Source organism: Setaria italica, chromosome IX, assembly GCF_000263155.2.
Source record: "Setaria italica strain Yugu1 chromosome IX, Setaria_italica_v2.0, whole genome shotgun sequence".
NCBI classification, from domain to species: domain Eukaryota; kingdom Viridiplantae; phylum Streptophyta; class Magnoliopsida; order Poales; family Poaceae; genus Setaria; species Setaria italica.
In genome coordinates, this window is record NC_028458.1 from 16,836,334 (window position 1) to 16,907,472 (window position 71,139).

The following is a 71,139-nucleotide window of genomic DNA, read 5'->3' on the forward strand; positions in this document are numbered from 1 at the left end:
AATATCAGGGGATGCTCCTGCTAAACTTTAGCACATTTTACATCGGATGTTTAGATACTAATTAGAAGCATTAAACAGATGGAGTCTAATTCGCGAGACGAATCTATTAAGTCTAATTAGTCCATGATTTGACAATGTGGTGCTACAGTAACCATTTGCTAATGATGGATTAATTACTCTTAATAGATTCATCTCACGAATTAGACTCCATCTGTGCAATTAGTTTTGTAATTAGTTCATATTTAGTCCTCCTAATTAGCATCCGAACATCCGATGTGATCCTTGCACCTCGTATCCAAACATCCGCCCTGCTCTTTGTTCTTTGGACTTTGCCACTTTGGTGAGATGATTATATATTTGTGTCTCTTGGCCGGGCCATGTTACCTCGTTGAAGAACACCAAATGTCCAAATGCACTCTCAAAGTCAAATGCCAACCCCAAACGGCCAGAAAATGCCAGGGGGAGACATTGCAAAATGTTTACAGTACTATGCGTATGACCTTTTATTATCAACCTTACATAAGAACTCCATTAAAGAATAATTCCACTTTAATCCATCACCATTCGTAGTAAATAATAAAGAACAACACGGCACCGACTGACGACCAAGCAGAAACTGGTAGAAGAAGAGAGAAGAAAGAAGAAAAAGAAACCATATCCCCTGCTACGTAAAGTCTTCCCACCACCACCACCACCACCCCCCACAAAAGAATCATAAGCTACTTATACCTATGAATCCTCTTCAGCTTAATCTTCGTTCCCCTTCTTGTGTTCAAGTAATTAACACGGTAGTAACACTGAATTGAATATAATGGTGATCCATCCATCCATCGACCCTCTCTGCTTCTGAAGCAAGTTTGCTCCATCCTTGCCTGAACCTGTCGAAGAATTACTCGGATGTATCCTATATACGCATGTGAATTAAGTGGAGCAGTGCGTGGTCGATCGTGTCGACATCACTGACTCCTGGCCGGCCGATCACAAGTTCATCATGTCCTTGACGAACCCGTACTTCTCCATGAAGGGGTTGGAGACGTCCTTGAGCGGGTACTGGTCGATGCGGTCCTTCCAGACGCCGGCGTCGGTTGCCGGCTTCTCCACTGTCCACACGCAGCTGTTGCACTTGAACCCGGCGCCGAAGGTGAGCATGAGCACCCGGTCGCCCTTCCGGAGCCTGCCCTTGGCCTCCATGTAGCCCAGCACGTACCAGACGCTGCTGGCGGAGGTGTTGCCGAAGCGGTGCAGCGTCATCCGGGACGGCTCCAGGTCGTGCTCCGTCAGGGTGAGCCCCTTGCCGACGCCGTCGATCACGGCGGCGCCGCCGGTGTGGACGCAGAAGTGGTCGACGCCGGCCTTCATGCGGATGGTGAGGTGGTTGGACCCGCGCTGCTTCTTGCGGGCGAGGCGGGCCGAGAGGGTGGCGCAGGCGAGGCGGAGGAGCTCCGGCAGGGGGAGCACCCGGGGCGCCAGGACGCGGAGGTTGTGGACGAAGGCGTGCACGGCGGCGCGGGGGAGCTCCTTGCCGAGGTGGAAGCCGGGGCGGCCGGCGTCGTCCTCCATCTGGAGCGCGCAGTTGTAGGCCTCCTCGGAGGAGCCCGTGTGGGTGCGCACGACGTGGCGGAGGCGGAGCTTGGCGTGCGGGCGGAGGCGGGGGTCGTTGGTGAGGAAGTAGGCGCACCCGCCGGAGCGGAAGAGGCAGTTGCCCAGCATGAAGGAGCGCTTGTTGCCGGCGTACCAGTTGGGCGCGATCGATTCCGACGTCATCACCAGCGCCACCTGCCCCGCGTGCGTCCTGCAAACAAAACGGCGCGCCACCGTGCATCATTTTTCTTTTCATCATTAAGGAAAACCAACATGCACGTGTACGTACTCCAGTGGTTGTTAGTGCTATTGCAAAGCTTTTTGAGAACATCGCACGAGAGCTGCGCATCGAAGAAAAGAGTTGAGGAATTACAACGCGGGCCCCGTGAGTTTCCGCACACAAACTATTTTTACAGACGAAAATGACTATATGGCTAACTAAGGAGGTGTTTAATTTCACGGACTAAAGTTTAATCCTGTCACATCGAATGTTTAGATACTAATTAGGAGAACTAAACATGAATTAATTATAAAATCAATTGCACAGATGGAGGCTAATTCGCAAGACGAATCTATTAAGTCTAATTAGTCCATAATTTGACAATGTAATGCTACGGTAAATATGTGCTAATCATGAATTAATTAGGCTTAATAATAGCCTCCATCTATGCAATTGGTTTTATAATTAGTCTATATTTAATACTCCTAATTAGTATCTAAATATTCGATACAACAGGAATTAAATTTTAGTCTGTGGAAACAAACACCCCTACTGGGTATACAGATGGTGGCTAAGGAGGATTTCCTCTCACCGCTCCAACCGTTGCCGCCATAAAAAGTGCTATTGCAAAGCTACGATCACTACTAAAACAGACTGTATAAAAAGGTACTACTGGGGTAATTGCAATTTTGCTACTGAACCAGTGGTTTGCACCCTACCCCTTTCTTTCATGCTTTCCTGAGACTTGAGAGGACCACGGGCCACGGCCACCCCCTACCCCTTTCAGAGAACACCCCGGAGTTCTATCCTGCGAGCCTTGAAACGGCAGGAGCCAACCTAGCAGGAACTGCACATCCTGCAGGCCCCCATTACTCCATTCAGCCCACCATAGAACTATAGGAGCACAAACCGCACACAAGCCTCCACTCGCGCAGGCAGTCGCAGCAGCAGCCGCAGGCAGAGCCGGTCAGGTCCAGGTCCAGCCCTCCAGCCAAAGCCAAGCCATGTCCGAGCCTGAGCCATTCATGCCCATCTAAAAGCAAACCAAACTTGGTGCGCAGGCATTAAAAGCCAAGCCCGGGGGCAGACGCGTGTAGTGTAGCGTCGCAGCAGCGGTAGACCTGGCCGTAGCTGGCTCACATGCGCTAGCGCGGCTGTCGGTAGGCTCGGCAGCAGTCGGCAGCGCGGCGCAGCGCATTCATGCGGCTGCTGCCCTCCCCCACATTTACTCCCGTGTCCGCCGTCCATGGTGGCCATCCCCGGCGGCACCTCTAGATGGATCCTTGCCCAGGGCGAGCCGAGGAAGAAGAGGGTTACAGCTAGTAGAAACGCAGAGGAGCAGCAGCCCATGCTTTGCTCCTTTGGGATCGGAGCGTGCCGACTGTCGAATGCCTGTGGGCTGTGGCAAATGAAGTGCTAATGTGCCCTCTGTTTTACTAATTTTTTCAAACCTGTTTGGAACACATGCGCATCTTTTTTTAAGCTAGAAATTTCTCGGATCCATTCCTGCGGGACATCAAGTGTTGTTCATCGTAGCGGGATTTCCGAGAGACTCGTTAATCTCAGGAACATTTATTTGTTTTTCTAGTACTGACAATTTTCTCTGACAAAAAAAAAAATATTAGTGTTGTCTGGCAAAACGGATTCTGGCCAAGGTAAGTAGGCCCATGCTAAAATAAGCATTCATTTGCGAAGATTAAATGCATTAACTCTTCTGGTCTGATCTGAATCACAGAAGTATAGCTTGAACTTGAATGGCATCGAACCAAACTACCCCTAGATGCCCTATTTCCGTGTCCACCATCCGTGCCTATCGGATGTAGGCCGTGGTACTCCCTCCCTTCGTCCCTCTCCATTCGTCCCTCAATGTCCTTTTAATTATATCGTAGTCAAATCATCTTATAAGTTTATATAAAAATATATCAATATTTTAATGTCTAAGCAAGTTTCATGAAATTCGTTATGAAATATATTTTCATAACATACCTATTTAGTATTATAAATATTGATATTTTTTTTAAATTTGATCAAATTTAAATCAGTTTGATTTATGATAAACCTAAAGGGACACTCTTTGCGCGATCGCGGGAGGGAGGGAGTAATTAGCAGCTGCAAGGGCCCACTGGCATAAGTTTTTCCCCAGCTTTGTTTGGGCATAATTTTTTTTTTCTCACAGCAAGAAGGAGAGTAACACCAAACACGTAGTCGTGTCTTCGGCGGGTGTACGTAGTACTGTGTGCCAAAGTTTTTACTATTTTGTTCCACAAAAATTGAATTACTGTTTTGATTTTGGCCAACCGTTACATCCTTGATATTACGGCACTTGGGCTTGGGATAAAAAATTTATATAGTTGTTGGGTATTTTTTTTGAAAAATATGTTAGTAACATTTAAATAGACAAATAGTAGACGTACGTGGCCGGTCAATCTACTGCCAGTTCTAGTAATAACTGCATCTGATCCTGGTGCAGAAGTACTGTAGATATCACAGTTTGCACGAGGACTTGAATAAAGGTCTTATCTTCGCCGCTTAATAACTTGGAAACAGGTCGAGAAAAATAATGTGGGAGTGGGAAAGAAAACATATTAAGTATTAATAATATAGACCAGTAAAAGTAAAGTGAAATGAGAACGCACCTGAAGAAGTTGTTGACGAGGTCGAGGGCGATGAGCGTGGCGCTGCATCCCATGCCGGTGAGGTTGTACACCTTGACGTCCTCGCGGAGGCCGTAGCGGCGCACCACGCGCGCCGCCAGAGACGGCGCCGGCGAGAACATGGACACGTTCACGACGAGGATGTCGACGTCGGCGGGGCGGATGCCGACTCCCCCCGGCGCGGCGGACCGGGCGAAGAGCTCGTCGAGGACGGCGTGGAAGGTCTCGTCCATCTCCTCCATCCCCTCCTTCAGGCGGTCCGGTCGGGCCTCGCCGCCCTCGATGATGTTGCGCGGGCCGTACGTCTCCTCGCCGATGCCGGAGTTGACGATGACCTTGAGCAGGAACTTGTACTCCTCCAGCCCCAGCAGCTTGTTCCGCTGGATGATCTCGCCGCACAGGTCCGTCGGCAGCTTCCGGTCGTCCGTCGCCTTGTAGCACACGTAGTCCAGCAGGTAGCAGCGCCGCCGCCGCGCCCGTGCCACCAGCAGCCGCGCCAGCATCGCCGCCGAGCACGCCAGAAGCGTCAGCGTCAGCATCGCCACCAGCTCCATCGCCGGCAAGCTATCCACTAGGCACGCCCTCCTCCGGCTCTTGTTCTTGTCAGGAGTCAGGAGATGGAGATCTGGCGGGCTGGCTGGCTAGACGTGCAGCAACGAGGAAGAAGGTGCTGGCAATGCGGGACGCGTGTGGCTGCTGCTCATGGAGATGGTGGTGATGGAGAGAGGAACCGGAGGAGATGTGTGTGAGTTCTTGGTCGGCTAAACAGCTCAAGCCGCCAGCTCTAGTGACTAGTAGTAACGAGCTTGGTGTGTGTGGGGGTGGGTTTGGTGGGAGGGAAGAGGGGGAGATTTATTAGAGGGGTTTAGAGGTTGGGGATGGGGAGGGTGGTTTTATAGCACGGAGAAGGGGCTAGCTCATGCTCATCACTCATGAGAACCTTCGTCTCATCTGCTTTGTTTTTTTTTTTGCTTTTTCTATTTTCTACCGACTACTTGCATTTACTCTGTTTCCTTTTTGTAAAGAGTTTCAAGGCCATGCGGCCGGCCCACTGGGCTAATTATTGGTTTTGTTAAATTTATCGAGCAAATGTTTTCCCTATCGCTTTCTAACAGGATAAAAAGCGGCCATCCAAGGTTGGCATATCATTTCTTCTACTCTCCATGGCATAACGGAGTAAATAATGCATAACCTTTACAAACGATTCTTAAACTTATTCAAAGAGTATCAACTAAGACTCTGAACTATTGACTTATAGTTTAACTTGATTGTGCTTAGATGAAGACATTTTTCTTGCATCTGGTGCCAGGATACTTTGCCTATTTGGCTTTTTGATGTTAATAAATTTCTCTATAACTTTTATTAAAAAATATAAAAATTTAATATATGATATACTAAAATATCTTACATTTTAAAATGGAGGGAGTAAATATGAATGTAGGAGAAGGAAGAAAGGGAGGAAGCACAAGACGTGTAGTAGCATTGGCTCGTCCCGGCACCACTAGCACACCAGAAGAGTGACGTGAAAACAAAGGAGCATGGGACGCTAAGAGGTAGGGGTTTGCAAGATGCGCGCAGGATGAGGGTAGAGAAAAGGTTTATTTTTTAAGGAGCTATTCTTTTTAATGTTTAAGGAGATAAGTATAATTTTATTGATATTTGTTGTGAAATAATTTAATTAGTGAGTATTAGAGATAATTGTACATGACCTTTCATGAAAGGGTGTGGACCTTTCATGAAAGGGCCAACCCCCAGGGACATGATGCTCTTTGACCATGTCCTTTCCCCTTATATAAATATGTAACTAGACCATTCGTTCAATCAATGGAGAGAATCCTCAGATCAATTCTTTCAATATCTCTTTCAACTCTCAACAATATTGATTCATATAGACTTCTCGTGAAGTCACAAACATGGAAATAAAAATAAAGAAAGCATTTATGTGTGAGTTAATCGTACTTCAATTTGTTAGAAAATGAGCCCTCACGGCGACGAGCCGCCTACTCATCTCCACCAACGAAAGCGTCAATCGGATCTAATAAGACAAGCATGCAAGATCATAGATGATACTGGAGACACGATCTTTATTGACGACATTCAATCAAAGCCTACATCCCTGTGGCATGGCTACTGGCGCTCCTCCCCAAACTGCAACACCGTCCGCTTTAGAGTCCCGGCATCATGCTGCCTCCTCCCGCAAGCCTGTCGCTATGTCATCATAGTTACAGCAGCAGCCCTCTTCTCATATTTATGAGGAGGTCCAGGTTACAGGGCGTGACATGGACTCTACTCTACCCTATACTCGTCGTAATCGGACTCGTACAAATATTCAACACAATATCTAACACAATTTGTTAACTTTCTGTCTTCTAATATAATAGGATATACTTTTCTGGTTCGAATTTCTGAATTAACATAATTCTCGTATTTCGATTGATTAATATTCTAGTGGTTGGAGACGTGGGACATCTACGATGACTCGTCAATCTCACGTTCTATCATGGGTATTCATATGCAGCTAGGGTAGCTTGACTAACCAAATGCATTTTCATTAGCTTCATTGCATATGGCTCGAATCTGGATCGGAGGAGGCACAATTAAGGTTGTGTATTACGACTCCCTTCATCCTCAAATACAATGCATCCAAGTATTCAAAATTTATGCTCAAATGTAAAACATTCTAGGCACATTTAAGCATTTCTCCAATTAATTCTCCTCAAATTTGTCGGGATTAGTTTGTCTGATGGCTAGATTAGTTTTTTAAGGCATTGCTGGACTAGTTGAATAGCATCCTTATTATCCGCAAGAACTTTTAAAATAACCAGATAACACAATTCTTCACGTAATAACTTATGGGTGCATGCATCTTTAGCCACTCCCCTAATATGTAATGAATATTTAGAATGTCTTGTATTTTAGGATGGGGAGAGTGTACACTAGAGTGTCTAGTTCCTATATTGATGTGTCTCGGGAAAATTTAAAACAAAACGCTGGGAATGTAGGAATCATCTTAGTTTCTTCAAAAAAATCTGTTCACGTACCAGAACACCAGCAAAGCAAAAATGCACACTTCATTTGTTTCTTCATGTAAGGAGTTGATGTTTTTGTTCCTTTGTTCTTTATTTGAGTAGCATGTAGGCATTTACGTGAACATATCAATGTACTGCACATGTTGTATATGAACCAATAGGGCAATAACGCATAGGAAAAGTTCCTAAAAAGCAAAGCAAAATAAATGCTGAGATGACGAAAGTCAAAGTGGAAAAAATTTGGAGTCTCTACTAATAATTCCTTAATTAAGATGTGGTATAAGCAGAGGAAAGGATGGCGCGGAGAAATAAAGGTGTGAGACGACACAGTCGACAACAAGAGCAGCGTGGGTTGGTCTTTTTTTTTTTCCTTTCTCGTTGAAAAGGTGCATGGTCTTTTCAACGTCGTGCACGTACAGTGCATTGTGGTTCCAGTAACCGCGCAATTCATTTACAAGCCTAACAGTGTTCATGGCCGACCTCTCCCTGGCAAAGTACGGGAGTAAGTACGACGCCCCCTGGTGTGTAGCAGCTGGGTGGACGGATGGATGGCCGCGTTGGCGAGTACGAACTACGTGCGTGCGTGATCACCACGTGCATGGCTTGATGCAGCGGCGTCCATGCTGACAGAATTTGATGCAAACGCGTCCTGGTATCCCCGCATTCCTCACCTCTCTCTCAACTCATGTGCACACATTCAAATTGGTATCAGATCGCATACAGTGATCGATACACAGTTCGTTTCCTTGCTCTTTTACCTGTACCAAGAATTTGCTCTCGATCGCTCTGTACGATCCAGATATCGTTTCACATTCGCGCAACGCGCGCCACAACAGTTGGATGCATGGACCTACGTGCGATCAAGCCATGTGCACGCGCATTCGTGAATGCGAATCAATGAGTCCGCGTACGTACATCACGTCCAGCGCCACGCGATCGATTATAATTTATTTATATATCACCACACCATGGAATTAATTGTGCTTGTCAGCTTGTGTGCAGCAGTAAGTGTCCACTGACCGATCGATCTGCTTCAGGGCATGTTGGTTTAATTTGCTTATTATAAGCAACTTAAAGTTGCTTATTTGAAGTTGCTTATTTTCAGTTCAGCTGTTTGGATACCCTTGCTTATAAATATTGAATGAGTGGATATTATCATGTTTGCCCCTAATCATTGAGAGAGAGAGGAAGGGCAACCAGGCATTCAATGAGGACAAGAGGTGTAAAGTGCATCTTTTAATCCCCATAAGCAACTCTTGTGTTGCTTATGTGCTAAAAATAAGCAGCCCCATAAGCTACCCAATAAGCAAGGGTGATTGGTTTCATAAGCAAATAAGTTGCTTATTTTAAGTTGCTTATGCATAAGCAACTCAAACCAAACAGTCCCTCACTGTGCACACACACCGATCATGCATTGGCACGCCGCACGCATGGCGGTTGCGACGACGACGACGACCACACCTGCCCCGTCGGCTCGCTCTAAATGCCAACACGGGCCGATCACCCCTGCTGGCTCTCTGCGGCATTCATCTCGCATGGGTGCAGGGAGACCCTAGCTATAGCTTCCTTCGGCGGCTGCGGCTCCACCTCCGATCCACCAGTGTTAACGTACGTGCGCATGGCGGGTTCACCTCCGTCGGTCGTCATGGGCTCAAGGCTGTATACGGCAAAATAAGCCAACCGAAAAAATGCTGACGAGTCGATCAGCCCAAGTAACAGTTGATAAATGATAATGCTGCTCTGCCGGTGTACAGATCCTGCACGTGTCAACAGGCAATCTATCCGATCCCATGTGCATGCTTGAGAATCAGAGAGTGGCACGTACTACACAAATACGTTCCATTTCTTAAGCACTGTGGCACTTAACAACTGACGGTTTCATTTTTAAGCATACTCGAGGAGAGACTAGTTACCTTAGTTAGTACTACTACTAGTAGCTACCAAGCGTGGTTAGGTGATCGCTAGAGGGGAGCTGCTCCCTCCGTTCTAAATTACTATTTATTTTGACTTTTCTTATTTTGACTTTTCTAGATACATAGTTTTTGCTACGTATCTAGACATAATATATATCTAGATATATAATTAAAGCTATGTATTTAGAAAAGTCAACACTACGTCAAAAACGATTTGTGCTGGCACGTCGAAATTAGCGTGCAGTCGGGCGAAATTGGCACCTGCCAGCATAAAGGTGACAGGGGCCGCCGAGCGAGCGCCCACCAGCACAGATGGGATGCATCTGTGAAGGCGGGTGCGTTAGGTGGCCTTAGCATAGATGCCGCCCAGATAAGACCGCGGACAGCTTCTTCCCTAGCTAAATTTCCATTTGAAGCTTGCTCGAGAGGAGCTCGGGAAAAGCTCCAAAAGGAAAGGTTTCGCTCTTGTTTTCTTTGGAGGAGGTGGCTGTAAGAGGTGAGTTTGTGCCATTCCAACCTTCCTTTTTAACTTCTATCCATCATTTCTAACTTCATTAAGTTGTCATCTAGATCTAGACCTAGAAGAGAGAGGAGGGAAGAGAGAGAAAATAAATAGAGATGGATTATTTTTTAAATAAATTCTATGATCATATTATAACCATTACTGTTTTGTAATATAGAATTGAGTTTGATTATATTTTTCCTACTTATTAATTATTAGTTCAATAATTTTAATTAATGAGGTTAATTGAATTTAATATATAATTGAGTTTGATTTTTTTTCTTTCTACTTGTTAATTATTACGTCCATGGTTTAATTGAGTTTCATTTAGGGCAATATAGAATTGATTTTGATTATATTTCTTCCTACTTGCTACATCCATAACTTAATTAAGTTTATAGAATTGAGTTTAATTGAGTTATTAATTATTTCACCCATAGCTCATTAAATTACTTAATATAACATAGAATTGTTGTCATAGGTTGTTAAAGATGGATCATAGAGCATGGATGTATGGCATACAAAGACATTTGCATACATTCATGTCAGAGGTATCAAAGTTTATCGAGGCTGCGGAGAAGCACGCTTGCATTTGCTAGACAAAGCAAATACGTTGTACGTGTTTTGACTGTAGCAACAATATTGTATGGGAGGATACTGATGTCATCAAGAGGCATTTGATAAAGCGAGGTTTTGTGGATGGATACACAATTTGGTCCCACCATGATGAGGCAGGAGGTACTTTCAACAACACAGACATCGATATTGGCTCTGATGAAGTGGGTGGTGATGATGCAAATAAAAATAATCATGTTATGATGGATTATGATTATGACCGTGGAGATTAAAATGGTGATCAAACATATGCGCATGTGGAACCACAGGTGGACGAGGAACGTGATGTTGATATGGAGGACATGTTGTGCCACATTGAACCGGAAGTGTTGCTAGGGAGTGCTAAAGGGTTAGAGAATTTTGAGACACTCAAGAAGGCAGCAAAGGACCGTATATATGAGGGATATGGGAAGGAGTGGACAGTGTTGCATTTCGTCCTTCATATTCTGATCCTGAAGGCTAAATTCGGCTAGTCAGACAATAGTTTCAATGATCTCCTCACTCTACTGGGCAAGTTGCTCCCGAAGCCTAACTTTGTGCCAAAAAACACATACAAAGTAAAGAAGATTATCATCAATCCAATGAAGATGCATGTACAAAGGATAGACGCGTGCAGGAACCACTGCATATTGTACCGCGGTGAGTATGCAACATTGGAAAAATGTCCATATTACGATGCTAGCCATTACAAAAGTAATGCTGATTTCTGTGAGGACCGTGCTGGTTCCTCTATCAGGAATAAGAGGAAGAAGTGTGCAAAGAAAAGTGCTGGTGCTCAAGTGGAGGACGAGTCCTGTATAGGTACTGACATGACGACTCAGAGCAGAGTCCCTGCCTTGGTGATGTGGTACTTGCCGGTGGTCGACCGTCTGAAGCGTTTGTTCTCAAACCCAAGGACCGCTGAACCGATGACTTGACATGTTGATCGTCCAGTAAAGGCTGATGGAAAGTTTCGACATCCTTTCAATGCTTGTCAGTGGAGGACCTTCGATGCCAATCATCTAGAGTTTTTAGATGAAAAAAGGAATGTACGGTTCGCGTTGAGTACAGACGGCATGAATCTGTTTGGTGAAAGAAGCATCACACACAACACATGTCCAGTGCTGATGACCATATACAACCTTCCTCCATGGCTATGTCACAAGAGAAAATTCCTTTTACTAACCATTCTCATACAAGGCTCGAAGCAACTTGGCATCGACATAGATATTTTTCTTGAGCCATTGATGGAAGATATGCAGAAGCTTTAGGAAGATGGGGTTCGGATGTGGGATGAGTACAGATAGGAGCACTTAACACTAAGAGCCATTATCTTTGTTACCATCAATGATTAGTTTGCTTGGTTCGACAGCCCTATTTGCTCTAATAGGTCAGGTAAAAGGTAAGACAACATGCTTAGTTTGCTTGGATGGAACATCATATGTGTACCTTAAGGGATCTATGAAGATAGTGTTCAGCAGCACATGTCAGTGTTTAGACCCAGAAACCTACCGAGGGGGGGTGCCCGAGGTAGTGTTTTAGTTAGTGGGGCTCGTCGAGGTCAGGAACTCGAAAGTAAATGCATACACATGATTTAGACAGGTTCAGACTGCTAGATTGCATAATACCCTACATCCCGTGTGTTGGTTGGATTGAATTGTTTTGGAGGGGGTCCCTGCCTCGCCTTATATTGCTGGGGGCAGGGTTACAGGTTGGTTGTTTACAAGAATACTAGTCGGATACAACTAGAGGAGTTCTACTCTTATTACAACGAGTACTTTCCTAATCCTCGACTAGTTTCTGCCTTTTCATGTAGACTACGCCATCCTACGCCATGGTCTCCATGTCAGATGCGTCTCAGTGTTCAGCCCCATATTTAGGATTGTCCAAACCTTTTGGTAGGCCCATAGATGTATGTACGACAAGCCCCTGAGTACTTTTTAGTCAAATGCAGCAGTTCCGAGTACTTTTGTAGACTTCACCGACTAGTTTTGGTGCTCTTCAAGTACTTCATTTGGTTGAATCTTCAAAGGTACCAAAAAACTGCCATGCAGCTAGAATGTGCTCAAGCCTCATTTAACTCAGTCTCATATCCTTCAATTTTGAATTTTATATGGAAGTGCGATAAAGTGACACTCCATATGGAGTAGCCCCCGAGCCTTAGGTTGAATCGAAGAATCAAGCTGAGGGTCAATCTGTAATTTGCATCACTTTTCCCTTGAAACCCGTAGAAAAAACTTTTTTGTCGATGGACACATGGCACACAGCCCCCAAGCTTTTAGCCGACTAGTTTTGTGGGTATAAGGGTCAACCTTTGGTCGACGTGACCATCTCTGGAAAGAGATCTTATCCCCTCCCAAAATAAAGGAAACTGCCAACCAGGTGTCCTGAATTCTAGGGATCTTTAAATCAAATTCCCTTCATTTGCGCAGTTTTTATTGTCTACTATTATAAATAACGGAGAAAGTTATCCCTTCTGTTTTACCCTTGCCATTAGCCTTTCCAACTTCCACACTTTAGCCCTAGCGCCGCCGCTATTGTTCGATCTTCGAACACTTGTGCCACCATCCCCCCACCAAACAGCCCCCGAGCGTATGCGACTGAAAACGCTTGTGACATCAAAGATGGGAAGGAAGGCTGATGCGTCCAAAGCGGGTGAGGGTGAGAAGAAGAAAAAGTCTGATAAGAAGAAGGAGCCGCAGTTGCGGGCACCCAAACATGGGAAAACCAGTCAGACCACGTCGCTAAATCCTGTCTGTGCCTGGAAGTGGTCAATTCTGAAAGCGGAGGAGATCAAAGCGCTCGTAGCCGCCAAATTACTCCAAGATTAGAACTTTATCAATTGGAGATCTGCTTATGGCAATGCCTGCCCGTTGGAGACCTATCCCAATGAGACGGTAATATTTGCTCACTTGATTGAGCGGGGTCTCGCATTGCCAACTTCTGAATTTTTCCAGGGCTTGCTGGATTTTTATAAGTTGGAGTTGGTTCATCTGAACCCCAATGGGATCTTTCACATTACTATTTTCATTCACTTTTGTGAAACCTTCCTTGGGATCAGGCCACATTTTCAATTATTTCGAAAAATTTTCCGTGTGAAGCCACAACCCTCGAGGGAACACACACTTTTTGTTAGGGGCACCGGAATTCAGATGTAGGAGACAACCGGCAGCTAGTATTTGGATTACTAGTTGTGAAAATAGCATCTAGGCCCCTAGTGAGTTTTGGTGAGTTGAATGACAACGTGATTAAAGGTCAGATGAACTTGTTAAGTCTATGAGCAGGCATAATTCTTGATGAATAATCTTTGTGGGAAAGATTGTATTAAGTGGCTCATACAATGAAAAAGAACAAGTATAATATATGGCATTGTTCACTCAAGCAAGCTATGGTGTAAAAGAAAGTTGAGGCTTGTTGATGGTCTTATATTGTAAGATTGCTTGAAGTTAAAGATGAATGTCATAGTATTGTGTGAATCCCATGATAGTTATATGTGATAAATGACAAGTAAATTGAAGTAAAGAAAGAGACATGATGGCATTGGGATATTAGTTGGTCTCTAAATAAAATGAGAAGCTTGATATAAATAAATGGGGTGTAGAAGTTAAAAGAAGATATGATCTCAAGAGGATTTTATTTCATGATGTCAAAATATAGCTAGACTCAAATGCTGCAGTGATTGGATGAAGAAATCAAGAAAAGTGATTAGCTACGAGATACTAGGCAAGGTTTTGGTCAAGTAGTGACTTGAGGCATGAGCTTTGCTAGGGTGAAGTGGCTAGTGCTTAGAGGATTTTGAGATATCAAGTCAAGCCTTACCGAGTATAGCAATGGGATGCATCAAATGCTTATTGAGTCATATGAAGAAGTAACTTGTGATCTAAAATTGGGTTTGTTTCATATATGATTGAATATTGATCCAAGTCACTAGCTCAAAGTTGAAGTGCTCAAACCAAAGAGACAAAGATGGATGCAGCTCTCAAGAAGATATGCTTATCAAGTATGGCATGGTTCATGATAATGAAGCTCAAGAAGATGAACATGGTATTCATATTTTGATCTTGAGTATAGGTATTCCATGCTATCAAGAGGGATGCATCACGTGATCATTTGACATAGTCTCAGTACTCAAGTATCCTATGTGAGGGATGAGAGATATAAAAGTCACATGTACACACTAACTGTCAAAAAGTTCTGGAAGTTTCAGAAGATTTTGAAAGTTCCAAAAAAAATTCCAGAAATCAACTCCTAATGGCTAGTTGGTTTAAAAAAGCCAGAGGTTCTGATTTTGGAAAACTGGAAGTTCCAATTTTGGTGTGACAACTCTAACGGCTAGTTTTTGGGGAGTGGAGTATTTATACCCCACGACCCCCTTAGTGGCTGGTTGTTGTTTTTGCGGTTGCTACTGTGCTTCTTGCCTGTTCTAAGCTGAGCCAAAGCCAAATAGCTCTCCCCAACCCCTTTTTGTGAGGTAGTGTGATCTTTGCTAAGATCTTGTGAGTTGGGTAGTAGAGAGGAGTTATTTGAGAGCACTAGAAGACCACTCCTACACTTGAGCACTATTTTTCCTTGTCAAGTTTCAAGTGAAACATTTGTTACTCTTGGAGGTGTTCCTCCTAGACGGCTAGGCGTCGCCCAAGAGCTCCCAAGGTGTGGTGAGCCACGGGACAGTTTGTGCAGGTCAAGTTTCACCTCCGAAAGGGAAGAAGCTAACTAGTGAAGTGGGGAAAGAGTTGAGTGCAACCCGGCTTCCTCGGAAGCACCCAACGGAGATGTAGGATTCGCACGGAGGTGAATCTGAATTTCAGTGAAACAAATCATTGTGTCTCCTTGCTGGTTTGCTTACATTTTCTTTGCACTTCTACTTCATTGTTAATCTTATAATATTGGTTGATCTACTCGGATGTTAGTGTTTGTGAAGGGTAGGAACTTTTTGTTTATACTAAGATACACCATCTGAGCATGTTCTCTAAACCTGGTTTGATCTTTACCTCACTTGCATTGCATAAGATTTAAGGGGTTCTCTCTGCCCGAGCCAAAATCGGAGGTTTTGGTTTTGAAACTGGAGGTTCCAGTTTTCAGGCACACATATTTTATTACACTGCTTAAGGCGTGTGTTTTCTATCTTCACAGATTTTTTCAAAAATTCTGTAATTTGCGGAATCTCCGGAAGTATTTCTGGAATAATTCAAAAGTTGCTAATAAACTTGTTTTAAGTGGCGATGAATTTCAGGTTACGCCTATTCACCCCCCTCTAGGCGACATCAAGATCCTTTCAAGTTGATAGACTCCAATGCCGAGTGGAAGAAAAAATGGTGCTATATTGGCAACCATAATCCAAAACTCCCCAAGCTGACAGGACACCGTTCTTCTTGGAACAATAGGTGTCTTGATGAGCCAAAGCATGGCAATTGCCTGCAATTTCCTGATTTGATGGGTAGAATTGCCCAACTGAAACAAGAAGGCCTTGCAACTAGGAGTATACCAGCCTCAATGATCCATCCTTTAGCTTCATGAAGCGCTGCATCCAACCGTTGCAGCAGTGGTGCCATTACGGCTACGAGTATATCGGCCTCAATGATCCATCCAGATTCTCTTCTGATGAAATCAGCACGGATGAAGTCATGGCGAGGCTCAAGTGAATGTTCAAGAATGTGGGTGGGATTCCCACTATTGTGCGGGAATTCAGTGCCCTACACCTACCAAAGCTTGTAAGTACTCATGACCGTAGCCCTGAGTACTAATTTTGAAATGTACTAGTCAACTGACTTGTCTCATTCTGCAGGAAGATGTTGCTTTGTACTTCTCTGCTCCTCCTCCTCCCGGATCTAAAGAAGTCTATGAAGCTTCTCCTTGCTTATTTACATGGGAAGTCATGATAGGTGATGACCAGGAGGAGGAGGTAGTCGAGTCCTCCAGCGGCAGTAGTTCTGATGCCGAGGATGAAGTCAAGGCTCATCCGTCTGCTAAGGCTGGATCTTCCTCTCTAGCGAAGAAACGCTCTGCAACAGATGACGTTGAAGCCGCAATCCCTCCGCCACTAAAGAAAAAGAGGACCGTCATTGTGAAATGGGGCGTGAAGAAGTTTGTATCAGTAGATGATGTGCCTCCCAAGGTAATTACCTATGAGGAAGGACAAGATCCTGATTATCATGTACTCTCAAAGTATATTTCCAATGTCACCACCATGTCTACTTAAGATGACACTGCTGGATTGCAGGTACTCGAGCCGGCGACGGATGTTAAAAAGGCGGCTGCTTTGGCTATTCAAGATGAGTCGCCAGTGATCGAAGAAGTGATTGAAATTGACAACGATCAGTCATCTTGTGATGCTGCTGATGACCATGCATCTGGTCAAATGGTGGACCCTGCCGGCGCAAGAACAACTCAAAGGCTGGAGGGAGTACCACAAGCTGGTCAAGTTTGCATTGTGGAGGTGTAGACTGCGCCCAAGGTTCCCTCCCTGGGCATCAAGCCCTTGCGCTTAATAGAAGAGCCCAAATTGAGGTTAAAAATATCGTCCAGGTAATTTTGGTCCTTCTGCGACTACTTATTGTATCGTGTTTTCTTTTCTACTCAACTTTGTGAGTTCTTGGTTTTTGTAGGAAATCCTTGGACATAGAATTATCAGGGCCTGGTGAAAAATCGAGTACTTATGGCCTTGGCCCCTCAGCAGAAGATCCTGCCCTAGCGTCACCAACCCCAATGCCTCAAGGGTGACCTAAAGAGACTATGACTAAATCGAGTGCCTTATCCAGTGTGGCTACATTAATGCACAAAGTAGTCGAGTCAATGCCGGGTGTAGAAGTGCTAGCCCCCTGTACGTCGGTTTTTGACACGTGTCAAGGTCGAAGTCAAAAGGAGAAGAAAGTGGTTGATGCGATTAAACAAGAAGCTATGGCTAGAGAAATCGGCCGGTAAAGCTACAGTGGTTCGGCCGATTAGCCGATGAGATCGATGGGAAGCCAGAACAGCTCGGCCGACGCGTTGATATGGGCCTGAATAGGCCAAGGAGGTAACAAGATGAAGACAAGGTTGGCCCATAGAGGATTGGATGGTGTCCGACTCTGATGCGAGTTGTGTCCATATGTAAATATTTGTTGCTTTGAATAAGAAATATAATATTGAGTCGTAGTCAGTTAGGAAACAAGTTGTAACAGGGTATAAATAGGTACCCCGTGAGGCTGACGAAAACATCAATACAAATCTACTTTTTTCATGCAACTTACTTTCAAGTCAACGACTTCGCCAAACCCTTTTGTTTTCACGAGTTCGTGCGAGTTGGTAGGGCTGCATCAACGTGACCTCCGGCCAATTTGTAAGTTCCGCGTTTCGAGTAACATCTAAGATTTAACTTCGGGTGCATCACTGTTGTTTCGTTTAGATTTATTCACTAGTTATCGTTATTTGCTAGAATTATAGGTTTTGCCTATTATTTTAGTTTTTATCACCAATTATCCAGCTTGAGGCACGAACTATCGGCTATATCAATACATTACTTGTCATCATACAGCCGACCAGATCTGTTTTAGGCGTTGTCTTTGTAGCATTGTTTAGGTTACTCTAGCAGTCCCTTTTTCACTTGCTACGTGATTATCGGTTGTTTCATAGCTGGTCATCGTTACATTACATCGGCCAACCTGCTGATACGTTTTTTGGAGTAGATCGGAACTTCAGCCGATCGAATCTCTGAAATTTGACATCTTTTCTTCCTTGTCAATCAACAGGTCAGATTGACTGGCACGCCACGTGAATCGCATCAGGGCGATAACCCGAATAGGACCTAAGCAGATTCTCCTGGGTTGTGTGCTCGACGCAAGAGTCGGGTCCACTGTCTGATTTTTTGTGCCAACACACTTTTGGCACACCCAGTGGGACAAAAGAAAGATCCAACATGTCAAAATAGAAGGCTGCTGAAATCTTGGAAGACAACGTCATTGAAGTCAACGAGGTGGATCTCAAGGACGATCAGAAGGATGAGATGGCAAAGACTGTTGAAGAGTTCTAGAAGGCATGCCTGCAATCCTACAGTCGCACCAGGAGCGGGGAACCTGTCAAGAAGACTGCCCTCCCGACTCCTCGCCAGATCACCATCACTGAAGATTCAAGGAAGATGTCCGAGATGATCCAGCAGTGTGTTTATCAGACTATGATTGATCATTCCAAGGTAATGACTCACACAGTGTACAATGCGGTCATCAGCTCTATGGCCAATGGTGTGGCGCAGGGATATCAGGGGCCAACCTATGCCCCTCCTATCAGCGCACCGGTCGGAAGCTTCTCGGCGGCACCTAGCATGTTCCAATCGGGTCCTCAGCCGATGCAGATACAGAACGGGGGGGGGGGGGGGGGGTACAACGCCACATTTCCCCTGGGCTATAGCGGTGCACCACCTTCTCCAACACGAGTACCGCTCCAGCCTACATCTGTTCCTCCTGTGCAACCGCCGTTGACGACATCGGCGCCGTGGGGAATAAAAGGAATACCTACCGGTCTGGATCCATACACTAGTTATGGAGTACCTCCAGGATCTTACATTCCAAGATCTTCGGTGCAGACATCATTTCCATCGGCTCCCCGGCCGACAGTTCCTCATTATCAACAGACTTCACCGGAAATCGGCAGGGGGGCAGGCGCTCCAGATCCTTTCAGAGATGCAGTGCCAATAGTATTATATGATGAGGCAGCGGATGCGCTACGACACATTGACCCTGTTCATCAGCAACCGTCGGCTCCTCAGCCGACTATCCAGCCGCAAGCTCTGTAGCACGCACCAATCTTCCACTCGATCACTGTGCTGCAAGTTCAATAGCATATGCCGATGGCTCAGCCGATCGTCCATCAGCAGCAGCAGCACCAGGAGGTGGATTGGACCGCAAGAATAGCCGATATAATACAAGACCAGTTCGGGCTGAAGCCAAAGGTGCAAACCTACACATATAGGATGCCGTACCCACCCGCTTATGACCTGTTGCCGTTCCCTCATCGGTACAAGGTACCTGACTTCACAAAATTTTCGAATCAAGATGACACATCTACGGTGGAGCACGTCAACAGATTCATCATATAGTGCAGAGAAGCTGCTGCACAAGATGCTCTGAGGGTGCGGTTGTTCTCATCGTCCCTGTCCGGATCGGCCTTTCAATGGTTTACGACGCTGCCACCCAAATCCATCATCACTTGGGCTAATCTAGAGAAACAATTCCATAAGTACTTCTTTGCGGGGGTCCACAAAATGAAGCTGTCGGATCTAACTAGTCTCAAGCAAAGAAGCGACGAATTGGTGGCCAGCTATATACAGAGGTTCGGAGAGATTAGGAACAAGTGCTACAGTCTGGTCCTGATTGACGGCCAGTTGGCCGATACTGCTTTTCAAGGGCTCCTACCGCACATCAAAGAAAAATATGCTTCTCAGGAGTTCGAGAGTCTGAGCCAAATAGTACACTAGGTTCAAGTCAGGAAGTGCACCCCTTTGACCAATGAAGAAATTTCTAGAAAAAAGTGGCGTACGCGGGGGGATCTGACTCAGAAGAGGAGGCGGAAATTGGCTTGGCAGAGTGGGTCAAGGGAAAAAAGTCAATCTCATGCCCATTTGGAAAGAAAGAGTTGGAAACGTTCGGCTTCGATACGTCTAAGGCTGATAACATCTTTGACTTGCTGCTACCGGAAGGACAGATCAAGCTCTCACCCTACCACACAATCCCGTCGGCTGAACAGCTTAAGAACATGAAGTACTGCTGCGGGACACAATGTTATCAGCTTCATGGACGGTAACGCCGAATGTAATCAGGTATTAATTGCTGAAGAAGATATCTCCAAAACGGCCTTTAGGTGTCCTAGTCATCTCGGTTTGTTCGAATGGGTAGTCATGACTTTCGGTTTGAAAAATGCTGGAGCTACATATCAGAGGGCCATGAATTATATATTTCACAAGCTTATCGGTATCCTGGTGGAGATTTACATCAATGATTTTGTTGTCAAGTCAAATGGATATTGACAGCATTTGGCCGATTTATGCAAGGTGCTAGAGTGCACAAGGAAACATGGGTTGAAGATGAATCTGAACAAGTGTGCTTTTGGTGTTTCGACTGGTCAGTTTCTGGGTTAAATGCTCCACGAGCGCGGTATCGATATCAACCAAAAGATTATTACCGCCATCAACAAAGTTGTAGCCCCAAAAGACAAGACTGAGTTGGAATCCTTAATCGGCAAGATCAACTTCATCCGGAGATTCATATCAAACCTGTCCGGATGAATTCAAGCTTTCAGCCCATTGTTAAAGTTGAATCCTGACCAAGAATTTGTTTGGGGTGAGGAACAACAGAAAGCGTTAGAGGACATCAAACAATATCTAGTGTTTCCTCCTGTATTGGTTCCTCCTCAGGCTGATAAACCTTTCAAATTGTATCTATCGGCCGATGAACGAGCTATCGGCTCGGCGCTGGTCCAAGAGTTTGAAGGAAAACAAAGAGTGATTTATTACATCAGCAGAAGACTCTTGGATGCCGAAACCAGGTATTCTCCGATGGAAAGGTTGTGCCTTTGCCTATATTTCTCTTGCACTAAACTCAGGCACTACTTATTATCGGCGGAATGTGTGGTCGTGTGTAAAGATGTTTTCGTGAAGTTCATGTTGTCACTGCAGATCTTGAAAGGAAGGATTGGAAAATGGATTCTAGCCCTCTCGAATTCGATCTGAGGTACGAATCGGCCAAGGCTGTCAAGGGTCAGGTAGTGGCCGACTTCGTCGCCCAACATTGTGGGTTAGAAATTACTGTCGTTGAGCCGGCTCCGTGGACTCTGTACTTTGATGGGTCTGTGTGGGGTTGGATCAGGAATCGGTATAATCCTCATATTGCCTCGGGGGGCAAGTTATGAGTTCTCCCTGACGATTGAGGCTTCCGCTACTAATAATCAAGCAGAGTATCAAGCTGTCTTAAAGGGCATCTAATTGTTGAGGGAGATCAAGGCTCTCGCAGTGGAAATATTTGGGGATTCCATGCTTATCGTAGATCAGTTGACTAGAAGGTGTGAGTGCAAGGATGATATTCTGAGGATTTATTATGAGGAATGCCACCAGTTGCTCAAAGAATTCAAAACCATAACTATTGAACATATCCCTAGAGATTACAATGAGGAGGCCAATAGACTTGTCCAGCATGCTTTTGGTTACCGGCCGATTCATGGTGCCTTGGCTCTGGAGCTGGCGGGCGACAACTGGAGGAAGGAGATCGCCAACTATTTAAAAGATCCATCCAAGAAGGTTGATCGTTGGATACGCTTCCAAGCCACAAAACATGTGTTGCTTGAAGAAGAATTGTTTTATCGGACGATTGATGGAGTGTTGCTCAAATGCCTTGGCGTTGAAGAGGCGAAGACTTTGATGGGCGAAATTCATGAAGGAGTATGTAGGGCCCATCAATCGGCTTTCAAAATGAAGTGGATGATTAGAAAAAATGGGTATTACTGGCCGACGATACTTGAAGATTGCTTTAAATATTATAAAGATTGTTAGGATTGTCAAAAATTTGGCAACGTGCAACGAGCCCCGACCTCGGCTATGAACCCGATAATAAAGCCATGGCCATTTAGAGGCTGGGGAATTGATCTTATTGGCCAGATCTATCCGTCGTCGGGAAAAGGGCATAAATTCATATTGGTGGCAACTGACTACTTCACCAAGTGGGTTGAGGCGGTTCCTTTGAAAGTTGTGACATCGGCCAATATGATCGAATTTGTGAAGGAGCACATTATTTATCGATTTGGTATTCCTCAGACCATCACGACCGATCAAGGGTCAATGTTTACCTTAGGGGAGTTCGAGGAATTCGCTACCAGTATGGGGGTTAAGCTATTGAATTCTTCTCTGTATTACGCTCAGGCCAATGGTTAGGCCGAGTCATCGAACAAGGGGGTTATTAAGTTGATTAAAAGGAAGATCGAAGAACAACTGAGACGGCGGCATACGACATTGAATGAATCCTTGTGGGCTTATCGGATGGCTTGCCACGGTGTCACCAAGGTCTCCCCTTATCAGTTGGTATATGGGTATGAAGCAATATTACCTTAGGAGTTGAAGACTGGGTCTAGACGTATGTCGGTTCAGGATCAGTTATTGACTAATGACTATTCCGCCCTCATGAGGGGAGAATTGGAAGATTTGGCGAATCAGTGGCTAAGGGCTTTGATCAGCATTGAGGAAAATAAGAAAAGAGTCACCAGATGGTATGACAAGAAGGTCAAGGTCAAAGAGTTCTCCCTAGTTTGGAAATTTGTTCTGCCAATAGGATCCAAAGATCCCAAGTACGGTAAATGGTCGCCCACTTGGGAAGGGCCATATCGGATTAGCCGGTGCGCTCCAGGCAATGCATACATAGTGGAGACTTTTGAGGGAAAAGAATTTACGAAGGCTCTGAATGGAAGATATCTGAAAAGATACTACCCCAGTATATGGGTGGACGCTTAGCCGATAATGTGGCATATCGGGCTTTCACGGCCGATGTGTGCTGATTCGTGTTCACATAGCCGATGCGAGGGGCATCGCCTTAAGATTAAAAGAGGCAAACAAAGTATATATATAAAAGTAAACTAATCATTATTCAGTACATCGACTGAATATATGGCCGACATGATACAAGTCGCCCTTAGATAAAAAGTACCAACAAAATTATAGGTTACAACGATTTAATGGCGTTTCAGTTGAGCTTTATTCATATCAATTTCCTTCTGAAGTCGATCCAATTCGATTTGGAGTCGAGCGTTCTTCTCCTCCACTTCTGCCAAATCATCTTTGAGAGTAACTTGATGGGGCAGCTGATGGCTCCTTTTGATTGGTTGCCGAGTTTGCCATCTAGAAGCTTTGGCCTCAATGTCATCAACAATCTTCTTGATGTTCGCAGGAAGGTGGTCTCTGAGTTCCTTGCGATGGGTTTGGAACAAGTCTTTGTCAGCCTGAGTCAGCGGTTCATCGGAGTGGAGGATCTCGATGGCTCGTTCAAGGTCACGGCTTAGTCGATTTGGCTGCGAGAAGAATGGATGATCAATTGACAGAGAGGCTGGTCGAGAAGTAGGAGATTAACCTCGTATCTAATTGACAGAGGAGGAGGAGGCCATCTCGGTCACTCGATTGAAGACTTGGAAGGGTGTGCAAGGAACAGGTGAATGGGTGTTTTGAGAATACCTTCAGAAGGGATGCGAGGGGTTCGTATTTATAGAATAGAATAGTGATGGACAAAGGTCGGTAAAAGGAGGGTATTTAAAAAAAGTGACCGTTGAGTCAGAAAAGCTGCGTGAGAACCGTTCAGACTCGCATTCAAAGCAAAAACGCCAAAAGTATCAACGTCACACAAGATATTCAAAGGCCGATAAAGTTTACTACAACTATCCAAGGAGATTTTTTATGGCCTCAATTGCTCGCAGGCGAACTTGGTCGGCCACATCCAACACCCGCCGATTGTCATCGGCCGATCCTGGGACTTCTAGCATGTTGCAATGAAGACAGATGGCTTCATGAGCAAGGGACTATCTTTCTTGTTTCAGATTGGCAATGACAGTTAGGAGATCTTCAAGTTTCTTTTCTTCGACGGCGATAGCTTTTACGACTAGTTCCATCTCCTTGGTGAGCTCTGCTCTACGCCGTTTGAGCCGGTCTATTTCACTGACGATGCTTGGATGAGAGGTCTCGAGGAGGCTGATCTGCCGGTGTACCTCTTGTGCACGGTGCTTGTAGGAATCTTCTTCTTGACGCACCATCTCCAACTTGGCATGATCGGCCATGTGTCGCAAGGCTCTAAACACCGGTACCCACATGGTTTCGATATATGCTGCAAGTGTGAGAACCTCTTCTGCGTATTCTGGGACTTGGCCTTTGATCTCGTTGAATATCCGTCGTATCAGTTTAGCATCTTCCACCAATCGGCTGATGTTTTCCTGAAGAAGGGTATGCAAGCTTTGAAGCTTGGCACGGACATCTTCCGGTATTGAGCTCTGAGTTATTTGGCGCGATGCGATTTCTTCATCATCAGAGACCGCAACTCCAAAGGAGAAGAGGCTGTTGTTTGGCGTGTCTTGTTCCTGCAGGGATGTGGGAAAGTGTTTTAGCTCATAAAAGTAAAAAAAAATCGGCCTAGGTTGGCAAAGTCACTACTCCTATCTTAGAATCCTACGGAGGTAGCTCATCAGAGGGGAAAGACTCGATGATGATCGGCTCTCTAGGAATATCCGGTAATGTGCTTGGACCAGCCTCCTGAAAAAAGAAAAGGGAAGCATTTGTGAGTATAAAAGAATACTAGATCTAAGTGTGACTCTCGGTTTTCCTACCTCTGGGATGCGCGCAGCCGACGGTGGCACAAGGAGAACGGTTGAGGAATCTGGAGCATCCTGTGCCAAGAATTGGCTGATTTTAGTTATAAGAATTACGAAGGCTAAGGGAAGAGCGTGTTTTCCTCAATCTGAAGATTTATTGGTGTCACAATTTCAGCTTGAGGATCGACCGATTGAGGAGCAGTCTGCTCTGGGATAGGTTGTGCAGCCTATTCAGAAGAAACAAATTTAGCATTGGTGATACATATGAGAAAGTCAGAGCAGAAAGATTACTTGTATGGCTTCTACCAAGAGTGATGCAATCACTGATCCGGCTTCTAATGCTGCCAAGGGATCAATGTCCTGAGTTGCTGATGGGACATCTGCTTGGATTAATGCTGCTGAGGGCTCGACCGATGTTGCTACTGATTGATAAGCTGTCCGAGTTGATGCTGACTCAGTACGAGCTCGTACCCTACGACTCGTTTTCTTTGTGGTAGATATTTTGAGCTTATGCTTCAATCGGCCAGTGGCTACATCTTCCAATGATGGGGCGTGATAGCCGATGAGAGGGTACGACGTATACGGATGATGGACCTCTATCCGTCTGCTGCTTCGACTTTGCGTTGGAGGTACTTGGCTATCAACCTGCGTAGATATGAAGGACAACAATGAGAAAGTTCTGCGGCATGTGGAATGATAAATAAGGAATCGGCAGGATAGTATTGTTACCTCTGCATTTGGATCAGCATGAGCGGGGTCTAGTTGATTGCAATACACTGCAGGGGCTGCACAGAAAAGGTACTATTTCCACTCGGCCCACCACAGTTTGAACTGTTGAGTGGAGAAAGGGACCACCAGCCAAGCGCTCAGATCAATAGTGTCAGAATCCGGTATCAGATTACATAATCTGTTGTATTCCAATCCTTTTGAAACCGGTTCTCGAAATTTCACTCGGTCGACGAAGTATACTCCGATTGGCATCTGTCCCAAGCCAAATTACCGAGCTGCTACCGACGGGTTATAGAATTCGTATGTTGGAGAGTCCTTCCCAGAGAAGAAGTTTGCCGGTAGAATCCCAATCTTGATCAGGGTGTCCATGATTCTCTCATCAAAGGTGTTGGAACTCGAGTCGAAGCAGTCAGGATTCTCAAAGGTTGAGTTCTCTCTCTAATGCGGGTACCAGTTCATCACTTCTTCTCTAAAGCCGTTATAAAAGCATCTGAAGTGCTCGGCTATTCTTGAGGGGGCGAGTTTGCCACTTGGGAAAGAGGATACAACTTCACCAAAGGAAGTGCATCAGCGTCTTGCCAATGGGTCGGTCTCTAATTCGACATTGGGGAAAGTCTTGGTCTCAATCTGCTCCTTGAAGATTTCACTCATATATAAGTTGAGCCAGAGATTGACAAACCACCAAGGGCCACCAGGATTCCTGATAGGTTCTCCAAATGATAGCTTCACGGCGACGTGATGCAACATGTAATACACTGACCCTAGCAGGTGCTTTCCCAAAGGGACTGCAGCGCCTCTGACTAATGCTTCGGCCAAAGCCTGTGTGTTGGAAGTAGGACTGGCTGATTTGCCACAGAAGACATATTTTTCCAGCCACATCATCAAGAAGGCCATGTGCTCCTTTTCTGTAATGGGTCCGGTCCTCATGTTCTTCTCGATATAGCCTTTCCATCTGCCGATGGCTTTCGTCTCCAGCCGATGGGTAGGTTTGATCAAGAAATTGAAAGGCGAGTCGGCGGAGGAAACATCAAGGCCAGTTAGCATCAGGACATCAGTCAGGGTTGGAGTCATTGGCCCATGGCTGAAAAGAAAGGCATTGAGAGCGTCGAACCAAAATTAAGATGCCGCAATGAGCAGAGATTCATTCTTTTCCATATGAGATAAAGATAGGTTTATGCAATGGCCAATTTTTCGCTCATCCCAGAAGACTGTTGGAATCTGACATCCTAAAAAACCAATCTCTCCATTTGGAGGTTTAATTCGGCCAATACTTGAAAGTATTCACCCAATTGTCTAATACCATGGTTGATTGCTTAAAAGGGATCCTGTGAGTTTCTAGGCTAATCAAATCGGTCGGGTCAGGATCTCCCATAGGGCCAAGGCCGATGAATCCAAGGGTGTCGGCCAATGGGATGGTGATTCTTTGCCTGAGTTCCTGAGCAAATGCGAAGAAAGACTAAGAGTGGATCCAAAATTGTGAAAGGATGAGGAGGGCCAAGAAAACTTACCTCAGGGACGAAGGCCATGGTAGCTGTGGGTGCCGCCATTGGAACCTTGGAGCCAGTGCAGTCGATGGAGGATGCGAGCAAGTCACCGGAGCGCACCAGGATGTGCCTAGAAGTGGCACGAGCGAGGTCGCCGGGATGCACCGGGGGATGATTCGCCGGAAAGTAAGCCCTTTTTGCTCGGAGGAAGAAGAAGCGGTGGAAGAGATGAATATCTGTGGGATGGCCCAGGAGAAGTGTAAATATGGAATTTTAACCATGCCGTCTGCGCTAATTTCGAAAAGAGCGGTTCCATGCGGGCGCTCTGTTCGAAGAATGCAATCATCAAGGAGAAGATTTCGGGAGCAAAGAGGATTTTGCTGCATTTATTGTTGCGTCTCTTCCGGAGGAAGGAATCGGAGTTGAGAAAATTTTGGAGCAAAAGATATGTTTCACTCCGAAACTGGGGGGCATGTATTGACACCGGTTTTTGACAAGTGTCAGGGTCGGCGTCAAAAGGAGAAGAAAGTGTCTAATGCGATTAAACAAGAAGCTATAGCTAGAGAAATCGGCCGGTAAAGCTACAGTGGTTCGGCTGATTAGCCGATGAGATCCATAGGGTCTGGCCGATGGGAAGCCAGAACAGCTCGGCCGACGCATTGATATGGGCCTGAATGGGCCAAGGAGGTAACAAGATGAAGACAAGGTTGGCCCATAGAGGATTGGATGGTGTCCGACTCTGATGCGAGTTGTGTCCGTATGTAAATATTTGTTGCTTTGAATAAGAAATAGAATATTGAGTCGTAGTCAGTTAGGAAACAAGTTGTAACAGGGTATAAATAGGTACCCCGTGAGGCTGACGAAAACATCAACAAAACATCAATACAAATCTACTTTTTTCATGCAACTTTACTTTCAAGTCAGCGACTTCGCCAAACCCTTTTCTTTTCACGAGTTTGTGCGAGTTGGTAGGGCTGCATCAACGTGACCTCCGGCCAATTTGTAAGTTCCACGTTTCGAGTAACATCTAAGATTTAACTTCGGGCGCATCACTGTTGTTTCGTTTAGATTTATTCACTAGTTATCGATATTTGCTAGAATTATAGGTTTTGCCAGTTATTTTAGTTTTTATCACCAATTATCCAGCTTGAGGCACGAACTATCGACTATATCAATACATTACTTGTCATCATACAGCTGACCAGATTTGTTTCAGGCGTTATCTTTGTAGCATTGTTTAGGTTACTCTAGCAGTCCCTTTTTCACTTGCGACATGATTATCGGCTGTTTCATAGCCAGGCAACCTTACATTACATCAGCCAACCCGCTGATACGTTTCTTGGAGTAGATCGGAACTTCAGCCGATCGAATCTCTGAAATTTGACATCTGTTCTTCCTTGTCAATCAACAGGTCAGATTGACTGGCACGCCGCGTGAACCGCATTAGGGCGATAACCCGAACAGGTGCTAAGTAGATTCTCCCGGGTCGTGTGCTCGATGCAAGAGTCGGGTCCACTGTCCGACTTTTTGCGCCAACACCCCCGAGCCATTGCCCGAGGGCCCAGTGACTACTTTTGGCGTCATGGCCTCTTTTGTTGCCCCCGAGCCAGTTGTAGGAATTAAAACGGCATCAGCTCTGGAAGCCATGGCGACGGAAGCTGTAGCGGCTAGGCCAACAAATAGTCATGCTTTGGTGCCGTAAGGAGAATTCCATGCGGAGTCTGGAGCTGATAAGAATATCCATCTGAAGGACATCCAATTGATCGACAACCCATTACTGAACCCTGAAATGGTGTCACTGATGATGGAGTTGCATCATCGCCTGGACAATTATATGTAGGTATTTCTTCTTGCCCTTGTTTTGTTGGAGATAATCAATGGATTTTTTCTCATGAATTGCCACGAGTACTAATTTTTATGCTGTAGGACATCATTGAGTGCTCCCGCCACTAGTCACAGATGCTTGAGGGATACGAAGATACAGTGCTTCGTGCGGAGGTGTTGCAGGAGGAGCTTGCTAAAAAAAATAGTACACCTCGCGGCTACTTATGAAATTTGATGGGACGGCTGCCGAGTACCGTAATCGTATTTAGGATCTTACGGAACAAAAGGATCGCCTTGTTGGGAGAAAAGGTTCTTGAGGCAGAAAGTCAAAGGTAATCCTCTGCTCTTGCAACTTTATGTCTGTTAATTCTACTCTATAGTCTTTGACACTTATTGTAGATCCATGTATATCTTTGAAAAAGTCAAGAAGGATCTCAAGGTGCAAGTCACGGCTTGGAAGAATTCTTATTACCGTGTGACCGACCCGCATGACAAGCTTGTTCTTCACGTGGAGAAGCTGGAGCATCACGAGAGAAGAAGATGCACAAGGATGGTGAAGCTAACCTTATTCAAGCCATGGAGACTATGAAGAACCGTGAGGCAGAGGCATAGAGTACTTCCTTTGCTCTGAAGAAAATCTGTGAAGCCACCTAGCCCATTGCAGACATGATAGAACCTCTGGTTGAAGGTGTAGGGCCTCGCCCGCTGTCAGAGATACTCAAGGATGCACCCGTGAAGATTTCTGACTATATTCAAAAGATGGTGAAGTCTATCTCCCAGCAAGTCCAGCAATTATTGAGCTTTGTGAAGTTTTTCTATCCCTGAGTGAATTTACAATCCATTCGAAGGGATGGGGTCGGACTGCTTGGACAAGCAATTCAAGAAGATTATGTAGGAGATGGATCCCATCACTGAAGAAGTAGCCAAGCAGCTAGACCTTGAGTAATTCTACATTGTAATCAAACATTAGTATTGTAATGAACAATTGTCAATGCTTGTAATATATTGAAGTATTTTATGTAATTATTTTCTTGCTTTGCGACTTGTTGTTTTGTAGTGACTCTCACAATTAATCCTGATTGTTGCTCATACGATTAATGTGAGTGTCTACGCACAAGGTTTCTTTTGTGAGCCTCATCAGATGCACATTGTAGAGTACTTAGGACGCGTGTCCTTTTGTGGAGCGCGAGTACTCGAGCTATCTGGATAGTAGACTATTGGGGGAGTAGTCTCTTCAGGGTTTCGACAAATAGAGCCTATCTTTACAACCTCTATGAGTTTTATTGATGTTACGCTCTGGAAAGCCTGGAACTGTAGACTTGTTATTACAAGCCGCGACTAGATAGATTTGTCTGGTGAATAGTCACTCAAGTAGTTAGTTAACTCCTAAGGTACTGATGGCTTCTTTTTTCAAGCCACCGAGGGATAAATTTGTCCAATGAGTTAACTAACTCATGAAGTTTACTGTAGACTTGCTTTGCAAACTGCAATTGGATGATTTTATCCAGTGAATTGAATAACTTATTAGAATTTTGCAGACTTGTTATTACAAGCCGTATTTGGGTGATTTTGCCCAAGGAGCTGAATAGCTCGTTGGAGTTTTGCAGACTTGTTATTACAAGCCGCAATTGGATGATTTTGCCCATGGAACTAAATAGCTCATTAGGAGTACTGCGAACTTCCTTCTGCAAGCCATGATAAGGCAGAAATAAGTATTCGAATTATGATGAAAATATGGCTACTTTGTTGAGTTGTAAATCTACAACTAGGGCTGATGGCCGATTACATGAATATGTAAATCTAAATTAAGGATAGAATCGACAGAGTTGCTCGATCTTCCACGAGTTGTCGACGTCTTCACCGGAGGGTTGTTGTAGTCAATATGATCCAGGTCCAGTGACCTTGGAGAGGATGAAATGCCCCTCCCATGGTGAGTTGAGCTTATGCAGCCCCTTGGTGTCCTGGATACGACGAAGTACCATCTCACCTATGTTGAACAATCGTTCTTTGATGTTTCAATCATGGTAGCGGCGAATCCCTTCGAGGTATCTTGTGTTGGAGGTATGCCCTAGAGGCAATCATAGAGATGATGATATTCCATTTGTATCCATGATTTGTATATTGTGTTCATTGAATATCCATTGAAGGCTACTTGAATTGATTTGCAATTATGTGAATTGTATGTGAAACTCTTTACTTGTATGGTTATTCTAAAGTTGTCCCTAGTCGGAGTTTATGTGAGGACACACATGAATATTAGACTAGCACATGTATTAGTTGATGACTATGTTTCACAAGTCATGGACATGGAGATGTTGAACTAATAATGTGGACACATGTGGAGACATGTGCTAGGACTGACCCAACACGAGAAGTAGTTCTCTCTTTAAACCACATATACGCTTTGTCCTTAGACCTAAGATTGTCGCATGTATTCTAGATGTGGATCGACCTACTTAGGGGCTATCAAACGCTACGTCGTAACAGGGTAGTTATAAAGGTAGCTTTCGGGTTTCTCAAGAAGCATGCTATGAGACATGGTCAATCAAGATGGGATTTGCCCCTCTCTGATTGAGAGTGATATCTTTGGGCCCCTCGAGTGATCGGATCCGAAAATGCATGGCCATGCTACGTACGGTTAAGAGTTGACCTACAAAGGGATTCCGAATCACAGGATCGAGAAAGAGCGGTCGGCTTGAAGCTAGACCAAATATCGTGAGGCAAAGGGAATAGCATGTATATTATGTTGTGATGGTTCGTCTAATATGATCTTCGTGTGCATATAGGAGTTGGCACGTCTTGCTAGAGGCCGCTACCGACTATTGGGCCGAGTAGGAGTACTCGGGCCATGTCTATACGTATCCGAACCCATAGGGTCACACACTTAAGGGGCTGGAAGCCCAATTCGGATCAGATCCGAGTTGGATTTGATTTAGAAGTACTAATGGGCCTCGGATCCAGAGGCCCGTCAGGAACCTCTATAAATAGAGGGGTGGGGGCGCCCTAGGGTTGACACCTTTTGGCGAAACACACCTGCTGCGCCTCCCACGCCCTCGCCTGTTGCAACTCGCGGATCTAGCAGTCCGGCTTGCGACGCTTCCTCCCTGCACGTGTGGATACCTTGGAGGTGTTGCACCTACAGCACTTGGACGAGCCGCCGACGAGCCACGACGAGCCAACGACGAGCCGCGGTACCGGAGGTGACCTTGCTGCACGTGGACGAGCTGCTGAGGAGCTGCTGGACGTGATCGACTACGTACGACTACGTAATCGTCTTCACTGCATCGACGCATATCTACATCTTCCGCACCAGTAGTGCGTCGAGTGGTAATCCCGTGATCCTTATACGGCAGTTCTTCCTGGTTATACGAGGTAGAATTTTTGAATTACGCTAGTGTAGCCTACCTCGTATCCCAACAGTGGTATCAGAGCCGTAGCTGCTTAGTTTTGGATTCGGGATGTGTGCATATGGAGATATGCGAGTTTTCCGTTTGATCTATGTCCTGTTTTCGTGCCCTTGCTGCAATGGTAGTGTAACGACATACTCCTACCGGTCGATTTCCGCCATCGGAGTTAAGTGATACACGTAAATCCAGTTGTAGTGAGTGAAGATCAATATGATTGGTCGAATCAAAATCCAGGGTCATACGCCAGGCGCATTAGATGTGCAATGGTAGATGAGATCTACTGCCGGGGTTGGGATTTTTGCCGTATGCGTATGCTTCGGTAAATCAGCCGTTTTTGGCGAGATTAGATTTCCCAAATTCGGCTTGGAAGATGGAGTTTCGGGCATCCGAAGTTTGGAACGTTAGGGCGCCTAACTCTGTTTTGCAGTATGTATGTATGTATCTTGTGATCAGTATGACCCCCTTGTGTATGTGATGCATGTGTGTAACTCATTCGTGACCTGCGTGTCGCGCGTACGGCAACACGGCAGGAGCCATATGTGTTGTCACTTTATTGTATTTAATGGTCTGCGTACCAATCTGTGATGATCCAAGCAACTATGTAATCTTCATTACTAGCTTCTTTACTAGCTATTAGGTGTAATAGCATGTTCTAAGTTCTTGGAGGACTCATCACTAGAAGGATGGCGCACATGGAACATGGAGATGGAGATCACCATGGTGAACAGCTTCTATGGAGATGGAGATCACCATAAGAAAAACGGGCCATACTGTGTCACAACTGTGTGAATGCTATTCTGTTTATGTTTTACTTTCTGCATGCTGTGATGTTAGAAGTAGAACGATCCCTCACAAAGTTTAAGTTAGTATGCCCTCCCAACTAAAACTTGCACCGTCCCATGTCTTGTACATTTAGTGGTGGGTCTATGAAATTAGGGTGCCACTAGTTTTCCTTGACTAGACGGGTTTGTGTCGGACACTTACACGCATAAGGGTTGGTTTGCTTAACAAGGTTATCTTAACGGTTAAGGACCTTGGGGCATAAAGGTTGGGCGCCGAGACATAGAGATGTCACCCAACAACAGGAGTCATATGTGATATGATTAGCAAAAGTTGCTTACCGATCTACCTTGTTTGCTAGCGGTGATGCTAAAGCTCACTAGTAGACTTGTTAGTTGTGGATCCTGAATCACTAAGTTTCAATAGAGGGATATTGATTTTAGTGGGAGTAGATTTTGTTAAAATAGTTTAATGTGATTTACTCTATCATGGATACGTTTGTCTTAGTATATTTTGCATTACTTTGTTGTAGATTAAATGGCACCTAGCAGCACTACACCGTTTGCTTTGCGTTCGGTCCTTGAGAAGGACAAGTTGAATGGAACAAATTACTCGGATTGGATCCGTAACCTGAGAATTGTTCTCAGGGCTGAGAAAAAGGAAGATGTTCTAGACAACCCACTACCAGAAGAACCTGCTGATGATGCACCCGCTGCTGCTAAGAATGCTTACAAGAAAGCATGTGATGCTAACCTCGAAGTAAGCTGCCTTATGCTTGCTTGCATGGAACCCGAGTTGCAGATGCAGTTCGAAACAAACCATGAGGCGCACGATATGATCGTGGCGCTTAGAGACATGTTCCAAACACAGGCCAGCACTGAAAGGTTCAATGTGTCTAAGGCCTTTGTTGAGAGCAAGCTAGCAGAAGGCGCAGCAGTAGGACCACACGTAATCAAGATGGTTGGTTACACTCAACGGTTGGAGAAGCTAGGCTTCCCACTGGGCCAAGAGTTGGCCACTGATTTCATTCTTTCGTCTCTTCCACCTAGCTATGGGAACTTCATCTCGAACTACCATATGCATGGGACGGAGAAGGGTCTGAATCAGCTGTGTGGCATGCTTAAAACAGCAGAGGCTGACATCAAGAAAAGCGCTAGTACCAGCCATGTGATGGCGATACAGAACAAGCCTAGCTTTAAGAAGAAGGGCAATTCTTGGAAGAAGAAGGGCAAGGATGGAACGTCCAAGCCAAACCCACCGCCCAAGGTTAAAGCTGGACCTGGACCTGCTCCAGACAAAGAGTGTTTTTACTGTCATGAACTTGGTCACTGGAAGAGAAACTGCAAGCATTACCTAGCTTCCTTGAAGAATGGCGGAAGTAAGAGTACTTCTACCTCAGGTACGCTTGTTGTTAATGTTATAGACAACATATTTCTTGCTGATACAATTATTAATTCTTGGGTATTTGATACCGAATCGGTTGCTCATATTTGCAATTCGATGCAGGGAATGATAAGAAGTAGAAGCGTGGAAAGAGGAGAAGTTGCAATAATGCAAGAGTTGCTGCGTTGAGCGTCGGGACGATGCAACTCCACCTCCCGTCAGGATTTATTATGGAGTTGAATAATTGTTATTTCGTTCCTAGTTTAAGTCGAAACATTTTGTCTCCTTCATGCTTGATGAAGGATGGTTATTCATTTGCGAGTGAAAACAATGGTTGTGTGATCTCTAAGAATAATATGTTTATGGCTTTTGCACCCATTGTGAATGGATTGTTTGTTTTAAATCTTGATGGTTCACCTGTCTGTAATGTAAGTGCTAAAAGGCCTCAGCCTAATGATTTGAGTCCTACCTACTTGTGGCATTGTCGTTTGGGTCATATAAGTGAAAAGCGCATGAAGAAGCTCCATTCTGATGGACTTCTAACTTCGTTTGATTTTGAATCATACGAGACACGTGAGGCTTGCTTGCTAGGCAAGATAACCAAGACGCCTTTCACAGGATTTCCTGAGAGAGCAGTAGACTTGTTGGAACTCGTACATAGTGATGTATACGGACCAATGAGCACGACGGCTAGAGGAGGATTCCAATACTTCATAACTTTCACTGATGATTTCAGTAGATATGGCTATGTCTACTTGATGAGGCACAAGTCTGAAACCTTTGAAAAGTTCAAGGAATTTCAGAATGAAGTTGAAAATCAGTGTGGCAAGAAAATTAAGGCCTTATGATCTGATCGTGGAGGCGAGTATTTGAGCCACGAGTTTAGCAATCATCTAAAGAGTTGCGGAATTGTTTCACAACTTACGCCGCCTGGAACACCTCAGAGAAACGGTGTGTCCGAGCGACGTAATCGAACTTTGTTAAACATGGTTCGATCAATGATGAGCCAGTCGGACCTACTGTTGTCATTTTAGGGATACGCTCTAGAAACAGCAGCTTTCACACTTAATAGGGTACCATCTAAATTCGTAGTTAAGACACCATATGAGATATGGACTAGAAAGGTTCCTAGTCTGTCTTTTCTAAAGATTTGGGGATGTGAAGTCTTCGTCAAGCGACTTCAGTCGGACAAGATCACACCCAAGTCGGATAAGTGCATTTTCGTGGGATATCCAAAGGAAACTTTGGGATATTATTTCTACAACCGATCAGAAGGCAAAGTGTTTGTCGCTCGGAACGGGGTTTTCCTAGAGAAAGAGTTTCTCAAATGAGAAAAGAGTGGAAAGACAGTGCATCTTGAAGAAGTTCAAGATGAGCCGATCGGGCAAGAATCAATGAGTGATGCTAACGTAGCAGAACAAGTTGAAATACCCATGGCAAGAGAAGCACCGCCACAACCACGAAGGTCAGCAAGGCTCCGCGAAATGCGGGAAATATTATTGTTGGACAATGATGAGCCTGCGACATATGCAGAAGCAATGATGGACCCAGACTCCGAAAAATGGCAGAGTGCCATGCAAGCCGAAATAGAGTCCATGGGAGACAATCAAGTTTGGAACTTGGTTGACCCGCCTGATGGTGTTAAAGTCATAGAGTGCAAGTGGATCTATAAGAAGAAAAAGGACATGGATGGAAATGTTCACATCTATAAAGCACGACTTGTCGCAAAAGATTTTTGACAAGTTCAAGGAGTTGACTACGACGAGACCTTCTCACCCGTAGTGATGCTTAAGTCCATTCGGATTATTCTAGCTATAGCTGCATATTTTGATTATGAGATATGGAAGATGGATGTCAAGATAGCTTTCCTGAATGGGAACCTAGCTGAGGACGTGTATATGATACAGCCCGAGGGTTTTGTCAATCCAAAAAATGCTGGAAAGGTATGCAAGCTTCAGAGATCCATTTATGGATTGAAGCAAGCATCTAGGAGTTGGAACATTCGTTTTGATGAAGTGGTCAAAGGGTTTGACTTTACCAAGAACGAAGAAGAGTCTTGTGTTTACAAGAAGGTTAGTGGGAGCTCTGTAGTATTTCTAATCTTATATGTGGATGACATATTACTGATTGGAAATAACATTCCTATGCTTGAGTCCGTAAAGACTTCACTGAAAAATAGTTTTTCGATGAAGGACTTAGGGGAAGCGGCATATATTCTGGGCATTAAGATCTATAGAGATAGATCGAGAAGGCTTATAGGTTTAAGCCAAGATACTTATATTGACAAAGTGTTGAAGCGGTTCAGCATGGAAGAGGCAAATAAAGGGTTCTTGCCTATGTCACATGGCATACATCTCAGCAAGACTCAGTGTCCTTCGACTGCTGATGAGCGGGATCGCATGAGTAGAGTGCCATATGCCTCGGCTATTGGATCTATCATTTATGCAATTATAAGTACTCGCCCAGATGTTTCATATGCGCTAAGTATGACAAGCAGACACCAATCTGATCCAGGTGAGAGTCACTGGACAGCGGTGAAAAACATTCTTAAGTACTTGAGAAGGACTAAAGATATGTTCCTCGTCTATGGAGGTGAGGAGGAGCTCGTTGTAACAGGTTACACCGATGCTAGTTTTCAAACCGACAGAGATGATTCAAAGTCACAATCAGGATTTTGTGTTCACACTAAATGGTGGTGTTGTTAGTTGGAAGAGTTCCAAGCAGGAGACGGTGGCCGATTCTACGACAGAAGCCGAGTACATCGCGGCTTCGGAAGCCGCGAAGGAAGGTGTTTGGATAAGGAATTTCCTCATTGAGCTTGGTGTGTTCCCGAATGCGTCCAGCCCATTGAATCTCTACTGTGATAATAATGGGGCAATTGCGCAAGCAAAGGAGCCAAGGAACCACCAGAAGAACAAACACGTAATGCGGCGATTTCATCTCATTCGAGACTTCGTTAACCGGGGTGAGATCAAGATATGCAAAATACACACGGATCTGAACATTTCTGATCCGTTGACAAAACCACTCCCGCAGGCTAAGCATGATGCGCATGTAAGAGCTATGGGTATTAGGTACCTTCTAGATTGACTCTAGTGCAAGTGGGAGACTGTTGGAGGTATGCCCTAGAGGCAATCATAGAGATGATGATATTCCATTTGTATCCATGATTTGTATGTTGTGTTCATTGAATATCCATTGAAGGCTACTTGAATTGATTTGCAATTATGTGAATTGTATGTGAAACTCTTTACTTGTATGGTTATTCTAAAGTTGTCCCTAGTCGGAGTTTATGTGAGGACACACATGAATATTAGACTAGCACATGTATTAGTTGATGACTATGTTTCACAAATCATAGACATGGAGATGTTGAACTAATAATGTGGACACATGTGGAGACATGTGCTAGGACTGACCCAACACGAGAAGTAGTTCTCTCTTTAAACCACATATACGCTTTGTCCTTAGACCTGAGATTGTCGCATGTATTCTAGATGTGGATCGACCTACTTAGGGGCTATCAAACGCTACGTCGTAACAGGGTACTTATAAAGGTAGCTTTCAGGTTTGTCAAGAAGCATGCTATGAGACATGGTCAATCAAGATGGGATTTGCCCCTCTCTGATTGAGAGTGATATCTCTGGGCCCCTCGAGTGATCGGATTCGAAAATGCATGGCCATGCTACGTACGGTTAAGAGTTAACCTACAAAGGGATTCCGAATCACAGGATCGAGAAAGAGCGGTCGGCTTGAAGCTAGACCAAATATCGTGAGGCAAAGGGAATAGCATGTATATTATGTTGTGATGGTTCGTCTAATATGATCTTCGTGTGCGTATAGGAGTTGGCACGTCTTGCTAGAGGCCGCTACCGACTATTGGGCCGAGTAGGAGTACTCGGGCCATGTCTATACGTATCCGAACCCATAGGGTCACACACTTAAGGGGCTGGAAGCCCAATTCGGATCAGATCCGAGTTGGATTTGGTTTAGAAGTACTAATGGGCCTCGGATCCAGAGGCCCGTCAGGAACCTCTATAAATAGAGGGGTGGGGGCGCCCTAGGGTTGACACCTTTTGGCGAAACACACCTGCCGCGCCTCCCACGCCCTCGCCTGTTGCAACTCGCGGATCTAGTAGTCCGGCTTACGACGCTTCCTCCCTGCACGTGTGGATACCTTGGAGGTGTTGCACCTGCAGCACTTGGATGAGCCGTCGACGAGCCGCCGACGAGCCACGACGAGCCAACGACGAGCCGCGGTACCGGAGGTGACCTTGCTGCACGTGGACGAGCTGCTGAGGAGCTGCTGGACGTGATCGACTACGTACGACTACGTTGATCGACTACGTACGACTACGTGATCGTCTTCACTGCATCGACGCATATCTACATCTTCCGCACCAGTAGTGCGTCGAGTGGTAATCCCGTGATCCTTATACGGCAGTTCTTCCTGGTTATACGCGGTAGAATTTTTGAATTACGCTAGTGTAGCCTACCTCGTATCCCAACATCTTGTGGACTGGACGAGTGCTGCGCAGCAAGCTTCTTCGAGGCTGTGAATGTCTAGACGCCTTGTTTCATCTGCTGCGCCTTTCTCATACTGCTCGATTGTTGGAGATTTCCACATGACATCTGTGGGCAGCACGGCTTCAGATTTGTAGATGAGAAAGTAGGGCGATTGCCCTGTAGGCTTGCATAGCTGGGTATGTAGCCCCTAGAGTACATTGGGTAGCTCTTTGAGCCACTTACCTCTCTTGGTGTTGGAGATGTCGTGCAGCCTTTTCTTGAGAGCATTCAGCACCATCCTGTTGGCGCGCTCAACTTGGCCGTTGGCCCACGGATGAGCAATGGAGACGTAACGAATGTCGATCCCACTATTTTCGCAGTATTCCCAAAACCCATGGTTGTTGAAGTTTGAACCCAGGTCTTTGATTATGTGATTGGGGAAGCCGTAGCGATTAACAAGCTCGTCGAGGAAGTCGAGTACTCTGTCTGCTTTGGGGTAGGTGACTGGCTTCACCTCGATTCACTTGGTAAACTTGTCAATAGCTACTAGTACTTGATTGAATCCTCCAGGCGCCGTGGGGAGTGGGCCAATCATGTCGACCCCCTAGCACGCAAAGGACCAAGAGGGTGGTATGGTGCTCAGCTTGTAAGCAAGGACGTGCTGCTGCTTGGTGAAGAATTGGCATCCTTGGCATCGGCGGACTAGTTCCTCAACGTCAGTGAGAGCTGTAGTCCAATAGAACCCTAATCTGAAAGCTTTACCACGATTGTGCGTGAGGACATGTGGTTGCTGCAAATGCCTTTTTGGATCTCCTCTAGAATGTCCTTGTCATCTTGCCATGAGACGCACTTCATGATTATTTCTGATGGTACGCCTCTTTTGTAAAACTTGTCTCTGACTAGAACATAGTTCTTACTGCACCGTGAGACTTGTTCTGCCTCTATTTTGTCTAAGGGTAGCTTGTGCTCTTTGATGTAGTCGATGAAGGGAGCAGTCCAGTCTACATCGATCATCAAAACCTCCCGATCTGTCATGGTAGGATCTCGATCAGTGGTTGTTGATGGTGCCGGCTCCGTTATGGATGGCTTGTGTAGCTCATGGATGAAAACTCCTGCTGGAACTTGAGTGCAAGTACAACCAAGCTTGGATAGGACGTCCGCAGCAACGTTGTTATCATGAACTACATGGTGGAACTCCAAGCTAGAGAATCTGTTCTCTAGTTTGCGTACTTCTAAGCAATACGCATCCATATTCTCCTTGTGACGGTCCCACTCATCGTTGACTTGATTGATCAGCACCAGTGAGTCGCCGTAGACCAACAATCACTTTATTCCTAGCGAGACTACCAGGCGGAGCCCGTGCAGAAGCGCCTCGTATTTAGCTTCGTTGTTGGACACTTCCCAGAAGATCAGGACGTATTTGAGTTGTTTACCTTTAGGATATATCAAGAGTACTCTTGTACCGGTGCCCTCGAGCTTGAGAGATCCATCGAAATACATGACCCAATGCTCTGGACGCTCCACTGGCGTTGGTAGTCGATTCTTTCGTCACTCTGCCATGAAATCGACTAGGGCCTAGGACTTTATTGCATTTTTTGACTTGAATTCCAAGGACAATGCTCCAAGTTCTACCATTTACTTAGAAACCTGTTGCATCCCGATTGTGGAGAATTTATCTCAGGGGGAGTTAGTGACAACAGAGATCTTGTCTCCTGAAAGTAATGTCGTGATTTCCACGAGGTGAGCAGTATCGCGTACAATAGCTTCTAGACCGGTGGATATCTGGTCTTGGAATCTGATAGCACCTTGCCTACAAAGTAGATAGGCCTTTGTACTTTGAATACATGGCTTGGTTCCGGTCTTTCAACCACAATCGCCGTGCTGACACTGTGAGTAGTCGCGGCGATGTAGAGCAGCCAATCTTCGTTGGGGTTTAGTGCCGTGAGGACTGATGGCTTTGATAGGAAGTCCTTCAATTGTTGTAGGGCTTGATCTGTGACACGGAGCAGCCCACTCTATCACATGTGCAGGGAGCTAACAATAAGGACGAGCGGCGACTATCACCTATCCTAGAAGCTCTCAATGAGGACGATGGGACAACAGCACAAGTAGGCGATGAACGAGTAGATGATTTAGAAGTTACTGATCCAATATCACCTTCACTGGCATCTCCACCTCCTAAGAGGCCAGCGGCAATTCGAATGGTCAGTAGATATGATCAAAACGCTCCATCAGCAGACGTTGACAAGTTTTTAAATGTATTCAAGAAGAAGGCTTCATCTTTCGGTGAAAAATCTGTAACTCGCAGCGTCTCTCGGGAAAAGGAAAAGGATCAAAACCTCAATTTCTTTGCGTCAGATGAGGTCCCAATAGAATATGGGCATGGCACACCATTCTTGTATCGGTGGGATCTGCTGGATGGCCCATGGGAACTGAATAAGCTGCATGGGTGGATCATGAATGCAATGAAGTAAGGCATTCGAGCAATCACCATGCATGTCCCAACTAAGGTTTTCCTTGGCGTTCTCCCGTTCTAGATTGTGATCAATTTTGAGGATTTGCACAGACTGTACGGTTGACAATGTGACTGTACGGTTGACAATGTCTCGACGTGAATCTCATTTCCATATGGTACTTGTAAGTCCACATGTACCATATACACGAGTTTTAAATACATACGTATTTTATGTTAAGTACCTGGGCGACCTATCCTGCAGGATGCAGTGGAGGGAGGAAGAATTGATGCAAGGCAGGTTCAAGGTAGCATACCTTGACCCAGCACAAATAACCAAGCAGAGCACAAGCTCAAAATGACAAACGATCAAAGCACAAATAGATGCAGCAGAGACATAAGCGAAGAAAGATGCTATCAAAAATAAAGCCCATAGAGAAGAAATGCACAAAGTGTTTGTAGACATTTCTAAAGTGATGCGGAAAAGGCCTGACAAGGATTATATCATGGCTCCTTACGGTTTTGAGTAAGCTAGTTTTAATTATATCGTACTATTTAATACCGTCTATAATATAAATTATTTTAATATAATGCAGTGACCATTGGATTTGCATCATGATTTTACCCAAGCTAGGAGAAGCAGTGGTCCTTTACTCAGCCAGCTATGATAGAGATAGGTACAAGGATTTCATAGGCATTATATAAAAGTAAGATATTCCTTGGTAGTACTTATATGTATGTTGATATTCTATGCACCTAAGTTATATTACTAACTCTTATTTTTATATTCTCAAAGCACGTACAAGCTTAACATGCTAAAAGACGGGCCCCACAATCCAAAAAGGATGAAAGCTATAAAAATAATATATCATAAATATGTAAAAACATAAAAACTTGCTTTTCTCGTATATTATAGACTTGTCATTAATAACAACTCATCATTGTATCATTTTTCTATTTGTTTGCAGTGCCACAAGCAACCTCCCGGCTCTGTGCTATGCGTCTATTACGTGTGCGAGTTCATCAGAAATAATGGGAGGTACCAGACGAACTCTGAAGACATAAGTCTCTTATACACTACCATGTGCTAACTTCCTAACGGTAATACATCCTAATCTTCATTTACTATTTTAACTGCAGATGCCTACCATCAACAATAACTACAACAAGATTGAAGAAAAACAAATCGACAACATTTGTACGGACATGATGAGGTTCATTTTATGCAAGATTTCTCATGAGGATGGAGCATTCTTTGATAAAGATAGCATGTTGATGATGGACGAGTGCACAACTCTTCGTAGATGGGCGTAGTAGTTTTAATATTAGCATGACAAAGAACAACTCTATTCCAAATGTTGGATTTTAATAATGTGAATTATATATTATGTACGATGCAGTTTTTAATAATATGAATTATTTATTACTCAAGTTTGTTGTGTCATGTTGTGTGGTTGGAGATACATATTTCAATTTGGCGACTAAAAGCGGGAATTAGAAATAATAAAAAGCTCATGGTAAATAATATATTGAACGGGAAAAATACTTTTTTCCTGGTGGGTGGCATAAGTACTCACCAGCACAGATAACGCCCAATAGCAGAGAGTTGTTTTTGCTGGCGGGCAAGCACCCATCAACGCAGATAGCATTTGTGCTGGCTCAAGTGCTTGCTCAAGGTTACTAACGGGTGCTCAGCCCGCCAGCCCAAATCACTTGTAGCCGTCAGCATAAATCTTTTCGGTAATTTGGGACGGAGCGAGTAGCTAGCTAGTCTGAGATGGATCAGCCAGTGAGAGGCGCGGATCGCGGAGTGTCATCCACGTAACCGATCGAGCAGCCAAGTTAAGGCATGGCGTGTGGTGGTTAAGCAGACGGCCGGCGCGCGGAGGTCGTAGTGGTAATGCACGGCGGGAATATAAACGATCCGTCATTAAGGGTGGTAATGATAATTCCCGTCGCATGTTTTGATGATTATCGAGAGTTCAATTAATCCGAGTACCAGCCGATCGTACACGGCCGGTGCGCTAACCTAATTAGTTAGCGATTAATGCGCTTATTATTTTGTTTCTGGTACACACAACAATATGCTAGCAAGCATTATTAGTTTGCTCACTGGCTGTTCGTAAATGACCTGCTGCTGTGTTGTGTGGTCCAGAAAAGCACTCGCACAGAAGACCACATATACAATGTAGTAGGAGTTTCCGTATAAGTACCTTCAAGGATATTAATTGTTAATAAGTTTTCCGGAAAATAATTAATGATTTTTTAAAAAAAATTGCATGTATATTTGTGTTAGCGAAAAGGAGTGTGCGTGCTAGTGTTCATGGATGTCATATAAGTGCTGCACTTTTACAAGGTTATATTGCCAAACTTTTGAAAAGTTAGCTATATCAACAATTTTTAAAATATTGAGTTTCAAACATGAAAAAAAAAATCATATCTGCATATCTGCCTTGGAAATAACCTTCGTAATAAATATCCCATAATTGTTGAACTTTTTAAGTATATATTTTGTGACGAAGGGGAAAAAAAAGGAAAAAGGAAGAAGAGCTGCTGCTCGTGGTGGCGTTGGTACATGTGCCACGGTGATGTGGCGATTTGGTAGTGTGCTGGTGCACTGGTTAGTTGAGTACTGCGACCATGCTACAGGTTGATATTTGGTTTGTTTTGCTTTTTAGTCTTGATAAACTTTTTTTCTTTTGAATATATTCGCCAGCCTGGTTCGTTTAGAGAGAAAGAAGGAAGGAAAGAATGCTATAGCGTAGATAAACATCTTTCTCCGTTTTAATTGGCAAGCACTGTAGTACCTGCTGTGCATGCATGCTGTATACTCCTACTCCATTTTGAGGCGGCTTTCATTGTCTCCACTGTTGCACCATGTGATCGATACATACATGCTTCCCCAATCAGATCATCAGGCTCCAGCAAAGCTAATTAAACCATCTTAAATCAACATCCGAATTCCAAATCCGTGCATACGCCAATCAAGCCTCGACAAGACAGGGCAGATCGATAGCCACCAACTTTGGCGTGCACCATTATATTCATGCGCTCACACCCCCATGACTCGGCCCATCCGTCCATTTTCGTCCGGTGCCGTGCCGGTGCCGGCCTGCCGCGGCCGCGGCCTCCTCACCGGAACGCGCATCTCCCTCTTCCCCCAGAGGCCAGAGGTACTTTCAGCTAGCTAGCTAGCATTCCCTGCCCGGAAGGAAATGGAAAGCCGGTGCGCGCGCGCGTGCAGCCGCAGGCAGGCAGGCGGTTGCCACGCCGAAAGGGAGGTCGTCCCGAATCATGCATCCGCCACGTCTCAAAGGCCGTAGCGTTGTGCGTGACTGGTTGTGCCTTTACAATCGAGGCCACCTGATCGATCGATCGATGGGGCGCCGGCGATCCCCCGTGAGCGTTCGCGGTCGCTGTCGTGGGGGGGAGACGTGGGCGGTGCGGTGGGTGCAGGGGTGTGGTGTTGGCGTTCGGCGTTGGGCAGGCGGCAGCCCCGGCCGGCCGGGTGAGGCGGTGGGGAAGGGGGGGGATTCATGGGCCGTCGGGCGGGCAGGCTTGGTTAGCCGCTGGGCACGAATCCGGGCGCCTTTTTCGGGCGAGCGCGCGGGATGGAGACGCTCACGCGCGCACGTTGCTGCTGTCCTGCATGCAGGGACGACGACGGAAACGCCGCCGCGACGACACCGGTCGTCTACGATGGTTTCGACATGGTCACGGGAGGGGAGGTGGTTTTCCAGGCTTTCCCACCATACGCCTGCTGCTTTCCTTTTGGAAACGTGTGGCCACGAGCTGGGCCATCGTGAATTCGTAGTCACTTTCCTGATGAGGAACGGGGTAGCCACCGGTCGGTAAGGGGCACGAGCGCCTCGCCCACACGTGTCAGCCAGGTACGGTGCATAGGAAGACGCAACAATTCGCTTACGTGTTCAGCCCACGCAAGCGTTGCGGTTACGGATGTGTCTGCCTCAGGGTTAGCTGAAATGGGCTTGTCAACAGGTTGGTGTCGCGCAGTTATGAGCGCCGAGGCCGGCAGTAATGGCGTGCACCAAAGCTTGTAGCTGCATCGCATCGCGTCGCATGCAAGGCATTAGGCATGGTGCTGCTGCCCTGTTGGCCGATGATTCGGTCGACCGGCCTCCCGAACGCAGCTAGCTGCAACAGGCCGCGTCACGTACTCACGTACGTCCAATTACTCGCCACTCGTCAGCTGCAGCCCCGTTGTACGCGCCTCTAGACTGCCGCTTTTATGCTAGACTAGCAGCGCTTGCATCTTTTCTCATCAATGTGTGTATATATATAAATAGTGCTGTTCTTCTGTCTGTGCGGCCTTTGTCCTTTAGCCTCTAGCTACCGTGCACATCGAACTTGTCAAAACGGGAGCCAATAAGACTAGCGGCTAGCGACTATTGAAGGGCTCCGCGCGCTCCGGACCCGGAAGCAGCTAGACCATGCCACTTGCAACCTGCTTGTGAGCTGAAAGCGGAAAGCCTGAAGCAGCAACCAAAACCGGCCGCCTAGCCACTACGGCTGCATCATTATTCAGTACATGCATCAGTTATTGCTGCACTACGATTCATGAGGTTCATCGGCAATGCTCACATGATGTTCATGCTATTGGGCTCTGGATAGAGCATGCTCTGTCCCATTGATACTCTGCTCATGTCGTCAACAGGTTGATTTTCTACGACAGGCCAAGTTAAGTTCTTGCCTTAAAAAATCTTGCTATTACTAATTGGAGGCTTCAACTCCTTTTGAAGCTTCCAGATGAAGCCACCTAGGATCCTAGGTCGACACTCTAGAAAAAGAGAGGAATCCTAGAAATTTTCATAAAAATCTTTATACCCATTAGATCTATTATATTTTCCAAAAAATTACCCACCAATGCCATTATAAAAATAGCCTAGAGGAACCCCTAAATCTATATTTAAATTACGCACCTCTACCATGGTATAAAATGAACTAAAGTAACTTCCTAATCTTTGTCAAAATTACCCACTTATACCATTATAAAAATAATTTAGAATAACCCTATGAATTTGCAACTAAATCGCCACCACTACTATAAAAAACAATAACACCTTAAATTTAAATCAATATTACCCACATATGCTATTATTAAAAATAACATGAGCTAACCCTAAACTTGAATCAAAATCACCTTAATTAAAAATGTACACCAATATATGATTCTAAATCGTCTATTTTGTACACTATGGTATATGATATAATAATCAAGTATATATGCATGATGGGTGTGTTATCATTTATAAAGATATAGAGGAAGTTATGAGAATATAGATTTCTATGTTAAAATTATAGCTCAACTTAGGGTACATTAAATAAATTCAAACACATACAAAATGTATTGATTTTATGCTAACACAATGTATGGAGGTGCGATACAACATGAAAAAAGTGTGAATGTGGATAAAAAAATGTATAGAGTAATTACTAATTTAAAATCAATCACTACTGGACAAAGATAAGTACATATCTATATGAGTATTACGTTGAAATATTAAAAAATTAGAGAGTAGTATATGAGTATTATGTTGAAATATTAAAAAATAAGAGAGTAGTTGGTAAACAATTTCGATTATTAGCTCGGAGTTTAATTTCTAAATAATTTTTAAATTCAATAGATTTTAAAAAACATTAGCCCGTGCGGAGCATGGGTTGATGGACGGTTAATTGCAACTCATTTTTTTGAAAGAAAGGTTAGTTGCAACTTGATGAGGCAACTGTTACTGTCTGTTGGAATCAAAACTACTTGGAATCAAAACTACTTGGAGCAACCAGTAGTTTTGGAGCCGGTCCAGACTCCAGATAACTATCGTCTGATGGCAGTTGGAAGCTGCAGAGACTGATCAATACACCTCCCCGGCCCTGCCACCACGCAGCAATCAACCCTATTGGGGAAAAGAAGAACTGCGATCCACAGGGTGACGAATTAGTAGCCCCAACGGCAAGTGCATATGCTTTTTAATGCTCCGGTGTGTGTATGAAATTAATTATTGCGTATCTATATGAGATGATGTGTGCAAATTTCCCGTGTCATTCATATGGGTACAGGTACAGCTACGTCCATGGATCAAAAGTTACTACTACTAGCACGTGAAGCGAGTTACGAGTTGTTCTAACATAGCGTACCTGAAACAACTGAGGTGATAAGTGAGGAGGGAAGACAATGTTAGAGACAACTCATTGCATGGAATTGATTTTTGTGTTGCTTCTGGATAACATGTCGCAAGCTTACAGTACTGATCTCTATTATTGGTGTGCTGCAGTATAGGGACATTAGAAATGACGCCCCATGTTCATAAACAATCAGGGCTCTGGAGATCACACGGACTCTGTATGAATTATGATAGCCAATCACCAAGATATTATTTGCATCCATTGCATTCGTTACAACTGGGCTCTATTTCAATCGAAGTCAATCGACAGTGCTGGTCCAACAGACTCGATTTCAAATCTGCTGTTCACGTTCATTTCAGCAAGAAAACCAATTAATCAGGTCAGGCAAGAAAATGACACCGACACACACTTGGGCGCATCATGCACATGGCCTACTTATACACACCAAACAAAACTGAGCAGATAAGAATGATAACATGGCGATACATGAACTGCAACATGGAACCCAAATTTAATCCAAATGGCAAACAATGTTATACCAATGAATTCATACAAACTTGGTTTCCGATGAAACATGAATGCTCTCTATGTGGCGATGAACATAAGCCATATCATATAATCATACGGTGTTCCTTACTTGCTAACTGCCACCACGAGACAAATCGCGTGGCATTGATCCTCTAAATACTTTTGATGAATGATCAGACATGTTCGAACATTGGAAGTAACCAGCTAATGTAACAATTTAATCTAGCTAGTGTGCATACAAAAGGATCACATAATTCTATACATGTTTCTGTTAACAAAGAATGTTGGATCAACTCACCAAAGTGTACAGCGCAGCTACAAAACACAAACACACCTCTTCCATGAAAAAAAAAATATCGTGACACCAAAAGCATCCCAAAAGGACAAGACTGTCGATAATAATGGATGCTTGCTTGCTGGGAAACAGGTTGTCACCAGGAGCTTCACTGATCGCTTTCCACAATAATATTCTCTGATTGCATCGAGACAATGATAAAATCTCAAGGCGATTACCTTGCTTTATAGCTCATAAATAGATGTGACCCGGACAGAGTGGTCTGCAGACCCGTTGATGTTGGATGCCAATCCACACTTTTGATAGATGAACTGTGTGTGGTAGTGTCCTCAATCCACTTTCATGGCCTTGTACCTGAAGGGAAATTGCAGATGAATGCATTGGCACTCGTTTCTGAAAAAAAAAATAACTGGGACAATCGGGTAATGATGGAAACCTGATATATTGGGGCATGGACCAAACCGGAGGTAACCAACGGCCTCTTTGTAGAGAGGTAGAATTGAGGGAAACACCACACACCCTAATGAGGGGGTGACCTTTAATATATAGCCAATGTGACTTGGTATATAAGGAATACAATCAAGTATACATGGTAAGCATAAATCAGCTATACAATCTCTAATACCCGCCCGCAGTCGCAGCGGGAGGATCTCGGATGCAAAGACTAGACCTAAAGTCAGTGAACAGCTGAACTGGTAGGCCTTTCGTCATGATGTCCGCGAACTGATGGGAAGATGGGACATGGAGGACCCAGACCTGTCCCAAGGTGACCTTCTCGCGGATGAAGTGGATGTCAACCTCAATATGCTTCATGCGCCGGTGATGGACCAGGTTGACTGTGATGTAGACAACGCTCACGTTGTCGTAGTAGACAACTGTGGCCGAAGCGAGAGGGATGTGGAAATCCTGAAGAAGCTGGCGAAGCCAACAACACTTGGCAACAGCATGGGCCACGGCCCGGTACTCAACCTCAGCACTGGACCGGGACACTGTGGTCTAACGCTTGGAGGACCAAGATACCAGATTGTCCCCGAGGTAAACGTAGAACCCTGAGGTAGAGCGTTGAGAGTCCGGGCAGCCAGCCCAGTCTGCATCAGAGTAAGCAGTCAGGGACTGGACAGGGCCGATGCCGATGTAGAGCCCGGAGGAGAGAGTGCCCCCTTCACGTAGCGCATGATGCGCTTGATCAGCGCGAGATGGGGCTCGCGTGGATCATGCATGAAGAGACACACCTACTGGACCGCATACGTCAGGTCAGGTCAAGTCAGGGTGAGGTACTGAAGAGCCCCTACAAGGCTCCTGTACTCAGAGCCATCCTTGAGCTTGGCACCGTCGTTCGCCGAGAGCTTGGCATGAGTGTCAACAGGGGTTGCCGTAGAGTGACACTCAGCCATGCCGGCGTGCTGGAGAAGATCCAAGGCGTGCTATCACTGAGACAGGAACATGCCATGGGCGTAGCGCGTGACGGAGATGCCAAGGAAGTGGTGGAGATCGCCGAGGTCCGTCATGGCGAATTCGGAGTGGCCATGATGTGCTGGAGTAGTGCCGAGGACGAGACGGTGAGGATGATGTCGTCGATGTAGACTAGCCGGTAGGCGATGCTCGGAGGTGGAGGCGACGAACCCGAGCTGGCATATGAAGGAGGCGAACCGCTAGTACCACACCCTTGGGGCTTGCTTGAGGCCATACAAGGATTTCTATAACAGACAAACGTGGTCAGGGGCGGCAGGGTTGACGAAGCCGGGAGGCTGCTGGTAGTAGACGGTCTCCTCGATATGGTCGTGAAGAAATACGTTCTTCACGTCCAGCTGGTGGATTGGCCAGGCACGGGAGGTGGCGATGCTGAGGACGGTCTGTATCATTGCCGGTTTGACAACCAGGCTGAATGTCTTGTCGTAGTCGATGCCGTGTCACTGGGAGAAGCCGCGGACCACCCAGCGCGCGTTGTGTCGGGCAAGTGACCCGTCAAAGTGGAACTTGTGCTTGAAGATCCACTTGCCCATCACAACATTGGCGCCGGGGGGCCGCGGAACGAGACGCCAGGTATTGTTGTCGATGAGAGCCTGAAACTCATCGGCCATGGCCGCACGCCAGTTGGCATCGGACAAACCACCGCGGTAGTTCATCGGAATCGGCGAAGGCGATGTCGAGAAGGTTGTGGCTGTTAGGTTCCTGTACTGCACCTGCTCGATGGCCCCAGTGGCAGAGCGAGTGACGGGGCGGTGCGGCGCAGGAGCTAGCGCCGGAGGAACTGGGGCCTGCTGGAGCATAGGCGGAGGAGCAGGAGCTGCCTGAGGTGGACGACAGCCGTAGACGAGGTGGAAGTCGCACCGTAGGGGTGGGAGCACCGGCTGGTGCGCCTCAGCAGAGGGAGCGGACCCACCGCGGGAGAAGGCCACGCCACCGGGAGGCGTGGAGGAGCTCGGGGCAAAAGCTGGACTGCCGAGCCCAGGCAGCCCGACAACAAACCCACCTAGTCTGGGTTGGAGCAGTGCGGCCAGGGGCGCAGGGCGCACGATCGAGCCGCGTACCAGGATGGCGGGGTATTCATCAGTGATATCCTGCAAAAAAGCGGGTGAGGGCCGCGGCTGCTCAACATCCGTGGATGGAGCGACCGTGGTAGCAGCAGCAGCAGGAAGACCGGAGGGGCTTGACAAGAGAAAGTCCAGCTGAGATAGAGGAGTGGGGTTGGAGAAGGGAAAGGAGGACTCATCGAAGACAACATGCCGGGAAATTATAACTCGGCGAGTGGACAAGTCGAGGCAGCGATATCCCTTGTGAGAGGACGAATAACTAAGACACAAGCGGTAGAGCGAGGGGCAAGTTTGTGGTGTGCCGTGGCGGAGAGGTTAGGATAGCATAAGCACCCAAAGACATGCAGGTGGGAGTAGTCGAGGGACTGCGCATGGAGTAGGCGGAAGGGGATGTCATTCTGAATGGCGGAGCATGGTCACCTATTGAGTAGATATGTAGCGGTCGCTAGGGTCTCAGCCCAATAGGTGGCGGCCATGTAGGAATGAATCAGCAGGTCATATTGTTTAAGGTGCGGAGGACACGTTCAGCTTTCCCATTTTGTGGAGAGGTGTAGGGACACGAAAGGCACAAATGAACACCCCGAGAGGTCAAGAAGGACATGAGAGTCTTGTTGACAAACTCGGTCCTGTTATCCGGTTGGATGCTCCGAATAGGTAGGCTAAATTGTGTGTGGGCATAGGCACAGAAGTTAACAATGTGTGTGGGAATGTCGGATTTGTGAACCAGGGGAAAGGTCCAACAAAAGTGTGAGTAGTCGCCCAGAATAACAAGGTAGTAGCGGTAACCACATATGCTAGCATCGGGGGAAGTCCAAACATCACAATGCACTAGTCCAAAGGGGGTAGTACTGCGTGAACTAGAGGATGAAAAAGGTAACTGACACGAATGGCATAAGGTATGAGTCCCTTTATTACAAATAACGGAGGAATTATTTCTAAGTGTGTCGATGGCGGCAGGACCAGGATGACCGAGATGAAGATGCCACAGGTTGGAGGAGATGGCGAGGCCGACGTGAGGAGCCGTGGTGCTGGCGGCTAGAAGGATGGTGTAAAGATCGTCGGCACTATTGCAGCGAAGAATCACGCGTCTGGTCGAAATATCCTTGACAGAAAAACCAAGAGTGTCAAATTCTATAGTGCAATTATTGTCCCTAGTAAACTGACGAACGAAAATCAGGTTACGGATTAAGGATGGAACAATTAGAACATTATTAAGGCAAAATTGCGAGGTAGGGGTGGGAAGGGTGGAGTTGCCACGGCACGTGATGGGTAGGGTTTGACCATTGCCTATTGTGATGAAGGAGTGAGAGGAGGGTAGGCGGGAGAGGAGAATACCATCTGAGGATGCCATGTGGCCGAAAGCTCCTGAGTCGATGACCTAGCCACCGTTCTGCATCGCCATCTAGTTGAGGGCAGCAACAAGCCCGGCCTGATCCCACGTTTGGGCCGGGGGGATGCCTGGAGAGGAGCAAAGGCCATGTGGGCCTAAATAGGTGGCCCAAGGAGCCCTAGTGCGGACACACACCAGCCCCCCCCCCCTCCGCCATAGCCATACTAGCCGCCGGCCTGCTGGTGGCCCATGTTGCCATATGGGCCGGCCTCTGGACTGAAACAGAACCACGGGCCGGTGGGGCGCGGTGGACCGCCGCCCTGCTGGCCGCTGATGGCAAGTGACTGGAAGCTGCCCCGGCCTACTTCCCCTTCCACTTCTTGCCGCCGCCGCCGTTGGTCTGGACAAAGCCAGAGGCAGAGCGGCACCCGCCCGGGCAGCTATAGGAGGAAGATGACGAGCTGGTCCCCGCGAGAAGGACGGTGGTGGTGGAGACCTTCTCCTCGTTGGCGAGGCGGAGTTCCTTCAAGGTGAGCATGTCGCGGGCTTGAGCGAATGTCGGGAAGCTGGCGGTGGAGTTGGCAATGTCGTCGGCGGTGTTGGAGTAGCGCGGATTGAGGCCGCGGAGGAGGTTAAGCACCAGTTGGGAGTCCTGGATGGGGTGGTCGACGTCGCGGAGGGCGTCAGCAAGAGTCTTCATGCGCTGGCAGTACTCTGAGATGGAAGAGTCCCCCTCCGTCATGGAGTGGAAGTCGTGGCTGAGGAAGATCGTCCGGAATTGCTTGTTGGCGTGGAAGAGGCCTTCAATGGCGAGACAAAGGGCCCGGGCGGTCTGCTCGTCGTTGTTTATGGCGAGGTCGAGGACGGAGTCATCTACGGAGTCGAAGATCTAGGAGCGGACGCAGCAATCCGCTTGATCCCAGTTGGGGACATCGGGAGGAGGCGCCACCGTGCCGTCAATGTGCGATTTGAGGCCGAATTTGTCGCACATCGACTTGAAGAAGGAGGCCCACTTGGAGTAGGTGGAGTTCTTCATCGCCAGGGTCATGGGGACATGGGACTTGATGGAGACGGTGGCGTAGGGGTGGACGACGGCCGGTGGCGTGGAGTAGAGGATGAAGCTGGCGCCGCTGCCCTGCATCGTGTCGTCACTGCTGGCAGGGGAGGATCCAGAGCCGAGCGCAGGTAGGGTGCTTGCGCTCGTGGCCGGCGCGGTGTTGGCGCCCAGTGCGGGCTAGGTGCCGGCGCCCACGGCAGGCGGGGTGCCGGCGCCGAGGGCAGGCATGGAGCCGGCGCTGAGGGTGGGCGTGGTGCCGGACATAGCAGAGTCAGCGGTGGAGTCCATGGTCGGCGGGAAGAGGGAGACAGGGACGCCGCCAGAAGGATGGCGCGCAGGGAGGGAAGGACGCAACGCGATGGGATCACGACGCATTTAGGGTGGAGAGGAGCAGAAGGAAAAGAGTCAAATTGATCCCGGTCTCGTGATACCACGTAGAGAGGTAGAATTGAGGAAAACACCACACACCCTAATGAGGGGGTAACCTTTAGTATATAACCAATATTGCTTGGTATACAAGGAATACAATCAAGTATACATGGTAAGCATAAATCAGCTATACAATCTCTAATACTCTTACCATTAGAATCCAATGCTATCTCATGTATTTGTTTGTTAAAGCTCTCAGGATTGCAAAATCTGGCAATAGAGGCACAGACAAAAATGAGCAATTCAAGTGTCATAACAATCCAGTAATAATCATGAAATGCAGGGTGTTCTCACCTCCTGCAATCTCTTGACCAAAGAATCTGACCTTGATTGGGCAAGCTCTATCCAAATATCTATAAAGTGAATAAAGTTAACATGGATGAAATCATGCAAAGTAATGAAAGATCACAAAATAAATATTTTTATGAATGAATCCACATTGGTACTAAGAAAAATAATAATATAAATGTACTGCAATTTATTTTGTTTATATCTGCTAACTGGAGATATTGTGGAATACTAAGATTATCTGACCATGAGGACCCATGGAACTGCAACCTGATGTGCAGACGGTTATTAGTAGGGCCAAATCCTCACCATGAGAAAAGAAAGGATGACGTCAAGCCAACCCCAAAAAGAGCATATTTAGATTTAAATGTATGTGTTGTAAATGTATTGTGTTCCCAATGGCCGGATCTACATCTATTTACATGACCCCTTAAGCATCTGACAGTTCATTTAATACCCTTCAGTGTCTTTTCAGTAGTATTTTAATTTTGCTTCAGTAGTACTTCTGGTTTGATCTCATGATACAGGGCAACACATTCCACTCTTTTTTATTGTTGACGTAACATACCTATTTTTCCCCATTTTACATTTTGGTTTTATATTCCAGCAATCAGGACAAATGCAACATAGACAACATTTTGATGATTTTGTTGCGATAAGTACAACAGTTTTAATAGATTGTGAATTGAGATGTAGATAAGTTAAGAAACCATAAGACTTCTAAACCACAAAAAAGGGGAAAAATCACTCTGATGGGAAAGGGTTTGCAACCATTTGCTATGGGTCACACCATACAATCCATTTTGGATACCAACTGCATACTCCACGTTTTTTTTATCACATTGATATGACTAGTTGCATCAATGCACTAAAAGGAAAAGGTGAATGTTAGAGTATATTAGGCTACTCCGGATATGGTTAGTTTAGGATTGATTGTAATCCCAGAATAACCTTCCTTATCTCTAGGAGAGGCTACTTGCCCTCCAAGCCATGTACTCCTATATAATCAGCCCATGGGGTTCAACCGATACAACCCACGCATTATACACAATCTTACAGTGAAACATGTACCTTTCCATCTGAGCCTACACTGAAGATGCTAATTTCTGCTGGCCCAAAAAGAACCGAGCTCACTGAGGAATCATGGGCAGGCCATCCTGTAATTTGAAGACCAGTAGACAAGTCTACTTGCAGCTAAGGAAGATGATGGGCTCAGATAATCACAAAAAGGAAAGAAATGTATCATGCAAACATAAGCAAATTCTAGCGTGGTAGGTTAAAGAGTGATGCAAAGTTCTAAAACCGTTCAACCAATAAGATGTTTCATTAGTAAACTGCAAATATTGATATTTGCTAACTAGCTAAGCTTTTAATTCAGGTTGAGGCTCTAGTTAAAAAACTGATGCTAGATGATGCTTAGGCACTAAGCAGAGTAGATCATCTCAACTAGCACCTAGTTGTTTTTCCATTGCGATTGAAGCAAAGAGAGGTGATAGCAGGTGGATCCGCACCAAGAGGGAGGACTGTCTCTTCACAATAGAAGAAAAAGAAAAGGGTGGGGGGCTGCTTAGGAAAGATAACTGGCTACACAACACATACAATTTCAAGAGAAGAGAATGAAAGCAAAAGAAGTACCAATGGCTTCCATGTTTTCATATGCCACACAGTAAAGTTTGCAAATCCTGTTCTCTGAAAAATAGATGATCCATGCCTGAAAAGGTGTATAAGCTGAAAATAAGTATAATAATGCAGTGCTGTCAAAAAAAGGTACATGACATATAATTATTCAATGGACTTCTTATCAAGTGCATAATATCTGAAACTAAGCATTACGGTTTTGATGCAGCTGCAGAGACAAACATAGGTTCGACAGGGCTGCATTTCAAATCTAATACACTGCATGAAATGGGAAGCTTTGTTAGTGATAATTTTCATTAAGGAACCAGCAGACTATGGGTTACAGCATTGGATAGTCTCTTGATATATTCAGGTCGCAAAAACTCTATTAGCATCAGCATTCCAAGCCTATGATGAGTAGCTATGGTAGCTAATTTCAAGAAAAATGGGTGACAAAACAAAAGTTTTAAACAAGTTTAATCAAATTTGGAAAGATACTAATACGGTACAATAGGCATACCGATCTGTCAGATCTGCCCCAAAGAAAGCACACTGACTTCAGCCCCCACAGTATATAGTGGCATTTTTGGATGATGGTGTTGACGAACCGTACGTCCAGGTCCTTTCAAAAGTAAGACTAACAAGTACAAATCCAGAACATTCAGTTAGGCAGCTAAACTGAAGCTACTCAAAATAGCAGAATTACCTAACTGTACCATTGATTGATGAATTGGCAATATTTGAGCAGAATGCAGAAAATCGACATTGGCTAATTGAACTGTTATGGCCTAAATATGTTTCCAGTTAGCAAGTCCAATCAGTCATATAGGTACCTGCAAAAGGCGATAATAGAATGGTGAGGAACAAGCTGTAGCTACCTGAAACTCCACTTTCACTTCAGGAAAGTCTTCCTCGGTGCTCACCTCTGCAGCAAAAGAGACATATTATGCATTCAGGTTACCAAGATACAGGGGAAAGTGTCATATGGTACATAGAGTTAACACAATAGAGGCACTGAAGAATATCAAATAGGAAAATTTGTTGGATCATGCCCAGAAGTAATCCAAACTATGATAGCATTAGAATGCATGATGGTGAAGGTAACAACACAACAATATTAATAGTTACATTGCTCAAAAAAATATTACTATAGTTACCATGCATAAACGCATGGCAAATAGCCAAATACAGATACAAGAACCATGAAAAAAAGCAAGTACTAAGAGCCTACCTAAATGTTTTATCACAGAAGGTTCATGGAATTTCCCACCATTTGTAAAAGATCTCACTAAACATGAATACCGCGGATCAAAACCCATGCTATTTGAGGGTGATGATTCTTCATAGTTTTCTGACATCTCTTGTTCAAGAGAGACACCAGCTGTACTAGTAACAACTAAATTTTTGTTTCCATAACCAACACCATTGTAGTTCCTGTATTTATATGTTGAGACATACTTATGCATGCATGTGCTTGATCTTGTGTACATACAACAAAGTTGGTGGTTAGCATTCACAATCTAACCAAGCTCAATATTAAAAGGAGATATAACCTTTATAGGAAAGTTAATGTTAAGAGTAATCACGCACATATTTCAATGGAAAAAGTCTATTTTACTCCCCTCACCTATTTACTTTGTCCACTTAACCCCCTAAGCAAAATTTAGGCTCACTTTACTCACCCAAACTAATTCATTTGGTCCAATCTACCCCCTAATTAGATTTCTCATTTTTGTTTCTTCGCGTACAAATTGAATTTTAATTTCAGATTTTGTCAGTTGACTTATAACATGATGCTCCATGTTAAAAATATATTAGAATTTTTTCATGATTACTTTTCGTACAGTTTTGTATATCTAAGATCAATTTCGTATTAAATATTCCTAACCTATGAAAATAACCATGAAAAATTCTTAGTATAATTTTGTAACATAAGGCATCATGTTTTGTATGTGCTCACAAAATTTGAACTCAAAATTCAACTCATACACGAAGAAACAAAAAAGAGAAATCTAATTAGGGGGTAGATTGGACCAAATGAAATAGTTTAGGGGAGTAAAGTGAGCCAAAACTTTGTTCGGGGGGTTAAGCGAAAAAAGTGGATAGGTGAGGGGAGTAAAATGGACTTTTTCCTATTTCAATTAACCCAACCGAATATAATATAGTACTAGCTGTTAATTTGCGGAAGGATCCATATGCCAATTACAAAGGCTTTACATGCATTAAGAGGAAAAAGGTATGTCGCGTCGCCCCTCCCAGGCAACTCGGGGGGCGACCCGTACGTCGCCGCCACCTCCCTCCACCGGGCCTCGCTGGCCGTCACCGACGGCGGCGGCTGCCGGGCAGCAGCGGCAACCCTGCCTCCTCCCCTCTACTCTCCTTTTCTCCTCTCTACCCCCTTCCCTCTCCACCCGCTCCGACCGTTCCTGGCACTCCTTCCACGCCGGCTGGTGCCGCTCCCCAGGCTTTCGCCGGATCTTCGGCCGCCGGGCTCGGATCTACGCTTCCCGGTATGGATCTTTGACTTCCGGGCCCGAGGCTTCCGTCTCCGACCGCTGCCGGGGGGTCCGCCGCCTATGGCCGCTTCGGCCTGGGTGGGGGGCATCGCCTGAGGTTGGCTGCAGGCTGGGGGTGGAGGGGGCTCTCCCCTCCCTCGCTCCACCTCTCCGGTCCCCCTAGCCCGCCGGATCTAGCCACTGGGGGTGTTGCGGTGTGCTTGGGTGCCCCTGCCGTTGGGTGGTGTGTGTGGTGGTCTGCCTTCATCTCGTAACCAAGATCTTCAGGCGAAAGCCTTGCCCGGTGTTGGGCTGGGCCAACAACGACGGCACCTGCGGGCGTCGTTCCCCTCCTCGGAGGCGTTGTTGTGAAGTCTCGAGAGACGTCGCCCTTCCGCCCCGCCGCCTCCTTGCCGTTGATGTGTTCCACCGGTGCTTTCACTGCTTTGGCCGCCGCCCTTTGTGTGGTTGCCGCCAACATTAGTGGTTCCTATCCATCGTGGCGTGCTCTAGGGGGTGAGGTCGAGGCAAAAGCCTCTACCTGCTTGTAGGCCGATGATGGCGACGCCTCGGGCGCCGTTTTCCTCCTTGGAGGCATCATTCGTTTGCCCCTTCCTCCCCCGAGTCCCCCAAGGCTAGTCGGTGTGGTTCATCCTCTATACCTGCCTTCACTTTGTTTTACACACTATCGCCTTGGTTGCCTAGGTCATGGCGGATACGTTGCCGCCCTGTTGTGTTGTTGCAGATGGTGATCGTTCTGGGCGAATGCTTTGTCACCTATTTGTGCTGGTCGGGTGGACTTTGTTCGACCGTTGTTTGGTCCAGGAGAATGCTTTGCCGTCGTCGTTCTTCTACCCTAGTGGATTCTTTGCCACTGTTATTCCACTCACTCGGGCGGATGCTTTGCCGCCGTGGTCGTGCTATTCGGTGGATGCTTTACCACCGCTTTGTGCTTCGAGCTTGCTCTCCCTCAGCATCTTTGGCGACGGTGTATCCCTTTTGCAGGTTCAGTTCTTAGGGTAGCCTTGTTAGGGTGGCAGGGTTGGGTGTGTCCTCTCCCTTCGTGCTTCTCCTGCTGTCAGTTTGTTGTGGTCGCTGCTTTGGTCGCTTGTTGGCTGTGAGTTTGGTTGTTCTTTTCTCCAGTGTTTCTCTGTTTTTAGTCCTTTGTGCTCTTGTGCTGGTCAAGCTCTGTTTGGCTGCATCAAGTATTGTGTATGTAAACTACTTTCTTCTTAATGAAATACGTGCTAAGGCACGGTCGCGAAAAAAAGAGGAAAAAGGTAATAATTTTGCAGGCAAGAGAAGCTTTTACATTCTCAACTGAGATATTCCATCTTCATCGCCTCTAACGACGCTTGTAGCTCTGCCAATTTATTTTCAGTTGCTTTATGTCGTTCTTGAGGGATTTGATGGTATTCTTTTCGGTGCTAATTCTTAAAGGAGCTGGGATCCGGTGGAAATGTTAAGGATAAAACAGCGTAGCAGTAAATAATAATGTACAGAGCAAGTTTCTAATAACATTCACAAACAGTGATTATCACATTGATGCTCAACTCCAGTGGGGATAAAGTTATAAATCAGTCAATAGCAGAGAAGATATTATAAAAGGTTAAAAACATCCCACCAGCAATAGGAAAGGAGGGGAGAGGACTAGAAGGCATGGGAAGGGGAAGGATCGATAAACCGACCTGACTGCGAGGTGGCGCCGCCGCCGCGCTGGGAAGGAGGAGTGCGCGAGGAGCCAAGGCGAGCCGGCCGGAGCGGCAGCGATTGGTGAGAGAAGACGAGGCGGAGCGGAGCAAAGGGGTGGGTTCATTTTTTTTTTGGGGGGGGGGGGGGCGCGGATTCGCAGATTTGCTCGTCGTGCTGGCCCAGTATTGGAACGAGGCAATGGGCCCAAAGTTGGAGCTGCTCTCTCGTGGGCCCCGTTAGAACCGGGCTGGAAGTCTGGGCTTTGGAGGCTGAAATGACACTCCGTCGCGTTTTGATTTTTTTTCCCCCGCGTAAAGTACTCGCCAAGCACACGATCGCATTCCTCTTTTTTTTTAAAAAATGCACACGATCGCATCGGCTCCAAACCTTAACACTTGTCTGCTCTAACTAGCATCCGCCTTATATATAGGCCATTAGATCCCGTGTATCATTGACACACCCACGGCAAATGAGAATTTTATTTTCTTGAGCGCGAATAAAAATAGCACTTTAATTTCAAGTTTCTTTCCCTTCTCTCAATCCGAGGAACAACATCTCCTTCATCTGAGGACGATTGTTTCTGTTGATCTGTCATTTCCTATTTTGCAGGAGATAGTCTGGGTCTCCAACCAAGAACTTGACCAGGTCCATAGCGATATACTACCTTTTTTTCTCCATTGGTTATCAGATGGCTAACATTTTATTTTGAAAGGACCATTTACACAATGCTCAAATATTTATTTCTCATCCTAACATTTATATCTTAATAGGCTATCTGCTTCCTTATCGATAGAGGGTTTTTTTTCTAGAAAAACTCAATCGAGAGGGTTCTCAATTTAGCACTATCACGACAACCCCTCAATTTGGAAATAGGAGGAGATGTTGGAAAAAATAAAAGAAAAGGAAAGGAAAGAAGTAACATGTCAAAATAAGGGAGTAACAATACAAGACACATCCTCCGCATGACTTCCTCTTTCAGCGAGCAGCTCGTCTTCTTGTGATGAACCCAACTCCGGCGAGCTCCAATTTGGATTAGGGTTAGGGTTTCAGTTTTCGGATTGAGAGTACTTCTATTGCCTGCAGATCTAAAGAGATGGCTGGGGAGGCGGTCGGACCGGCAGCAGGGGGATGGCATTTGGTGGTCGGTGCGTGCGGCAGGGTTGAGAATGAGAAGTAGTTAGGAAGGGTGAGGTAGGGGCAGCGGTAGGAGATGGCGGATGCATGACGGCAAGGTAGCTGCCAGCCACAGACGGTGATGGAGGCTGACGATCCGGCACTGAGACGAAGAGGATGACAAGGATGGCGGTGAAGTTCCCTTATATCTGGGTAGAGGGGAGAGGAGGGTGAAAGATGGAGGTGGGGGTTTTGTTCTTTTTTCACCTAGAAGTCCCATGTTTTCTTTTTCCTCAAGTCAAGTACCGCATATCCCCTCCCTCCCCCCTCCCCTCAACCCCACCCCTTGTGGAAGTACATTGTTAGGTCATGCCTCCACTATATTATCTTTATCACCTCTACCCATCATCGATCATAGTTGGTGGCTCCTCACATATTCACCTATCAATTGTCACCATGGTCTTCTCCCTAGTTTTTTGGACTTCGATACCCTTAATTCCAAATTTAACCTTACCGGAGTTGGGAAACGCCAAACTTATTTTTAGCAGAGTTGGAGAAGAAACCTCTATGTATAAAAGGATAATTCGTGGAAAGTGGAAACACACCATCGTAAAAATGGGTACGACCCTCCAAAGTTGCACAGCAACAAAACTCTCCAACCACGCACGCAAATCGCATTTGAAGGCAGGCATGGGCATTGACGGCGTTTCTGCTCGCGGCCGTGGTCCCACGGATCGGTGGGAGGCTCGCGGCCGTGCCCGTAGTACTAGTACCTCGTGCGGTCGTGCCGTGCCATCCTGCTGCTGGATTTGGCACTGCACTGCACTGCGTCTCCTCCCCACCAGCGTCGTCTTGTAAACCTCGGCGCCTCCTCCCCCTCTTTCTCCATAAATCCACCGGCCGAACCTCCATCTCATCTCCCAGATTGCCAAACTCCTCGCCTCCCAATTGCCAAATTCCAATCACGGTGTCCTCTCTCTCGCTCTCGCTCTCTCCCCCCGATTGGGTGGCTGGCAGGCATGGAGGTCCCCCCGCCTGGTCCCGCGAGGAAGCGGAAGGACAGGGACGCCGCGGGCCCACCCGAGGCGGCGGCCGCACCAAGCGGCGACGGCGGCAACTTGCTCCTGGCCGGGCTCCTCGCGCACGAGTTCCTCTCGTCCGGCACCGTCCTCGGCGAGCGCCGCGGGCCCGGGACCGGGCGGGGTCCGGAGGCGGCCGCGGCGACGGGCGGGGGGCCCGCGCGGTACGAGGCCGTGGCCGCGCTGGTGCTGCGCGGCGGGGCCCGGGTGCCCGGGGTGGTGAACCCCGCGCAGCTCGCCGCGTGGGCCGGGAGCGGGAGGTGAGCCCCGAGGCGGCGCGCCGGCTGCGGGCCACGTGGCGCGTGCCGATGGGGGAGGAAGCAGGAGCGCGTCTTCCTCCACCTTCTCTTTTGTCCCCAGTTCCCCTGCAGGCAAACTTGTTGAGAGCAATGCTGATGGAGTTGTAGTGCTGATTTTACTGCCGTACTTAGGCTTAGCGAGTTTGTTAAGTGTGGGATTTCGGACTTGTTAGTTTGGAGTTTGAGCTTGTAATCTGCTTCGTGGTATGGTAGTATGATCGATCTCCTCTGCCGCGGGAATTCTGACAAGATTATGTCAGTTAGGCACTGTAAGCTCTTGGTTCTGCAGTGTGCTGCTTCGGTAGTGAGCAGTGGCCACCAAGCGATCCTTGCCAATCCTCACTCCTCAGCTCTTTCAGCAGCAGCAGATTAGCGGACAACCTCCAGAAATCCGAGGCAAACGCGTCTGACTGACCATCCATCCACCAACGATCTTAACGAGCGTGATTCAACGGGCAATTTTACACGACCGCCAACGCCACCCACTCACCGGCGCTACCTACGCCTACTACCCTCGCTGCGCGGAGACGGCGGCGCGCTGCAGGCCGTGCCGCTCCATGACGCGGCGCGTGGCCAGGGCGGCCGCCTCGCCGGGCCGCGCCGCGCCGGCCGCCATGATGGCCGCGAACTCCCGCTTTATCTCCTCCTGCACCCGGCTCTTCGCCTCCGCCAGGGGGTCCGGAGGCGCCGCCTTCGTCTCCACCGCTGCCGCAGGTGCCGCGCTCACCTGAGTGGCGGCCGCCGGTGGCGCCGCGGGCTCCACCGCCGGTGGAACGGCCGTGCTGCCATTGTCACTGCCATTGCCCGCCGTCTCCTCGTCCGGTTTATCAGCAGCAGCAGTCGATCTTTGCTCGACGTCATCCGCCGACGGCGGCGTCATGGTGGCGGTGGCGACCGGTGCGGGAGCCGACCTGATTTGCGGCGGCTGCGGCACCGCCCCGGCCCGCAAGCTCGTCTCCAGCCCCTGGATCATCGGCACTGCAACAAGCCAATCAGTGAGCCTCCAATTCGCCCGACCTGATGCAAAATTCTATAAACTGAAAATGCAGAGTCAGAGCTCTTACGTATCAGAGCGCCGACGGGGCTGTTCATCACTTGGTTCGGCAGCTCGAGGATGTAGCTGGGGACCTTGGCGCCGGCGAGGAACTGCGCGGCCTCGTTGCTGAAGTTGTTGCAGTTGTGGCTGAGGAGGCTGTAGGTGGCCGGGGTGTAGCGCGGGCCGATCTCCCGGAGGAAGTCCTCGAACACCTCCCGGGGGACGTGGGTCACGCCGAGGTCCTCCACCCGGACGGGAGTGCCGTACGGCGTCCGGCCGGGCTGGCCATGCTGGATGCCGCCGCCGAAGTAGTACTCGCACCCGTAGACGACCACGCCGGTGTGCCTGCGACGATGACAGTGCGCGTCCATGTCAATGGCCACAAATTCAGTCAGAGGTACGAGTGATTAATCCACCATTCACGATGGAAACAAAGCTGAATCAGGGGCAGAGGGGAAGCATTGAAATCATCTTGCCCATCACATCATGCATGGTTGACATGAGCTCTCTATCCCAGTTTTGATGTCATAAGCAACAAATGAAACTGCATTAGCTTACCTGAGACCTACTAATAAGGCACATTGGCACCTACAATTCAATTTCCCATTACAAAGCTTATTTTAATTGAAGATATATTGCAGAAATCTGCAGCAACTCTTAGCCCAGGGGGAAAACATATACGTTTAGTCCAGATAAATATGTACCCATCGTGACCATACTCCCTCTGTTTTTAAATATCCGGCACTTTTAGGATAATAAGTCTAATTAGTTTAGTTTTGAACCAATCAGCTTGTCCTTCTATAATACTTTAAAAACGGATGGAGTACATGGTATAGCATATTTTGTTGCCGCTACAAACACCACTTAAAATCTTGCCTACTATGAAAGTGAACAGCAGCAATGCGAATCAGCATCAGCATGGCAAATTCAATATCTTCCCACAACTAGATTGCTACTAAGCAACACCAGGCGTCAATGCAAATTGTTTCCTAGGCAACAAGTTTCAGATGCACAATGATCAACAGGAAGAAATAAAAAAGAACCAGCAATGCTCACCAAATCGCCTCGATGGCCTTGCCGAGGATCGTTGCCGAGAGCTCCCGGGCCATCCCCTGGCTGAGATCATAGATGTGCAGCTTCACCGGGTACCCCACCTGCTCACGGCCACGCAAATCATCCAGGACTCAGTTCAGATGCTTCTAAAGAACAGACAGCACAGCAGCCAAATTCAGTAAGAAACATGGAGGGCAGAAGCCGTCCCCTATTACCTCTGCCATCTTCTTCGCCCGAGCTTGCCCCCCGAAGCAGCCGAACCTAGCAAGAACAAAGCAGCCACATCGATGAGAACAGCAAGGGACAAGGTTGTCAATGGCAAAGCTGAAGGAAGATACGCTGAAGAGAGTACGAAATCGAAGTTCTTGCTGCGTTTTTTTCCTTCTACAAGTTTATGAACTCGATACTGACAAAGCTGAATTTACGCCGAACTCGTAGAGCTCCACCGATTTCTACCAGATAAAATCCACCTCCAAAAATAATCCTTTTTTTGCCCAAAATGAAGCACCGAGTTGAAGAAAGCAAGAACCGAACCGGAGATTCCCCGAACCCTCCTCGATTTCAGCTGAATTACCTAGCAAAAGCGAATCTACTCCGCCGCTTGGCCATGGGCGGCGAGCCGGCGACAGAGCCCCAAGAAACCGAACCGAACAAAGCCAAAGCAAATAACCGAGAGCCCCAGACGGAGAGGTAAAAATAAACGCAAGGAGACTTTGATCCGACAAGGAACCGATCGACGGACCAGACGTGTGGGATTGTAGCAGCGGAGGATTCTTTTATCGGAGAGAGGAGATGCAGATACCGGGGAGGGGGGTGTACGAAAGGGGAACGAATCGCCTCGGCCGACCGGTTGCTTCCTCGCGCCGGAGTATCCTGTTGCGTGGAGTGCAGAGGAGAAAGGGAGAGGAGGAAATTTTTAGTTGGCTGGTTGTTCGTTCGGTTTCTGCAGAAACCAACCGCTTCCGGCCAACCTTCTTCTCAGCGAGGTGGTCACGCCCATACGCAGACGCAGACGGCATCATAAACCTAGCCCTATCTATAAAAAAAACTTTAAACAAGGAGTACTATAGTTACTACGCTGTCTGACAGGAAAATTTCTTTTTGAAACGATGACTGAAAGCAAATGAGAACATATTTCTTAGCTTAACTGACATACGGTAGCTAGTTTCCAAACGATTTCAGTGGCAACTGTCCAAGCTGAGCCATGATGTTACTGTCTGAAGCCCTTTCTTAGATAATGGGACAAAAGTAGTTACTATCTGAAGTACAGGGTAACAACTAACAACCTTTTCAAGCTAGCGGTATGCATATATGCATCAGCTCCTGCGCCCAGTATTTCATTTCAGATACTGAAATAATCCAAACACACAAAATTTGAAGAAACCAAAAAATTCAGATACTGAAATACACGAAGAAACCTGGGATATCTCTTTGAAAGGAAATAAAAACTATTTCGAATAAAAATTATGCAAAACACATGCCGATCAGGTCGTGGTGGATACAAACGCAAAAGCAAGATGCTGGCCGATAAGGCTAAAATCACAAGGGCAAAAAACAGTCCAACTTGCACAAAGTGTATTTTTCTAAGACAATCCCTTAGCTAATAAATCACATTGTGGAGTTTGGAACCAAAATCAAAGTCATTCGCGTATAATATATTCCAAGCTATCCAAGAGTCAAGACAACTACATGTTGGTACAAATGGTCTGGAAGGCTGGAACCATGGACACCATGTATAGAGAAAATACAGGTTTGAGGAAGGAGTGGAACTAATCACAACAAAATGCCAACTCCTTCCGTTCATACTGGACGTTTCTGAAACAATGTTTCAAAAACGATCTAGGCAAATCAATCTCTTTGTAGACCAATGGGTGGGGTGTTGTCGCTTGCTGTTAGCCTTCACTCTTGAGCAATAAAATTGGATAGGGACCTGGGTACGACAAGCAGTCTGAGAAGATGAGTACCTACTTTGAGAAGATGAGTATCTACTTTGCAACAGGTAACATGAAAAAAATCAGTGATACAAAAGCATTTCAAGCTTGGACGCTCCGTTGTGCGATGCAAGTAGAAATGGAAATGAAATGCTACAGCATGGACATGATGATGAAATAAAAAGGAGTGAAATCCTTCCAAACATATCCAATCTCTGAGACAAGCTCCAACAGAAACAAGGCAGTTGTCAGCCCAGAGGTTGCTATAAAATAAATTGCAGGCTGCAGTAGTAGACAGATGAGAGACCACTAACAGGTTTCCTAACTGCGACTACACAAGCATATGATAAAGCTATGCTCACACACCCTTAAGCTGCAGTTTATATAGCAGGTTAGAGTATATTAGAATTCTCTAAGGTCCTTACTAAAACAAAACTAAACAGCTGGAAAATTCTCAGGTTTATACTGCAGGTGCTTAATCAGAATACTACGGATGAACATTTGATATACAGGGTTGACTACACACTGGGGCTGGACACGTTCATACATGGCTTGCGTTGAGAGAGCTTCAGTGATGTCTCTGATCCATCCCTGATGTGACGGCCCATCCCTCACCGTGCAGCTATTTCTTGCTGACTGTCTTGTACGGGTTCAACACAAGAACCTGAATTGGTTGGTACCGCACCCAATTCGCAACCCAAAACCAGGGATTGTTCACTGTGAAAGCCCAAATATTTGAAACACTACAAAACTACATCCTACCATGATGTGATATCACAGGATAAAATATAAGATCAGTGAACAATCCAATATCAGAGCAAAAAGTCTCTTGTAGGACAGGGGCTACCCAAGCAGACCAATGTCTCGCTGGAGGACTATTTGGAACACAAATTGCCATTCTCAGAGCAAATATAGTATTGATACCGCTTTGACATGCAACAATACATACATTAAAAGCATGATAGGCATAACAATGATGCAAAGAATAAAAACAACTCTGCTTGTCTAAAACCACTTATGAGCAGCTCAAATCTTAGGCCCTGTTTGGTAGGCTCCGCTCCTAGGTTCTTAAGAGTGGATTCCATGGAGCCCTGCCAAATGGTTAAAACACAACTAGATTCTGGTGGGAAGCTGACAAGAATTGCTTCTACTGCGAGCTGGGAGCTAAACCCGCTCCCCGTTCAATCCCCACCAGAATCACTTCCCATCTGCTCCCCACCCTGCTCCCCCACCAGAATCACTATCAGAGAAACAGAGAGTGGAGCTCTATCAAACATGCCCTTACAATAAGACTGAAACAATATGTAGCTCAACATGAGGCAATAAGAAGTTACATAACACTGAGAATGCACCATATTTCTCCTAATCAGAATAGTAGCAATGTAGTATAGAGCATGCTGCACCAAAAATAACTTATCAAGACAATCTGATCTAGGAGCCTAGGCATCTACAGCATAGGGATTTTCTTCTCTACCCACTATAGCGCATAGCTCTATTTTGAATGGCATCAACTGGCTGCTGTGAGTTCTCAACAGGCTTGTTTACTGCTTGCCATCTGACTTCTTTTTTTTTTCTGCAACTCATCTTATCAGAAGCTATCCTATTCCACTCTGGAACAGAGACACATCCTATGGATTTGCACCGAGAAGTGCCATGTCAAGATATTCAAAGCTGATTAATGGATGATACCACAGAAATGCCAAGTCAAGATATTGAGAACCATAAGACTACATAGGAAAGAAAAGCTATTCCCCAGTCATAAAAACACATAATGCAAGCATGATACTAAAACGCATAAGGATTGGAATTTCAGTTGCATTCCAAGCAGCATCATGATTTCAAAAGGGGTTTGAATGTTTAGAGGGCTGCAGACTTACAGCTCATTTCAGTAACCTCAGCAAAATCAGTCAGTGATAATTTGATCCGTTTTCTCCTGATATTTATAATATAGATAGCTGCAAGTGAAAAGGCAAACCTAGGTTATCAAACTTGACAGCTAACTCTACATTTACATTTGCAAATTAATTACTCACAAACTGCAAATATTCATGGAAGTAGTTATGACTGTACCAAACAAAGCTTAAAGAGTAACTTTTGCAAGAACATCACCTCATGCCATGTTAGTTAAACAGCAGAATGGGACTGCAATCCAGCCTAAAACTCTTAGAATAGGACTGTAACAGCTGAGATTAAGAACAAAAATGATATATGAACAGGAGAAAAGCTGCTGTACAAAAATGAGTTAAGAACAAACTGGGTAGAGTATTTTCTCCGGCCAAAACTTATCCATTTGTCTAGCAATTTCACTATCATGTACAGCTGTCATGTACAGAATAGACCATTTCAAGGTTCACTTCAAGTACAGATCAGTAGGTTGCATGTTGACTGGTTGAGCAGTCATTTCATATCAGCCTTCTCACTTTGGTATTGAAGCATGAAAGGGTTTAATAAATTTAACTGTGCCTAAACAAGTTGAACCTGCTGTTAGCCCTAACAAGTACAAATTTTACAAGGATTAAACCACTAAAGAACCTAAAATTGTAGGTCCAGGTATGATGTTGATGCTGACATAAGAATGCTGTAATTAGATCGATCCTATACATGACAGGGAAACACAAAATGCCATTCTCAAAGCTGATAGCACACAACGAATTCTGATGAACAAAATGAGCAACAGAGAATGTGTATTCAACCTCTCCAATACAACAATCTGTATTGCCTGTGGACAGCTAATCTGATTTCAAAGGCTCAGCACTTTCTCCTTGATGGACAAAAGTAATAAACACAAAAAAAAAATCAAGATATTCTCACAACCATCTTGTTTTTCTTTCCAGCAGATAGCAACAGAACTTTCCCATCAACTATATCACCTTCCTCAACCAACTTATCCTCACTATCAATCCTAATGTTATTCAGGTACAGACCACCTTGCTTAATAAGCCGCTTAACCGCTGACTTACTAGCAAGCAAACCTGTGGAAACAGCAAGATCAACCAGGGGAGACTTCAATACTTGATCATAGGCCAAAGAGCATGACGGCACATCGTCTGCTATACCCTCAATTGTTTGTGCGTCCAATTGTGTCTGAGCCCCAGGTCTCAAGGCCTCGGTTGCCTTCAATGCCTCCACCAATCCCTCCTCGCCATGGACGAACCGAGTCACCTCTTCTGCAAGCCTCTTCTGAACAGTGTTTGGCACGTAGCCAGGCTTCTTCATCGACTCTTCCAGCTCCTGAATCTCATCCAAGCTCAGGAACGTCAGGATTTTCATAAACCTGATGACATCAACATCTGGCACCGCGAAGAAGTACTGATAGAACTTGTAAGGCGAGAGCATCTTCGACGAGAGCCAGATTGCCCCATCCTCCGTCTTCCCAAACTTGGTCCCATCACTCTTCAGCAAGAGCGGGAATGTGAGGCCATGCGCCCCCTCAACCTGCAAGATCTTTCGGATCAACTCAGTTCCCGCCGTGATGTTCCCCCACTGATCACTGCCCCCGATCTGCACATTGACACCCATGTTCTTGAACATGTGCAGGAAGTCGTAGCCCTGGAGGAGCTGGTAGGTGAACTCGGTGTAGCTCATTCCGTCCTCTGACGCGAGCCGCTTCTTCACGCTCTCCTTGGCGATCATTGTGCCCACGCGCGCGAAGCGGCCCACCTCTTTCAAGAAATCCAGGAGCGTGATGTCCTTCCACCAGTCGTAGTTATCCAGGATGACGAAGGAACCCATCTTTGCAGACGAATCCGCAGCTGAATTGACCAAAGGCTGCTCGTTTTTACAGGGTTGGGAATGGTGGGCAGGCTCGGGGACGCGGCCGAGGATCTGGGCGACGAGGGACTTGATGGCGTCGGAGTTGGCTTCAACGGCGGCGACATCGAGCTCGGGGCGCTCGGCGCTCTTTCCGGACGGGTCCCCAACGCGGCCCGTGGCGCCGCCGACCAGGGCGACGGCGGTGTGGCCGCACCGGCGGAACCAGGAGAGCGCGACGAGGCCAAGGAGGTTGCCGAGGTGCAGGCTCTCGGCGGTGGGATCGAAGCCGCAGTACACCTTGAGCTCCCCGGGGCGCGCCGCCGCGAGCGCCTCCGAGGTGGTGGCCTCGACGAGCCCGCGCTCCCGGAGCACGTCCACGACGCCGGCCGACGCGGCGTTGGAGACGGGAGCGGAGGCGGTGGCGGAGAGGCGGCGCCGGAGGGGATGGGCGTGGCGGAGGAGGAGGAGGCGGTGCGGGCGCAGGAAGGCCCGTGAGGAGGCGGCCGCAGCCATGGCGGCGGTGGCCATCGCGGGAGAGGACGACGAGGGTTCTCGGCCTACCACTGGTGATAGCCTGATAGGGCTTTTCTGGGTTGACGACTGACCTTTTTTTTTTAGAGGAGGGTTGATAAGACTTTTGGGCCCATGTGGGCTTCCCTGTTCTTTGAGGGAGGAACACATGTTTTTTTCTGGACCGAAACGGGTGGAGGAAAATTTACTAAACTGGGCCTGCATATGCTAGCTCACATCACATTGGGCCACACCTCACTTTCGTGGGCAGGTTTACACAGCAGAATATATGACAAGTTAACATTTGCCTGAAAAAAACATACTGAGAGTTAACACTTACGTAAACATGGTAGCAAGCTCTAGAGTCTAGTGAGTACTGAGTAGTGACTACAACTGGACAAGTTTGAAATGTGTTGAAACTATCTGTCTCTACTCTCTAGTAACGAATCCGTACATGACTCGTGCCCAGCCACTAGTAACGGAAAAGGATCAAGGTTGATCGACGGCGATGCTGATGCGACGTAATAAAGCTCTGCCGAGATAAGTGATCCCCTGGGCCATGGCGACGGCGAGACGCATCATTTGGGCATTTGACCC

General features: G+C 46.3%; 5 protein-coding genes across 7 annotated transcripts; 1 reads left to right on the top strand and 4 right to left on the bottom strand.

Moving 5' to 3' along the window:
- Positions 1 to 476: 476 nt before the first annotated feature.
- LOC101770003 (3-ketoacyl-CoA synthase 12) lies at positions 477 to 5,321 on the bottom strand. The gene is made up of 2 exons (XM_004982832.2): positions 4,438 to 5,321; positions 477 to 1,792 (listed from the first exon to the last, which is right to left on the bottom strand). The coding sequence occupies exons 1-2, from the start codon at positions 5,007 to 5,009 to the stop codon at positions 979 to 981; spliced, it is 1,386 nt and encodes a 461-aa protein (XP_004982889.1). The 5' UTR covers positions 5,010 to 5,321; the 3' UTR covers positions 477 to 978.
- A 47,230-nt stretch (positions 5,322 to 52,551) lies between these two features.
- On the bottom strand, positions 52,552 to 53,331 carry LOC111258440. Its single transcript, XM_022829690.1, has 2 exons — positions 53,122 to 53,331; positions 52,552 to 53,079 (listed from the first exon to the last, which is right to left on the bottom strand). Exons 1-2 carry the CDS (start codon positions 53,329 to 53,331, stop codon positions 52,552 to 52,554), a joined length of 738 nt encoding a protein of 245 aa, XP_022685425.1.
- An 8,131-nt stretch (positions 53,332 to 61,462) lies between these two features.
- On the top strand, positions 61,463 to 62,505 carry LOC101763526 (pleckstrin homology domain-containing family H member 3). Its single transcript, XM_004986449.3, has one exon. The coding sequence runs from the start codon at positions 61,901 to 61,903 to the stop codon at positions 62,222 to 62,224; it is 324 nt and encodes a 107-aa protein (XP_004986506.1). The 5' UTR covers positions 61,463 to 61,900; the 3' UTR covers positions 62,225 to 62,505.
- Positions 62,506 to 62,645: 140 nt separating this feature from the next.
- On the bottom strand, positions 62,646 to 65,344 carry LOC101770411 (desumoylating isopeptidase 1). 3 transcript variants are annotated; one of them, XM_004982834.4, is made up of 5 exons: positions 65,091 to 65,344; positions 64,564 to 64,609; positions 64,352 to 64,449; positions 63,324 to 63,640; positions 62,646 to 63,237 (listed from the first exon to the last, which is right to left on the bottom strand). In XM_004982834.4, exons 2-5 carry the CDS (start codon positions 64,570 to 64,572, stop codon positions 62,768 to 62,770), a joined length of 894 nt encoding a protein of 297 aa, XP_004982891.1. In that variant the 5' UTR covers positions 64,573 to 64,609; positions 65,091 to 65,344; the 3' UTR covers positions 62,646 to 62,767. The 3 variants fall into 3 exon arrangements, with proteins under 3 accessions (XP_004982891.1, XP_004982890.1, XP_004982892.1); XM_004982833.4 differs by having other exon boundaries at positions 64,923 to 65,344; XM_004982835.4 differs by having other exon boundaries at positions 65,151 to 65,343.
- A 3,537-nt stretch (positions 65,345 to 68,881) lies between these two features.
- LOC101771335 (tyrosine--tRNA ligase, chloroplastic/mitochondrial) lies at positions 68,882 to 70,636 on the bottom strand. The gene has a single exon (XM_004982836.3). The coding sequence runs from the start codon at positions 70,558 to 70,560 to the stop codon at positions 69,076 to 69,078; it is 1,485 nt and encodes a 494-aa protein (XP_004982893.1). The 5' UTR covers positions 70,561 to 70,636; the 3' UTR covers positions 68,882 to 69,075.
- Between the last annotated feature and the right edge of the window lie 503 nt (positions 70,637 to 71,139).

Coding starts and splice junctions, on each gene's coding strand:
- LOC101763526 (XM_004986449.3), top strand. CDS start 61,901: ATGGAGGTCCCCCCGCCTGGTCCCGCGAGGAAGCGGAAGGACAGGGAC.
- LOC101770003 (XM_004982832.2), bottom strand. CDS start 5,009: ATGGAGCTGGTGGCGATGCTGACGCTGACGCTTCTGGCGTGCTCGGCG. Junction 1,793..4,437: donor CTCGTCAACAACTTCTTCAG/GTGCGTTCTCAT, acceptor TTTTGTTTGCAG/GACGCACGCGGGGCAGGTGG.
- LOC101771335 (XM_004982836.3), bottom strand. CDS start 70,560: ATGGCCACCGCCGCCATGGCTGCGGCCGCCTCCTCACGGGCCTTCCTG.
- LOC111258440 (XM_022829690.1), bottom strand. CDS start 53,331: ATGCAGGGCAGCGGCGCCAGCTTCATCCTCTACTCCACGCCACCGGCC. Junction 53,080..53,121: donor CGGTGGCGCCTCCTCCCGAT/GTCCCCAACTGG, acceptor GTCCGCTCCTAG/ATCTTCGACTCCGTAGATGA.
- LOC101770411 (XM_004982833.4), bottom strand. CDS start 64,957: ATGGCCAAGCGGCGGAGTAGATTCGCTTTTGCTAG. Junction 64,450..64,563: donor GGGCGAAGAAGATGGCAGAG/GTAATAGGGGAC, acceptor GGCCGTGAGCAG/GTGGGGTACCCGGTGAAGCT. Junction 63,238..63,323: donor CCCCGTCGGCGCTCTGATAC/GTAAGAGCTCTG, acceptor GGCTTGTTGCAG/TGCCGATGATCCAGGGGCTG.